The sequence below is a fragment of the Rhinopithecus roxellana genome, chromosome 15 (genome assembly GCF_007565055.1).
Source record: "Rhinopithecus roxellana isolate Shanxi Qingling chromosome 15, ASM756505v1, whole genome shotgun sequence".
In the NCBI taxonomy this organism is placed as follows: domain Eukaryota; kingdom Metazoa; phylum Chordata; class Mammalia; order Primates; family Cercopithecidae; genus Rhinopithecus; species Rhinopithecus roxellana.
This window is the reverse complement of record NC_044563.1, coordinates 121,181,681-121,243,644: the sequence shown is the minus strand read 5'-3', so window position 1 is coordinate 121,243,644 and position 61,964 is coordinate 121,181,681. Positions and strand designations below refer to the sequence as shown.

The 61,964-nt window shown below is 37.2% G+C and overlaps 2 protein-coding genes and 1 long non-coding RNA gene across 6 annotated transcripts; all 3 read left to right on the top strand.

The window, feature by feature from the left end:
* Positions 1-2,410: 2,410 nt before the first annotated feature.
* On the top strand, positions 2,411-28,379 carry CASP4 (caspase 4). Of its 2 annotated transcripts, XM_010367033.1 has the most exons (9): positions 2,411-2,531; positions 15,983-16,237; positions 19,009-19,118; positions 19,914-20,087; positions 21,255-21,489; positions 22,341-22,484; positions 24,027-24,136; positions 26,406-26,509; positions 28,276-28,379. In XM_010367033.1, the coding sequence occupies exons 1-8, from the start codon at positions 2,525-2,527 to the stop codon at positions 26,502-26,504; spliced, it is 1,134 nt and encodes a 377-aa protein (XP_010365335.1). In that variant the 5' UTR covers positions 2,411-2,524; the 3' UTR covers positions 26,505-26,509; positions 28,276-28,379. The 2 variants fall into 2 exon arrangements, with proteins under 2 accessions (XP_010365335.1, XP_030773815.1); XM_030917955.1 differs by lacking the exons at positions 24,027-24,136; positions 26,406-26,509; positions 28,276-28,379 and adding an exon at positions 22,849-24,020.
* Positions 28,380-28,886: 507 nt separating this feature from the next.
* LOC104665279 lies at positions 28,887-34,314 on the top strand. Of its 3 annotated transcripts, XR_004053600.1 has the most exons (4): positions 28,887-29,929; positions 30,046-30,102; positions 31,611-31,776; positions 32,204-34,314. It is a non-coding gene; the product is annotated as an uncharacterized LOC104665279 (long non-coding RNA). The 3 variants fall into 3 exon arrangements; XR_004053599.1 differs by having other exon boundaries at positions 28,887-30,102; XR_004053598.1 differs by lacking the exons at positions 28,887-29,929; positions 30,046-30,102 and having other exon boundaries at positions 30,826-31,776.
* A 13,626-nt stretch (positions 34,315-47,940) lies between these two features.
* LOC104665278 (inactive caspase-12) lies at positions 47,941-60,411 on the top strand. The gene is given in 9 exon segments (XM_010367045.2): positions 47,941-47,956; positions 48,905-49,156; positions 53,822-53,859; positions 53,862-53,992; positions 54,938-55,176; positions 55,742-55,891; positions 59,092-59,201; positions 59,589-59,708; positions 60,301-60,411. Coding segments are annotated over 8 exon segments (1,026 nt in total). The 5' UTR covers positions 47,941-47,949; the 3' UTR covers positions 59,688-59,708; positions 60,301-60,411.
* Positions 60,412-61,964: the final 1,553 nt, after the last annotated feature.

Genomic DNA, 61,964 nt, shown 5'->3' with positions numbered 1-61,964 from the left:
ACCATGGAAAAAGAAAACTAATAAAAAGTGTATACTTTAGTTGCATCACCCCAATTTTTAACTTTTTGTTGTTTCTCTTGATGTCTTAGTGTACTGTCTACATCTTGAAAAGTAGTTGTAGTTATTATTTTTGACTGGTTTAGTCTTTTTATTCTAATTAATAGTTCCTGTAATCTTTTATCATGGTTCTTAACTTCTTCTCCTTGGGTTAGAACATAATCCTTTAGCTCTGCAAAGTTCGTTATTACCCACTTTCTGATGTCTACTTCTGTGAGTTCACCCATCTCAGCTTCAGTCCTGTTCTGTGCCCTTGCTGGAGAAGTGCTGAAATCATTTGAGGAGAAAAGGCATTCCAGCTTTTGCAATTTTCAGTGGTTTTGCATTGATTTTTCATCATCTCTGTGGATTTATCTACCTTTAATCTTTGAAGCTGTTGACCTTTGGATGGGACTTTTGTAGGGTCTTTTTTGTTGATGTGTTATTGTTGCTTTCTGATTTTTGTTTTTCCTCTAACATTCAGGCCCCTCTTCTGCAGGTCCGCTGCAGTGTGCTGAGGGTCCACTCCAGACACCGTTCACCTGGGTATTACCAATGGAGGCTGCAGAACAGCAAAGAGTGCTGCCTGCTCCTTCCTCTGGAAGCTTCTTCCCAGAGGGGCACTAACCTGATGCCAGTTGGAACTCTCCTGTATGAGGTGCCTGGTGACCCCTGTTGAAAGGTCTAACCCAGTCAGGAGTCCCGGGATCAGGAACCCACTTAAGGAAGCAGTCTGGCTATTCCTTAGCAGAGCTAGTGCACTGGGCTGGGGGAATCCCCCTTGTCTGGATCGCTGATACTCTTCAGAGCCAGCTGGCAGGAAGATTGAGTTGGCTGAACCTAAGACCACAGTAACCCCTATCCGCAGGTGCTCTGTCCGAGGGAAATGAGAGCTCTGTCTGTAAACTCCTGGCTGGAGTTTCTGGAATTCCTGCAAGGATTTCTTGCCGGGCGAGGAGGGATGGATCTCAGTCCCACGTAAAGAAGCAGTCTGGCCATGATCTGCCACAGTAACTGTGCTGCACTGTGAAGACTTTTGCCCAGTCCAATCTTACCAGCCTCCATAGCACTGGTAGGCGAAAACCGCTGACAAGAACTGCAGTAATGGCAGTCGCCCCTCCCCTGTGGAACTCGGTCATCTTTGGCCTACTCCAGGCTGCTATGCTGGCTAGAGGGCATGCTAATCCAGTGGATCTAAGCTTGGAGGCTTCTGTGAGAGTGGATCTGCTGAGCGAGGCCATTTTGCTCCCTGGCTTCAGCCCCCTTTCCACGGGAGTGGATGGGACTCCTGCCTCACTAGAGTTCTGGGAGCTGCTGGACTATGTAAAAACTCCTGCAGCTCAGTCAGTGCCTGCCCAAACAGCTGCCGACCAGAAGAGCAGCCGTGGGTCTGCCCAGTTTTGTGTTGAGACAGAAGGCCCTGATGGTGTACACTCACGAGGGGAACTCCTGAACCCTGGATTGCAAAATCCTGGAAAACATAGTAGCCCGGGAGGGCAACACAGTCCCTCACTATCTCCCTTGCCAGAGGGAAGGAGGTCCCTTTGTCCCATGTAGCTCCTGGGTGAACTGCCACTCCACCCTGCTTTTCTTTGCTTTCTGTGGGTTGCACCAACTGCCTAGATAGTCCCAGTGAGAGGACTTGGGTACCTCAGTTTAAAATGCAAACATCACTCGCCTTGTGTGTTTTTCTCTGTGGGAGCTGCAGACTGGAGCTGTTTCTACTTGGCCATCCTCACCTTTTTCTTTCTCCTTTTACTAACTGTTCTTCTGGACATATCACCTTTGTAAAATCAAACATTAATTCTACTATGGCCTGAGCCTCCTTCTACAATCAGCTTTCATTGAGGGGATATCAAAAAGCAAAGGTGAACTTTCATCCTCAGTAAAAATTAAATGTTATGGCCATCCTAGGTAGTAAAAGGAAAGCATGCCAGGGAGTAGACCACAGGGTTCTTGCAGCACTATCTATCTCCAATAAAATGTTAAGACCACAGGGAGACAGAGAGGGGAAGACATCGTGATGATTCATCAACACAGTTTAAGCAGGAAATATGAACTATTTGGTTAATCCTTATGAGGAAATGAAAGGAGACTTGTTATATTAAACTCCTTCAGGATTTGTGGTTTTACGTGATCAGAGAAAGAAAAACTGACAGATCAGGAAAAGAAGAGACAGTTGGATAGAAGAAGTTAGAGTGGCCACAGGAAACAAGAAAAGAAACAGGCTGAGGTGTCAAACCACAGGACAATGTTTTATCATTTTCATTTTTTTTTTCACCACGTCAGAAACTAAATTCCAGTAATTGCATGCCAATCTGCTGACGACAAGGCATTTCCTGATAATGAGCCTGGAAGTCTGAACGGCAGTTTCACAATCTGTAATTACATGTTTCCGCCCTTTGCAATAAGGAAAGACATAGTTTACTTTCATTTTTGAGTCTGAGGCTCTTTTCAACGCTGTAGAAAAGGACAGAGGCTGTTACCTATGGCAGGTGAGTCCTTTTCTGACTAGGAACTTGGGAGTAGGATCTTAGAAAACACTTGATTTATTGCTCTGTAATAAACACAAGAAAGGAAGTGAGTCAATAGCACACATTCTGAATTCCTTTTCTTACTGATTGTGTGTAGTTTGAATCATGGGACCTGTTGTTAGAGATATTGAAGGAGATCATATGTTTTCCAGATGTCTTCTAGCCAGAAAGAAGTTAATTATTTTCCTTTAGCTTCTGGTAATCAAAAGGAGGGTAAAGAAAGCCAGAGCAAGTTATTTGTGTGTTCTAGAAGTTTCAAAATGCATTCTGAAATATTTCTTTTGATTCCAAATTAATTGCCCAGATCATAAACCTTTCTCCCAGAATCAGATCTGAGAGCCTCTGAAGTGTTACTCTCTTTGACATCTCTTATTGTGAATTACATTTTTTGTCTGTTTAAAGTGATTCAATTTTTTCCCTTTTCTCTTTGTTCCTGGTACTGACTACTTTAATATAATATTTCATGGTTTAATATCACTGTTGTTTTGTTTTGCTGTTGTTGTTGTTTTTAACTGATCCCCTTCTCTCCAGGACTTAACTCTCCAATCCATTCTGCACACAACTTTCAGGTCACCTGTCTTATACACAGAAGCTGAAAAAGCATAAGGGATAGAGTCATGAGTTACTTAGGCAGCTAGTATTTCAGCAGGTAATATGCTTCTTTGGCTTCATTCTCCTCGTAGGCAAAGGGAGAAATTGGACTAGATCAGTGGATTCTAAACCTTCTAACATATCACAGTAATCTGCAGTCATATAAAAAAGTCAGATGACTACCCCCTTTCTCACCATGAATAGTTCAATCTTAAATACCCTGCAAGCATTTATTACCTTTGAAGATTGTCACATAATTCTTATGAAACTGACTTGACATAGGTTTGTGTACAGATTAGTGTTATTAGGAAAGTTGACCAGTTAGTTAACACTCTCTGCTTACCTGCTAGTGATCTATTAATGTAATTAATTAACTTTGCTGAGGGACATACAGTGGCTCCCTATTGCCTTTTTTAATATTTGAACTTTCAGACAAGTTCTTCTACCTTTTGAAACTTGTGTATCCATTTTTTCCATTACTCTTTGTAAAGCATGATTTTAGCTTCATAAAAACATACTGTATTTACTTCACTCATATTACCTTGTTGTTGAGTTTCTTTACTCCTTTGATTCTCCCTGTAGAACAATTCTCTCCGAGGTTTATGTCTCACTTCACAACATTTAACTTAAGCTCCAGAATCAAGGGATCATTAGATAAAGATAGGGGAAATTGAAAGTCACTAGTCAAAAACAAGTCATGGTTTGATAATTATAAACAACCAAATGTAGTCAGTTGTTGTTACCTTAAACTCCTGAGGAATTGTATCCTATAATATGTTTAAGTATTACATCACTTTACCCGGAACCAAAACTGCGATCCTGATGAGTTTTTTCCTCTAATTGATTCCTTTCATTTTTATTATCACTGCTGCTTTCATTTAGTGATTATTATAATAACAAAAAAAAAATCTATAGTAACCGTCTCTTTAAAAAAATGCTTAGCATATGATAGCTATTTCATGCACTCTCTCTGATTTAATATTTAAAATCAATGAACACAGTTGTGCTATTATTGCCATATTATAGTTGAAGGGGATACTTAGAGAATGCCTTCAAAATATGCTTTAAGTCAAAAGTCTGTTAGGAGGAGTGGTCTCAGGTGGGCATGACTCTCAAACTCTGCTATTACTCTACCTTTCTGCAAACATCTTGCCCTGTCTCTGATCACTGCCCTGTCTCTGATCACTGCCACTTCAGTCCTGGCTTTGTATTTCTATTTTTTCCAAAGCCCAGCTCTTCCAGTTTTCCAGTTACACCAGACACCCGCACGTCTTTGTGCTTCTTTCTTCACTGCTCTCTGCCAAGAGACCAGCCCCTAGTTTTCCAAGGGCCAAATTCCTACCAGTCCTTCAGGTCTCAGTGCCAAGCCCTGCCTTCTCTGGACAGCTATCTTCTACCTGAGACACATTTCGCTTATGCTTTTCTTGAGCTTCTGCTGATTATTTACATTCTTATAATATTTTTCATTTTACTTATTTGCATATCTATTTTCCCACTTGACTGCAAACTTTAAAGTGTACAAACATGCTTCAAAAGTGGTACCCCCAATACTAGCAGAGTAAGTTTCAAGAATTTATGCTGATTAAATATACCTGAATGGACAGGGGAATGAACACACCTTCCTTCTGTTGAAACGTCCAACATGCAACTATCGTCTGTTAAAAGAAATCAAACTTACCTGATTTGCTATTAAGAATTTGTAATTGCCAGGCGGGTTCACCTTGCCCACTGCTTAGACAGAGCCAATTTATAAAGACAGGGGAATTGCAATGGCATAAGAATAATTCACGCAGTCAGCTGCTTGGGAGAGGGAAGTGTTATTATTACTTAAATCAGTCTCCCTGAGCATTCAGAAATCACAATGTTTAAATATAATTTGGCAGGTAGGGGCTTGGGAAATAGGCAGTATTGATTACTCAGGTGGGAGATGGAATCATAGGGTGTCAAAGTGAGATTTTCTTGCTGACTTCCTGGGTACGACGGCAGAACTGGTTGGTTTAGATTACTGGTCTGGGTGGTGTCAGCTGATCCATTGAGTGCAGTGTCTGAAAAATATATTAAGTGCTGATATTAGGTTTTAAAAAATGATATTATCCCTGGAAGCACAAGGGGCACGTTTCGACTCTAGGAGCCAGAGGCTGCATGACCCTTAAATAGTAATTTTTAATCTTGTAGCTAATTTGTTAGTCCTGCAAAGGGAGACTGGACCCCAGGCAAGAAGAGTCTTTTCGAGAAAAGGTTGTTATTGGTTTTGTTTCAGTCAAACCATGAACTAAATTCCTTCCCAAAGTCAGTTCGGCCTATACCCGGGAATGAATAAGAACAGCTTAAGGGATAGAAGCAAGATAGAGTTGGTTAGGTCTGATTTCTTCGCTGTTGCAATTGCCTCAGTTATAATTTTGCAAAGGCATTTTCAATCCCTCCGTTTGGGTTTTCTAATAACTTAATCTTAAGGTGTAGGCTATAAAGATGGGAAAAGGCCATCTATCACTCTGGCTTCTTCCTGCTGACAGGACATAGTGGAAATTAGAGTGAACCCCAAGGTGAGAAGAATGGACCCACTTTGCAATTGTCTGAGCACACTCATGCAGGACTGACTGGGTTTCCAATGCTTGCAATGCAAAAACATTAGTACTGTCCTCTGTAGTTTTACTGTAATATTTAAGCCAATAGCCTCCTGTAAGGTAAATAACAAATCCTAGGATGAAGAGGACAATTCTCAATTTTAAAAGCAAAGATTTGAAAGCATTAATTTGGGGACTTCTAATCCACAAAGAATTTAGGATTTAGTCCAAACTGTAGAAAAAACTCAAGGACAACTAACAACAGATGTATTTGTATATTTTCTTTTGAAGCATAATTTTTCTCTCCAGATTCCATTTTTATTAAAAATAAATTATGATAGAACTAATGTGTTTACCAAAATAAGTTTTAGTCTTATTGTACTTGGCCTGACTATTTGCATAAAGTGCAACAAGAATAATTATTTTTTATTTAAGCCGTTTATTGTTTAAATTGGCTTTGATGGAACTCTGTTTCATGAGGAATCTCAGATAAGACTTTTTAAGAGCCGATCCCAGCCATGCATTTGTACCCTTAAATACCTATGGGTTGGGCAAATTCCTTTTCTCTCAACGTCCCAAGGTAACTTGGAGCTCATGAACCTGTTAGAAAGTGATATTCTTTACTTACTGCAGATCAAGAACCTTGTACAAGGACTCTGTAGACAAGGTATGAGGCCAGATTCCCCAAGGGGCTTTTATTGACTGTATAAGTCAACTTCGATTTTTTAAGGGAAGCGTGCCATTCCAGTCAAAGCCTTGGTAAAATAACCGATTTCTCCAATTGTGTTGTGTTGCAAAAGAACACAGACTTTTATTGTATTTACGAAATTAACCACGCTGCCATAAATTGAGAATACTTACAAAGAGTTTCCAAATTCTGGAGAAATCAGGTAGAGAGAAACATATATGCTTCAAAATTTTTTCACAGGAGTGTATTTTACCTACTTGTTAAAAGTTGCAAATATCTCTAAAGAAATAAGTTATCTTGACTCTGAAAACAAAAGGATTGGTGACGTTTAAGACATCACCTCTCCATGAGAGTCCTGGAAGTTTCATTTTTTCCCTCTATTCCAATAGCACAATTTTTAAAGTTATCTGAGACCTGCACTCAGAGTCCTATATCTGATTATTAACTGCTTTTTGAAAAGGACAAAAGCAAGGCAAAATGTCTGTGGATGACAAAAGTCTATAAACCCTATTAAAGCTATAATCAACTAGGAATTTTGCTTACTTCTGTGGCATCCAACAATTTTTACATAACAATAATTACAAATTACTAACAATGTACACTAAATAATATCAGAATTATAGAAGTTAATATAAATACACAGAAGACAGAAAATTCAGTACTTGAAAGATTTTTTTTTGCCAGTTGTTAACTGGATTACTGGCTTCAGAGGGGAGCCCTTGGAGAAACAAGGCCAGGAAAGCATACATTTTTTTCCGAGCCAAATAAGCAGCCACAGCTGAAGATAAAGACAGATCTCCAAAATGAAGGGTGCCATTTTATACTGGGCCCTTGATCCCCAAAAGGAGGGAAATACTACTGGAGAAAAGAGTACAGTGCTTCTAACCTGCATTTTATTGCAAGGCAACCTAAAGCCAATCAGCCCATTTTGAAATCAGGCCATCCCCCAAGGAAGTCTCATCTCTCAGTCAGGTATGGGGATGTTTCCATATCTTCCAGGTGATCCGGAGCATGCTTCTCTGATTCAAGTGTGCAAAGAGCCAAGTATTCCTGTGAAAATACTATTAGCCATCCCTTAAAGTATATTTCCTACCTAGTTATTACATACCAAAGCTCTCTCATAATGCAAAGTAATTTCTGATATCCCCAAAACTCAAACTGTCAGACAACACAATGCAAAACAGAACAGAGCCTTTGATTTTGAGAGGGATCTATCTACTTTTAATTCCTTGGGTGTCATGAAGAAAACAGAGGGTTTTTTGTTTGTTTTTTGTTGTTTGTTTTTCCTGAAATGGGGTCTGTGGTGCCTCCCCTGTTTTTCCCAAGGAGTCCCAGGCTATCAGAAGTTATCTTAGGGCCTCTCATGTGTGTATTAAGAGTGGTAAGACAAAAAAATGGAGAAAAATAATTCAGTTGACTAAGAGGAAAAAAACATTTTATGGCTAAATGAGATCCAAGAAGAGAAAAACATTAAGGCCTTTTAAATGTATCTATAACTTGTTTATTCACTTTTAATTAAGCTGACTTTGAACCATAGTGCTCTTTAAAAAATCCTTTTAAATTTCTTATTACCCAACTTTAGCCATGCGGCCAATATTTCTGGCTTTTGAACTTTACCAAAAGTAACCTCCCAGGTGCTTCAAAGACATGGTAAGCAGTTTCTTTTTACAAGATTTAGAATTTCCCCAAGGTAGTTCAGAGAAAGGAAAATTCAAGAGAGGAAATCAGAAGCTATCCATGGAGTTTTGGGAGAACCTCATTAAATGGCAAAGTTATGCAAATAGCAAGCCAGAAAGAAATCATTCCAGAAGCCAAGAATAGAACCTGGGCCACTATTGTCAAAAGGCAAAGTCTTAGCTACTGAGTTACAGTCTTGAGAAGTTTCCATTGCTATTCCAAGAAGGATACTAGAGAAGCCACTTTTAATGTTACCAAGGTTTTTAACTGCTCAAGAAAAATTTTTAGGGCTGGATGTTGTAAACCAAAAGAAAGTATCCACATTTGGTCACAAGATTAAGATATTAAAGAGACCAAACAAGACAGAAATTCCATACAATATTGGTTTCAGGGACCCATATCAAAGTTTATAACTGTCCAGCCTGCTGAGCTGGCTTGAAAAGCAGGTTTAAAGGGGTCCTAAACCCATATTATATCCTGCAATACCCCTCTTTCTGTTACAGAACACTGAAAGACAAATTCTTAGCACAAAATACACCAGATTTGCTACAGGCTAGGACTAGTCTTGCAAATTCTTTTTTCTATGAATCAAACACTTACAGAGAGACAAAGAGTGATATTTACTGTTTACACAGATGGAGAAAGAGAGAGAGAGACCAGAAACCTAGCTTGTAAGAATTTCTTACTCTTTTTGCTGGCATACCAGATTTCTGGGTTCCCTTCCTCTGCAACTTCCAGAGGAACAGAATGGCTTCTGATCACCCTGCTCACCTCACCATAGTTGTGGGATTCAAGCCACTTTACAAGAGAAAATCACCATTTTCTATTGTATGGAACCATAGGCAAGATACTTAAAATGCAAGATGCTGCCCAACTGGTTGCATGGGGAACTGTTTAACATTTTCCATCCCAGCAGAATTCACATAACAAAACAGACACTAGTCACCTCGTTCAGCACCCAGTATCAACCTGGCAAAGCTTAAACTTTTTCCTGTTGGTCCCTGTTGTCTTTGATCCACTCCAGGTGGGGAGGGACGACCTCAGAACAGTAATTCACAATGGAGTCTCTGGGTAAGGCAAAGAGCAGATAGTCACCATGAGACAGGCCTGTTGAACTTTCTCCAGGGCTCATCAAATGTAACAGAAAAGAAGAGTTCTCTGAGTTAGGCCTGCTGGACTTCCTCCAGCAATTCCTTCTGAGATTCCCTCCACATATACAAACACGCACAAAGATGAGACAGACAAACGACCTTCCAAATCAGATGATCCCTAACCAGGAACTCTAAGAGTATCCCTTCCAAACTATCCTCCTGTTCTCTGTCTGAGAAATCTCAAAATCTTCCTGATTGAGAAGAAGTCTCCTGAACCAAGACTCTTCCTACTAGTTAGAGCCAACCGAGATCCCAGTGGAGCCATAAATACATCCCGTGGTGGAGCTACAAAAGATGCCCTGCGATGGGGCTACAGACACCTCATCATAGAGCTACAGACCAGTTGAGAGAAGGAAGGAGGCATTAGCAGTGCCTAGTATATTCACCAGTTCTGACACCCTGCAATGGGGCTACAGACAGACACCCCACTCTGGGGTCACAGAACCAGTAAGGAGAAGGAAGGAGGCATTGGCAGCACCTAGGTTACTCACCAGACACCCTGCAATGTGACTATAGACAGAAACCCTGTGATAGGGCTACAGTTAGAGGACATTTATCCAGGATTATTTCTCCACTGCAATTAAATGCATGCACATTGGGTTGGCAGTGCCTGCCAGTGGAGAGAGTACCAGAGCCAGCCCCCAGTCCAAGAGAACTAGGCAGCAACTTGGGCTAGTTTCTGGATCCATCACTGGACAGGAAGCACCAAACTGCAGACAGGTAGCCACAAAGGCTTTCCCAGTCTGATTTCTTTCGCTGTTGTAATTTCCTCAGTTATAATTTTGCAAAAGTGGTTTCATATTCTTCAAGAGTTGAACCATACTTAAATTTTATTCATTTGTTCCTACATTGCCTTGACTACTGATTCAGTAAATAATTAATAAATATCCCCTGAATGCCAAAAATAGTGCAGGTGTATTTTATGGCCCCTGTCCTCACAGACCATAAAATCTAACAGTGGATAGTGATAAGTAGGCTGGGAATCACAATTAAATGGAGAAAAAAAGAAAAAAGGCTGGACGTGGTGGCTCACACCTATAATCCAATGCCAGCAATTTGGGAGGCCAAGATGGGTGGATCACCTGAGGTCAGGAGTTCGAGATCAGCCTGGCCAACATGGTGAAATCCCATCTCTACTAAAAATACAAAAATTAGCCAGGCGTGGTTGCGTGCACCTGTAGTCCTAGCTACTCAGAAGGCTGAGGCAGGAGAATTGCTTGAATCCGGGAGGCCGAGGTTGCAGTGAGCCGAGATAGCACCACTGCACTTCAGCCTGGGTGACAGAGTGAGACCGTCTCACAAAAATATATAAATACGTAAATAAATAAATGGAAAAAATATGCTACACTAAGGAGATACAAGGTGCCCTAGGAGAATATACATCTGACACTGCCTCCTCCAGAAGAATCAGAAAGTATTCCCTTAAGAAAATATCATCTAATCTGATACTTGAAGGATAGACAGAGAACAGTACAAAAGTCGGAAGAAATTAGAAACGGGGCTGCTGAAAATATACAGATCCCTAAGAAAAGACTTGATTAACTGAAAAAAAATGCCATCTAATCTGAGACTTGAAGGTTAGACAGACAGCAGAAGGAAAACAAGAAGGAATGAGAAGGTGGGGGCTGGAAATACAGACATCCCTAAATAGAAGCTTTCTAGAAACTAAATGAAGGGTGGAATGTTTTGAATGTAATGAGCAAGGTGGGAACAGTATCAGAAGACGAGTGAATGAGAAGGCCTAGATTAGAATAGGCTGAAAGTTTTCATGGTCAAATCTAGATATTGGAACACTCCTCATTGTGAAGACTAGAAAGGGCAGAGAGTAGGTTGATAAAGTTCTTATGAATTTATTTCTTCAGAAAGGATGTTGGCCTGAATAGAAGTAATGAACAATTAGAATTGAGAGAAGTGGTCAGATTCTGAAAATGTTTAGCAAATAAAATCGATGCAATGTGAATTAAGAAGGGAAATAAGATACAGGAAGGCCAAAGAGGTTGAATATCACCAGGTTTTGCTGCTTTTCTTGTACATGGAGTATAGGTATTATTTACTAGTATATGGAAAAGAAAATGAAGGATGGAAATGAAAAAACGAACAGTTCATCTTCGTAAGTTGAGTTGAATGAGGTTGTGAGATGTAGTTGAGATACCTCTTTGTATATTGGATGTATGGGCTTCAATACCGACATCCACATCTGGGCTGAATCCATAAATTTGAGGGTGATTTATTTATTATTTTAAGCCTATAATGGATGCCATCAGAATGTGCAGATTATACCTCAGGCCATACTTTTAATTTACTTATTTATTTATTTATTTATTAGACAAATAAATATTGTATGTATTTTCTATGTGCAACCTCCAGCTTTTATGAGTTTAGCCTGTTTAGATTCTACGTATAAGCGAGATAATGTGATAGTTTGTCTTTTGGTGCCTTGGCCTGGCTTATTTTACTTAATACAATGTTCTTCATGTTCATCAATATTGTCAGAAACAATGGGATTTACTTCCATTTAAAAGCTGAATGGTGTTGCATTGTGTATATAAACCACATTTTCTTCATCTATTCATCTGTCTGCAGACATTTAGATTGAATTTGTATCTTGCCTATTGTGAATAATGCTGCAATGGAAATAGAAGTTCAGATATCTCCTTGAGACACTTATTTTCAAATTTTTGATATATACTAAATAGTGAGATTTCTTGATCATATCTTTAGCTCTATTTTTGACTTTCAGAGGTGTCTCCATATAGGTTTCCATAAAGACTATGCTAATTTACTTTTTCTTTTTTTCTTTTTTGAGACAGTCTCACTCTGTTGCCCAGACTGGAGGGCAGTCATGGAATCTCGGTTCACTGCAACCTCCGCCTCTAGGGTTCCAGCCATTCTACTGCCTCTGCCTCCTGAGTAGCTAAGATTACAGGTGCCCATCACCATGCTCAGCTAATTTTTGTATTTTTACTAGAAGCAGGGTTTCATCATGTTGTCCAGCCTGGTCTAGAACTCCTGACCTCAGGTGATCTGCCAGCCTTGGCCTCACAAAGTGCTGGGATTACAATCGTGGGCCACCACGCAGGGCCTAATTTACGTTTCTACCAACAGTGTACAAGAGTTTCTTTTTTCTACATCCTCTCCACCATTTGTTATCTTTTGTCTTTTTGGTAATAGCCATTCCAACAGGTGGGAAGTGATATTTCACTGTGGCTTCAATTTCCCTGATGGCTAGAGAGGTTGATCATTTTTCATATACATATTATCTGTATGTCTTTTGAAAAATGTTTATTCTGGTCCTTTGCTTATTTTTAAATCAGTTTATTTTCTTTCTATTGCATTGTTTGTGTTCTTTGTATTTTGCATATGAATTCCTTACCAGATTTGCAAATCTTCTCTCCAATACTGTTGATTGTCTCTTTCATCTTTTGATGGTTTCTTGGGCTGTGTAAAAGCTTTTCAGTTTTTTATGTAATTTCATTTGCACATGTTAGCTTTTGTTTCCTGTCCTTTTGTGTCACATCCAAAAATCATTGTCTAGACCAACGTCATGAAGCTGTTCCCCTCTGTTTTCTTCCAGTAGTTTCACAGTTTGGGTCCTTACATTTACATGTTTAACTCATTTTGAGTTTATTTTTGTGTATGTTTAGAGATTTTTATTCTTCTGCATGTGGTTATCCAATTTTCCCAATACCATTTATTGAAGAATTTGTTCTTTCCAGATTGTGTGTTCATGAAACCTTTGTTGAAAAGTCAAATTAATGTAAATAGTTGGGTTTATTTCTGGGTTTTCTGTCCTGTTCATTTGCTCTCTGTTTCTACTTTTATGCCACTATCGTGCTATTTGGATGACTGTACCTTTGTAGTCTATTTTGAACTCAGGTAGTGTGATGCCTGCAGCTTTGTTCCCTTTACTCAAAATAGCTTTTGTATTCAGGGTTTTCTTGTGATTCCATATAAATTTTAGGACTTGTTTCTATTTTTGTAAAAGCTGCCATTAGAATTTTGATAGGAACTGCATTGTATCTTTAGATTTCTTTGGGTATTATGGACATTTTAATAATAGTAATTTTCCCGTTCATCAACTCAAAATATATTTCTACTTATTTTTGTCTTCTTCAATTTCCTCTATCAATATTTTATAGTTTTGAGATTTGTTATTATTGTTGTTATTTTTGAGACAAGATCTTGTTCTGTAGCCAAGACTAGCATGTAGTGTCACAATTATTGCTCACTATAGTCTCAAATTCCTGGGCTTAAGCAATCCTCCCACCTCAGACTTCCAAGAAGCAAGGACTATAGGCACATTGCTACGATGGCCAGCCAACTTTTTAAATTTTTTGTACAGACAGAGTCTCAGCATGTTGATCAGGTTGGAGTTTTATAATTTTATGTGTATGTGTTTTTTTTTTTACCCATTTGGTTAAATTCATTTCTAAGTATTTTTGTAGCAATTTTAAATAGAAATTTATTTATTTTTAAAGATGGTTTATTGTTATACAGAAACACTACAGATTTTTATATGTTGATTTCTTTATCCTGCAATTTTCTTGAATTTGTTTATTTGTTCCAAAATATTTGTGTGGATCCTTTAGGGTTTTCTGTGTATAAGACCATTTCATTTTTAAACAGGCACAATTAAACTTCTTCCTTTCCAATTTTGATGCCTTTTATTTATTTTTGTTGTCGAATTGCTCTGGCCAGAACTACGTTGAAAACAAGTGGTGAATGTGAGTATCTTTGTCTTCTTCCCGATCTTAGAGAAAGGGTTTTCAACTTTTCACCATTGAGCATGATGTTAGCTGTGTGTTTGTCATACGTGGAATTTTTTGTGAAAAACTCTTCAATTTTATTGCTTATTATATTTCTTCACATATCATTTATTCAGTCAACACTATATTAGTTTACTGAGCACACAAATAAATAAAACAAAAGCCCAGAACTCAGGCAGATTGGATATCCCACAAACTAATCTGTGTACTGTTTGCAAATCACACTGTGTTCCAACACCCGTACATGATGTTGCAAGACTAATATTTTTGCTACCTGTTCTCAGAAGCCTTTGTGATCTCACCTGTCGGAATGTACTAATGTTTTCTGAGCCCCTTAAACATCTTGTCTACATTCTCTTAAGAAGCTCTTCACCAACTGTCAGGCAATGTAGTTTGATTCTGAACCCCTAGATTTCAATTCTTATTCCCAGTTACTATATACTCGATGTTCTTTCACATTATTTGAGTTAATTACTTATTACCTTTCATTTTCCATATAAGAGAGGTTAATATATGTTTTACATGGAATTTTTGTGAAATTTCAGTAATGCACTTGGCATGATGGGGACTCAATGAATATTAACTATTTTAATTGAACCATATCATGATTAACTTATAGAATATGGTAAAAAAAAAAAAAAAAACAAGATTTGAATCCTAATTCACATGATATGAAGCAAGTTATTATTTAAATGGTAAATATAAAATAAGGAATGTAATAACTACCCCACTGGCTTACTGTGAGGGTCCAGTATATTAACATTTGTAAAACCCTTGGTACAGTGATTTGTAAATAATAATGATAATTATAATGATGATTTATATTGCTTTATATGCATTCCTTTTTTTATTTATAATAAGTACATGGGAGATGTTACCCTTTATTAAGTTAGTTTGTGTTAGGTAACTTTTTCCCTGATTTGCAATGTCTAATGTCTTTCTCATAATAGCTGTCCAATAAACATTTATGAAAATATTAATTCAAGATAACCCAGACAATGAGGCTGGAGCTTCTGTGCCAGAGCTTTTGTGCAATGTCCTGACATGATTTCTTTAAATGTCATTTTGTGTCAACACTATCCTTACATCTACACGGATTGTATAATGTCTTCATAGCATTGGTTGAGAATTGATAAGATATCCAGCATTTCTCTGTACAATCTGCCAAAATCATATCTGTTGTATTGAAATAAAGGATGTATTACTTTGATATCTATATTTCCTCATAAATATTCAAATTACTGTAAGGAGTAATACATTAACATGGTGTCAAATTAAATTAATCGACTACACTGGAAGATTAGTAATCAGGTTACTTTCAATTTTAAATTTTCATTGAGAACAAGATTTGAAAGAATTATAAGTATGGATGCACTCATCCACTTATTCTTTAATTTATGTATTTAGCAAGCATATTAAGTACTTTTAAACATTTTGAATACAAAGATGGGGGTATAGGATGTATGTTAAAAAATGCAAATTCAAAGATATAGTTCTTTCACCAAGAAAACTAAATACAGAAAAGAGTAAAAATCATATAGCCTGTAGGAAGAATTTATATTCTAGACAAGAGCATTGACTTTCCCGAGAATACATATTTTAGGCAGATCATTATCACTATGGGTCGTGAACCAGTAAAAGAGAAAAATGAATACAGTGGATGACCAGGAAGTTAGCATTAGGTCCAATGCCACAGAAGGAAGATGAGAAGCTAAAAGAAAAGAAAAGAAAAGAAAAGAAAAGAAAAGAAAAGAAAAAGGAACAAAAAAGAAAATAAAAAGTATTAGGTGGCAATAAATTGTTAAACAGCTGGGTAGGAATTTGATGAATGACAGAAATCTACGGGTACAGGAAGACAGATGGTGAAGTAGGACATACTTTCAGAAGTATTTCACATTGTAGAACTATATCTAAAGTGACGGTGAAACTCTTTAAGCTGTGCCCATAGTTAAAGGAGTCTTTCTATTTCTAACAGAGGGCAACCAGAGAAAAAAGCCACTTAAGATGCTGGAATCCCTGGGCAAAGATTTCCTCACTGGCGTTTTAGATAACTTGGTGGAACAAAATGTGCTGAACTGGAAGGAAGAGGAAAAAAAGAAATATTATGATGCAAAAACTGAAGACAAAGTTCGGGTCATGGCAGACTCTATCCAAGAGAAACAACGTATGGCAGGTCAAATGCTTCTTCAAACCTTTTTTAACATAGACCAAATATCCCCCAGTAAAAAAGGTAAGATTGGGTCTTTTACAATGAATGTCTCAATTTTCCCAGAATCTATTTAACTCCAAGGCCTAAGCAGTGTCTTCTGTGATTCCCTTGTCTTTCCCTTCCTAAACTATCATTTTCACTAAACCTATCATTGTCCTTTTAGAGACCACTTCACCTTTTGTGGGGTGGAGTCCAGTTTACAATCAGGTAAAAGACTGAGTCCTTGTGTTTAGATTTTGTACAAAAATAGTTAATAGTTCACACCTTGTAGTAAGGGATACATAGAACTAAACCTAGATTCTGTCACCTGTGACCTATGCGACTTCCTGCAAGTTGTTTAACTTCCTGAGCTCCCTATTTATTAGTTTTACCATCTGTGAAATGAAGACAATTCCAGTACTTTCTGGAATCTTATCATAAGATCGTCTAGGCCTAGAAACATTATAATGACAGGCACCACATGCCAACAACTCCCAAGATATTAGCTCTCATCTGGAACTCTCTCCTCTGAACTCCAGACTCATTTAACTCTAGCAGCATATTCAACAGGTCTGCTTGAGTGTTTTGCTGGCATCACAAAACAAATACAGCTAAAACTATACACTTTGTTCTTCAGAATAAAACTGTTGCATTTTTATTCCCTTTTCATCTCAGTAAACAGAAACAACATCTACCAAGTTTCTCCCACCAGAACACAACTGGTTTCTTCACCAATTAATAACAGTAATCAGTAGTTTTCTTGGCACATAGTGGATGCCTAAATAACGTAGGATGAATAAATAAATAAAGTGTATGCATTCAATAAATATTAGTTTTCATAATTATTATGTGGATGCTATGAACTAGACTTTTCCAGTGCTTACTTATTTCTGCGAGTTATAAAATATGATAAGGAGAATCTCTGTAAAGTGTCTAAAATTTTAAAACTTCTTTTCGGAACTTTTGACCCAGATTGAATTATGTATTATTAGAGGTTAAATATTCTCATATTGAAGTTCACCAGAGACAGACTCAATTCCCCCCAGAATTTAAGCTTAAAGATTGAGCCATGAAGTATTACAGATTACCAATAATGATAAATAGTAATAAACAAAAGGAAATATAAATTGTTGAGACCTCACCATATCAAATGAGCTTCTTCAATCAGCACTCCTTTGTGAAAAAGGGGTGTTCCTACCAACAGGGAGCACATGCTAGCATGACAGTTGTTCAAGATTATAAGAAGGTAGCATTCTCATTCGTATTTAAACTGGTCCCTTCGCAGGGCTTTTCGTTTGTTTGTTTTGTTTTTTTCTGAAACCTGGGATGGCATGGAAACAATCTCCGTTTTCAAAAAGTCAGTGATAGTGCAACTAATCGGAATTAGAGTAGAAGTAATAGAGGCTTCAGAATGGTTTTAGCAAACCCAAATATCACAATGAGCATTCGATTCTAAACTGAAGTAACCTATCTGATTAGCAGAGGCTGTGGCAGGAATAAGGCAGCTGCAGCCCCTCACAGGTGGGGTCTAAAGTAGCTCCCTGGGCTCTATCTTCAGATGGAGTCTCCAGAGTGATCCCAGAAAAATTTAGGTACACTGCCAGTGTACCTACAGTGTACCCAGCTCTCTTTGGGCAGCAGTCTGCACTATAATATGTATCATCCTGTAATGAAATGATTTGCTTTCATGCTAATTTTACTATTGGATATAAGATAGAAATTTTATCTAATTTTTAATTTTACCTGAAAACACTGTATCTACACATACACACATAATTATCATTAGGAGATGATTAAGTTAGGAAGTTCTCCAAACCTGTAAGTGAACTGGAAACAGAAAACGTTGGATTAGAAAACATACCCTCTAACCAGGGAATATCCAAGGATCCAGCATGTCTTCACATTGGCAGAATTTTCTGAAATAGGACGAAGGTCATATATCACTGTGTAATCTATGAAAAAAAGATGCTCAGAAGGTTTGATATTCATACACACTCTTACAACTTGTTACATCTCCAGAGTTCAGACTGGCTGGCTTTACAAATAGCTGGCTTTACAATTTGCACAGGGATAATTGAAGTTCATTTGTTCTAGAATCACTAAAAATTAACAACAAAGTTGCTAAAAAATAATGCCTTGAAAGTACAAGATTCAATATTCTGCGGTTTGGTGTATGTATGTATCGGTATGTGTAGTGGGGATTAGAAGGGGACAATTACACCAAAATGGGATTTTGTTCCATCCTGTATGGGATAACTATTAAGCATTTGGCTTGTGGCTAAAGACACATGTTAAAATAATACTTTTTATATGTTATGTTAAATAAATGTTATTAGAATTAATGTTACCTGTTTAACTTTACTTTTTACATGTGATAGTAGAAATTAAATACTGGACATGGAACACATATTAAATTTGTAGTAGATCACACTCTGACAATTATTTACTCAGTATACTCTTGCACAGACACAATAGAAAGTCCACACAGATAAATGAGTATCCTGGAGTAAAACCTTTGGAAAAATCAAATTCTTTTGACTGTATAAAGAAAGGCCAAATTTAATACCAACATCATAGAAATGTTTTCCCCAGAATGATCAGAATCTATGATTACATGTTTGGGTGGATCTTCTTTTCTATCTTTTCGAGTAGCAATACATCTCCTGATGTAGAATACTAGATATGAGATACCACTAAAACCCCTGTATGTGAAGAAATCTTCTTCCCAGGACGTCTTCTCTCTCGAGCTTCTTAGGTGACAAATTGGGTCACAGAGGCAGAAATCACAATTTATGTTATGTGATATCCTGCAGCTCATCCGAATATCGAGGCTGGACCACCTGAGTCAGGAGAATCTATAGATGCCCTCAAGCTTTGCCCTCATGAAGAGTTCCTGAGACTATGTAAAGAAAGAGCTGAAGAGGTGCTATGCTATCTGCATTAAACAGTAAAAAAGAAGAGAAATTGCTTTCCTTCAGTGCACCATTTCTTACAGCACTAAATGATTGGGGGTGGGGATGGCAGTAACCATTTGCAATAACGCTTTTAGTAAGGGAAAGATTATGTGACTTCACAATGATACCAATCCTCTCTCAACCCATAATGCAGATCATTTTCATGAGTTGAGAGAAAATTGGTATTTCTATGGCTCATGTATTTATTCTTGTAATTATTTGGATTTTATGAACATTGTAGCATTAGTCATGGAATAAACATATTTACAAGATAAGATAGCTGACTAGTAATTGGTTGCACTCTAGTTGAAAAGTCTAGACATGAAGGATACTTGGGAAATATAATTAAAGCTTGAAAAACAGTGTACATTTATGTGTTAAAAATAGTCACAAAATAGCTATGCTTCCAAAGGCAAAGACTTTTGCTGTATTCATTGTTTCAGTGGCGCCAATGACAACATCTCTTGCTTTGTATGAAATTTGACCTGAACTTTGAATGCTAAGAAAGATTGGAGTAGTTGAAGAAGAAAAGAGAAAAGAAAAGGGGTAGAAATTATCTAGTTTCCTCAAGATTCTTGAATAACCATTTCAGATATGTCCTGGTTCTTTCCCTGGGTTCTTCAGAGAGAGAAACTCAGTGTCTTTGATGCAAGTTAGAGCAGAGAGCAGCTGCATGAAGACTTAAAAAAGCAACACTGATAGGCATAAAGGGGCTGAAAGAAGACTTGAGTAAATTAAATTTACTGTGTCTCCATATCCTGCAGATCTATCCAATAAAGGAGAGAAATGACCGCACACGCCTGGCTCTCATCATATGCAATACAGAGTTTGACCATCTGCCTCCAAGGAATGGAGCTGACTTTGACATCACAGGGATGAAGGAGCTGCTTGAGGGTCTGGACTATAGTGTGGATGTAGAAGAGAATCTGACAGCCAGGGTAAGAACCCCTCAGCTGCCACAAACACATACATATTCAACACACATCCTTCTAATAACTACTTAGCTTCAAGAAGCTCAACAAGGTTTAACAACCTGTGTGTGTGTGCGTGTGTGTGTGTGTGTGCGTGCGTGTATATGCAAAATGAGAGTACTAGATTGGTAAATCTATGTCTCTTTGGTCCTCCAAATATCCTCAATTCTGGAAAACTAGACTAAACATGATTGGCACATGTTTTTACATTTCTTATTGAATTCCAAAATCATGTGATTGGGATGCAGCCCCAAGAATCCCCAGAAAATTATAGACTAATGAATGCTAAATGGGGGCACACTTGTAAAACAAATATTGAGTCCTAAACCTGGTGCCAAGAGCTATTCTTAACATTGGGAATAGGTCTGTAAATGAGGTAAATGAGACGGGAATTTCCCAGCTGGCATTCATCTAGGTTACAGTGGAGAGAAACGGTGAAATTTTAAGAAAAGAGACAACTTCAAGCACCAGGTGTGCATGTGTGTGCCTATGAAACAGTGACAAGACAGCCAAAAGTAAGCAAAACGAAAAGAAAAAGGAAACATGAGACAGAATTGCAGGGTTGAGAGCAATGTTTTTGGGTTGGTTGGAGACGGCTCTGGAAAGACACGAATGCAGTGCCTTCAAAGTAGGAGACGCTAATGTGAAAGAGCTGAGCTGAAAACGAACCTGGTACATGAGAACCACAAAGAGAAGACCAGTGTGACTAGAGGTTGAAGGAGAATGGACACAGTATGACGGTGGAGTATGGTCAGGCCAGAAGTTTGATTCTATTCTAAGCAGAGTGGGACGGATTTTACAAAGAAGGTGCTGTGTTGCATTTATAACACATGACTCTTGGTAGGTAGGGAGAGAAAAGATTGAGATGGAAAAGAAAAAGTAACACGAGTAACACATAACAATATACAATATACTAAGAAGAGAGTATGTCAGTAGGAAGAGAAAATGGGAACCCACAGCCCCATAGAGAAGGAAAAATAAAACCATAAAACAGCTGTCATGACTGAGTAAGCAATATGTGAAGCACCATGACCCGGATGTCACGTATGTTGCTTGTTTCACTCATGGGAAATCTAGGACGTCCTATTCATTGTGATGCTTCTCTGACTGAAGTTAGACATTGCTCTTTTACAGGATATGGAGTCAGCGCTGAGGGCATTTGCTGCCCGACCAGAGCACAAGTCCTCCGACAGCACGTTCCTGGTGCTCATGTCTCATGGCATCCTGGAGGGAATCTGCGGAACTGCACATGATGAGAAAAACCCAGATGTGCTGCTTTATGACACCGTCTTCCAGATATTCAACAACCGAAACTGCCTCAGTCTGAAGGACAAACCCAAGGTCATCATTGTCCAGGCCTGCAGAGGCGGTGAGTGCTGGGACTGAACATCTAACAGTTACGAAGGTGTATGCAGAGGATTGTGATGTTTGGTTTATATTTAGGGGAAACAGTCTTAGACCCCATCCAGTGCAAATAAAGTACAATGAATTCTAAAGAAACTCTACCTAAGGGTCTGGTAGAATGAGAAATTGTCTCATCAGCGGAGAAATTTCTGTACAATTTTATCCACAGTAAGCGGTGAAGGAGATCATCAGAATCCCTAAATCAAAGTTAAACAGAAATACTGAAACTTTGGAATGGAATCATTTTCATGATAGCTTGCTTTGTAAATGTTTTACAGACATTTGGACATTGTGTGGTTTGAGAAGAATTTCATTTGAAACTGGGGCCATTATGTAAAACAGCATCCCTTTTTCTTATAATTATTGAGGGGGAAATTAGTAAACAGATCAGGAAACTTTAGAATGTTGCAGTTCAATTTTGCTCCAGAGATTCAATTGTCTCATGGCTGGCTGAGGATGGTGGTTCATGCCTATAATCCCAACACTTTGGGAGGCCAAGACAGGAGGATGGCTTGAGGTCAGGAATTTGAGACCAATTGTTTCATAGCTCTTGGAAGCTATTTTTCGAAAGAAAACAATTTTTTTTTCTAAATATGATAAATTCAAGATGATCTCACTATCAGTAGGCACACTGTTGAATGACACTGGAGAGAAAGCAAAGTGGTGTGTGTGTGTGTGTGTGTGTGTATTTGTGTCTGTGTGGCTCTGTATGTATGAAACTAGTAAGAATGAATATTCAAAAAGAACAAGGTGGGCAATTGTGATAGCCATTCTGTGGGAGGCACAGCAGTGTGCAGAAAGTTAATGTCTCTACAGCAAACCGTGGGGAACTGTGGGTCAGAGACTCTCCAGCATCCTTGGAAGTGGCCTCTTCACAGTCACCTGAGAACCTGGAGGAAGACGCTGTTTACAAGACCCACGTGGAGAAGGACTTCATTGCTTTCTGCTCTTCAACCCCACGTATGTATCTTTCAGTGGCAGTAAGGGATTTGTGGGCCTGAGGCTACCTTTTGAATGAATCTACAAAATCAAGAATCCCTGTGAAACAATGATCTGATAGAATGTTGTGTGCTCTCCACATATTTTACATGATCTTATGTGTGATATGAAAACAGATTCCTACCCCCTCCAAAACACACATTTTTGAAAATTGTACTTTTATTATAAGTGTTACACTTTACAGTCAGAGGCATACCAAATATTAAAGTAACCCAATACATGGAAACCCATTCACCACTCACCATTTAAACATATGATGAATTCTGTTTTTTTTTTTTTTATTAAGCCCATTTAACATTTTACATAGTGTTTTTATGGATTACAGGAATGACTTCTCTTTCTCAAATGATCAACTTCAAGTCTTCTTCTCCATATTTCCCATGTGATTCTACAATGACCAGTGCCATTGCATGCCCTCCTAGAACTGTGGATACCCTTTAAAACGAGTAGAAGAATTAAGTGGAATTATCCCACTTTACAGAGGAAGAAATAGAAGCTCAGAAAGATGAAGGAACTCCCCAATGTTCACAGTGAGTAAGCAACAAAAAATTGCTACCAGGCTCCAAAGTTGTGGGGTTGATTAGGTCTAATCTCAGGGAACATTGGTTAGTATTTCACTTCTAGGTAATTATCTTAAGGAGCATACATTTAACTGTTTTTGATTTGTATATTTTTTAAATCTTATTTTTTAAAAACACTTTATTGAGGTATGATTGACATAAATAATGGTACATATTTAATGTGTACAACTTAATGAGTTTGGAGATATGTATGTACTCCTGAAATCACCACCACTATCTATGCCATGAGCATATCTCTCTTCTCCAAAAGATTCTTCCACTTCTCTGTTAATTATTATCATCATTCCGTGATTGTGTGTGAGAAGTATACTTAGCATAAAATCTACTCTTTTAGCAAATTTCAAGTACATAAAACAGTATTGGTTACTATTAGCGCCATCCTGTACAGTAGATTTTTATCACTTTTTTTTGTCTTCTATAACTTAAACTTGTCATGTGTTCATCATTTTGTTTATTATATGGTGAAAGACAGCGTGGCATAATCTGCAAACAACCATAGAGCCTGGTAGCAATTTTTTGTTGGTTACTCAATGTGTGAACATGGGGAAGTTGCTTCATCTTTCTGAGCTTCTATTCCTTCCTCTGTAAAGTGGGATAATTCCAGTTATTTCTCAAGCCCCTATAAAAGCCGAGAGAATGAGAGTGAGTTTTGTAGTAGAAAGTCAATCCCAAGAATCAAAATTCATTCACTACACAATCTCCTGCAATGCTTACGAACTGCAACTTTTGGTCACCTTTTGCTAGGTTTTCTGTTTACTTTCTGTGGAAAGTAGGTAAATGTCAGGTTGTAAGTGCTTCCTACAAATCTGTAAAGATAATTCCCAAGCTACGCTTTTCTTTTTAAAAAATTCTCAAAATGAAAGTATAAACAAAAACATAGTGAAAGTCATAGCCCAAGGCATACCCATCTGTATCATCATAGATAATGTGTCCTGGAGAGATAGCACAATGGGCTCCGTCTTCATCACACAGCTCATCACATGCTTCCAGAAATATTCTTGGTGCTGCCACCTAGAGGAAGTATTTCGGAAGGTAAGTGTCTCTTTCTTTTCTAGTTATTCATTTATTTCTTCAGGAAGAATTTGTCATGATTCACCTTTCACTTCACAATGACAATCTTTGTCAGGGAAGTGAAAGTAGAGAGGTACCTAGTTTCTGTCGTTCGGGTGTTTGAAATATGGCTAAGGAAAAGACAATTCCAATATATCCCAGCAGAAGATCAAAGTAAAATAAAAAAATGTCAACCATAAGCTTTATGCTATGGACTATAAGTTCTTAAGTTTTAGAGAAGGAAAAATATTTTGAAATAATTTTTATTACTTAGTTTATTAAATGAATGAAATCTGAGTGGTCTGCTAGGTCATGGAGTTCCTCCTAGTGACAGAGGGGTAAATGAGGCCTACATGATGTAAGCCTATCTTCTAGGACTCACATTTTCGTGGGAGATATGGATACTGAAAATGTGGGTTAACCAACAAATATGTGCTTACAGATTGTGATAGGATCCATAAAGACATGTGAGAGGGAACAAAATGAAGTCATTCTTTCAATAAAATGTGTAGAAGGAAAGGTTTGCTATTCCTTGCCCAACTTGGGACATTCCTTATTCCCACTACTTCCTATATTATTTTTCTCCATAGCTCGTACCTCCACCCACTCAGCATAGTTTATTTATGTGTCTGTTTTTTAACCTGTATTTACTCACTAGCATGCAAACTTCATTATAGCAGAGATTTGCTCAGTAATTCAACAAATCGGGCATGTAGCAGATATTCAACTAATAATTACTGAATAAATATATGCATAAATACATAGATAAATGTTGCCTTTTGTTTAAAGAGAAAATGGGATTGGCATTAACATAGAATAGTATAATTTTTAGTAAAGTAAAAATTGTAGAAAACAGTAAAACTCCCATGGGAAAATAAAGATACACCTTGGCATTTAAAGAAGAAACCATCCAGGACTAGCACAGTCACTCATTCCTGTAATCACAGCACTTTAGGAGTCCAAAGGAGGGTGGAGTGGCTTGAATCCAGGAATTTGAAGTCAGCCTAGGCAACATGGCGAAACACATCTCTACAAAAAATACAAAAATTAGCCAGGCATATTGACTAGAGCCTGTAATCTGAGCTACCTGAGAACTGAGGTGGAAGAATCACTGGAGCCCAGGAAGCAGAAGTTGCAATGAGCTGAGATTGCACCACTACCCTCTAGCCTGGGCAACAGAGTAAGACCCTGTCTTAAAAAAAAAAAAAAAAAAAGTAATGAAAGGAGGAGGATGACGAGGAGAATGAGAAGGAGGAGGAGGAGGAGGAGGAGAAGGGAGGAGGAGGAGGAGGAAATGCAGCATAAATTGAGACAGAGTTCCTGTGAATAGAGATCTAGGAAGTTAAATCTTTTAAATCTTTTTGGATAATTAGGAGTTAGACATTGTACTTTCAAGGATATTCATAGAAAAAGGAACTGAAAATTCTGGTTTTAGGATAAGTAGACTCTTACCAATTAGTTGATGCAAAAAAACTTCAAGATCAGCTTGGTGGCGGAGATATGAAAGTTGTTCAGTGTTTGGGTCTTAAAGATAAGATACTGGGGCTGGGCGCGGTGGCTTACCCCTGTAATCCCAGCACTTTGGGAGGCCGAGGTGGGTGGATCACAAGGTCAGGAGTTTGAGACCAGCCTGGCCAACATAGTGAAACCACGTCTCTACTATAAATACAAAAAAACACAATTAGCTAGGCTTGGTGGCGGGCACTTGTAATCCCAGCTACTTGGGAGACTGAGGCAGAAGAATTGCTTGAACTCGGGAGGCAGAGGTTGCAGTGAGCTGAGGTCGCACCATTGCACTCCAGCCCAGGAGACAGTGCAAGACTTCTTCTCAAAAAAAAAAAAAAAAAAAGATAAGATAAGATACTCGGATTTAATTCTCCTTCAGTTGAGGAATCAGCTTTGGTGGGCATTGAAAGTACAGAGTCCTTCCTTATGCAGTTTTCATGAACAATTTCCAAGGAATAACTTATTGTCAGATCTCTAGGTCAGAAATGGAAAATAGAGAAAATGAATGTTGAAAGACGTTGGATTAGACACAAGGTGTTTATTTTGATGTAAAGAGTGCAGTCTGACATGGAGTGTTAATTCTAAGAGGCAGGGGGCAATGTTGAGGAGTTAGAATGCCCATGGTCTTGGTTCTATGAAACGTGCAAGCTCTTTTCATTCCAGGTGTTGTCTGGTTCATGGTGCAAGATGCTTTCTGAGACTTCAAAAGAGTCTTATCTCATCTATAGCCTATTTTATTTTTCAGGTACAGCAATCATTTGAAACTCCAAGGGCTAAAGCCCAAATGCCCACCATAGAACGACTGTCCATGACAAGATATTTCTACCTCTTTCCGGGCAATTGAAAATGGTTAAGTATTGAGAGTTGTTGGTGGTGTGTGAAATAAATGAGGGAGTGATATTGGTGGTTAGGTCCAATGACAAAGGACAGCTGAGTACTTGGATGGTCAAGTTGGTGTTTTTGTTGATGTAGTCTGGTGATTATCTGCTACTTTTTTTCTGACTTGTATGCATTTGGATTCCTCCAACTCTACAATTAATCAGGCAATCAATCAATCAAGGAAGTAAGAAAAGCTGCAGCAGAATGTGATAATGAATAACTCAGGATAACAATTATTAAAGTGGAAACATGCTCATGCTTCCATTACTATTTATATTCATTTATCTCTCATAGTCTTTCTCTTTTATTCTCCCTTTCTTACACACACACACACACACACACACACACACAGAGAGAGAGAGAGAGAGAGAGAGAGACACTAAGTAACCAAACACTGCATCAAACCCTGAACAAAACAGAGTAAACAAAGGAGCTAACTCTGGAGAAAGCAACATTTTGATCCTCTAAGTGAGGATGTCACAGCAAATACCACATTACCGACATACCAGATAGTAGAAAATACATCCTACACTGTAGAGTTTGTGTTGATCTAGGCTCTGGTTCTCAGACTGTTCTCACAATGCAGATCACCAATCACTCAGAGTTGGCTTCTGAATCCTCAATCACAGTCCAGAAGTTCCTTCAAGCTCCCATGTAACTTTTGTTATTATTTTGATCACAATGTTATAGAATGGGTACATTGAGTCTGTACCAAGTGATTACTTTCTTCACTCATAACAGCTTTATTTCACACTAGATTATAAGACTATTATCAAGTTCCCTCCAACATGCATACTTAAAATTATATTTTATAGTGAAATGTATAAAGTTGTTCTCAATACTTCCAACATTTACCGCATAATTTTTTACTCTTGGTTTCTGACACTTAAATCACAATATTGCATCATTTCAGCATAACAGTTTTCAGTGCCTAATCCATCCAGTGGGGTGACATTTGGACATTGAACTATTTATTGACCAATATTTGCTAACACTAACTGTGCACCAGGTTCTGTTCTAGATGCTTGGAATATGCCAATTAACAAAGTAAATAGATTCCTTACACTCAGACAGCTTATATTCTAGTGAGTAGAAACAGACTCTGAAAACATAAACTGGTAAATACATCACAGGCCAGAAAGCAAAAAAAGATAAAAGGAAGAATAAAGGAAGAGAAAGGAAAACACAGATTGATGGATGTTGTACTCCTATAGATATTTCACTCAAAAGCTTTTCTTGAAATAATGAAATCAGAACAAAGAATGGAGAGAGTTGGGGAGTGAATAATGTGGTTCTTATGCAGGAAAAGTGTTCCAGCACAGAATACAGCCAGTGCAAATGCCCTGGGGTAGCAATGCACTAAATATATTTAAATAACTGCAATGAGATAGTGTGACCAAAAGAGAACATTACTGGGGAAAATGGCAGAGACAAATTAGGAGAAGCAGTGAGAAGTCAGATCTCATGGTTCTATGTTAGCACATGGTAAACCTTTAAAAATTGTTACCTGAGTGAGACAGGAAGCCTTTCTAGTGCTTTAGAAAAAAGAAGTGATATACTTTAAATTAGGTTTTACAAAGATCACATTTTGGTGAATAGACTAAGATGTCACAAATGGAAATCAAGGGAAGTGGCAAGAGCACATGGAAGAGGATGCAAGAAGAATCATGATGAGGGATGGGATGAAGGCAACAAGGGTGACCATCTTGACATTCTGTTCTTTCTCTCCCCTGCAGGAAGCCACAAGCAACCCAGTCCTCCTTTATCAACTTCAAGGAGCACCTTCATTAGTACAGTTAGCATATTTAACATTTTGTATTTCAATAAAAGTGAAGACCAATGAACGGTGTCTTTTTCTAATAGTGAATATAATTTCAATGAAAATGGTGGGTGAGTGGAAATGGAGGAAGCTAACTGGATTTTCGAGTTTTATGGCTCATGAAATATCTATATTTGGCTGATGAAGAAAACTGACTGCGACTTACCCCCAACAATAGGATGAAAGAAGATGTTACCGAAAACTATAGTGAGATACTGCCTTATATCCATTTGAATGACTCCCATCAAAGAAAACCCCCAACAAACAGAAAATAACAAGGGTTTTCAGGGATGTAGAATAATTGGAATCCTGTGCTCTGTTGGTGAGAATTTCAAATGGTACAGCCACCATGGAAACCTGTATGGTAGTGCCTCATAAAATTAGAAGTAGAGTTACCATATGCTCCAGAAATTCCACCTATAGTTACATAACTAAAGTAATTGAAAGCAGGGTCTCAAAGATATATTTATACACCCACATTTATAGCAGCATTGTTCACAATATCTAAAATGTGGAACTATCCCATAACTGATAAATGAATAAGCAAAATGTGGTGTATAAACATAATGGAATTTTATTCAGCCTTAAAAGAGAAGGAAGTTCTGACATTTGTTACAATATGAATGAACCTTGACATTATGCTATGTGAAATAAGGCAGCAGTAGAAAACTCATATGGTGTGATTTCCCTTACATGAGGTACCTAAGGTATTCAAATTCATAAAGACAGAAAGTAGGAGGGTGACGGCCAGGGACTGTGGGGAGGAGGAAATGGGGAGTTATTATTTAATGATATAGAATTTGAGCTTTGCCAGATAAAGAGGAATTCTGCAGGAAAATGGGGGTGACTGTTATATGACATTATGAATGGATTTAGCATCAAATACTACATTTAAAAATGTTAAGATGGTCAATTTTGTGGTATGTATTTTTAAGACAATAAGACATTGGGGAAAAAGGGGATAATTGGAAGTGAGAAAAGATGGAATAAATTGCACCTAGGAAATTCTGATCAACTTACACATAAGAGAATTAAGCTACTATGCAAAACTGATGAAAGAAGACATGAGAGTAAAGTATAGTATTTATTATTTCAAAATGAATCAAGGAAATAATTGGAAATCACACCACCATCAAATAGTATGTAGAACAGAAGAGAAATTTGGCAGTGTGAATGAGCTACATTTCATTTTTCATATAAGACCGTTAACCACTTTCTGCTGTGATAAATCTTAGCAAAACCAGGAGTCCAAGCATATATGTCTTTTTTTCCTCCAGAGTGTTCATCAAATTGAGTTAGGCAACTTTACTTTCACACACCTGTGATGCCTCAGGAGCCACCTCGACATACACATGTCAAGAGAATTATTAATTCTATATCTGACGATGTCTCAATTCCACTTTCACCATACAAAGCAGAGATCAAAGGTGTCACTCACAGATACTCATCTATTCTGCCTTAGCTGTTAAATAACTGTCCAGTCATTCAGTGAAGACCCTCTTGTTTCCCAAGTGATGTACGTGGTTTCAAGTGACTTACATCTTGAACAGGATTTATTATCAATCAGTCAAGTAAGTGGAAAAAAATTTAGTAGAGAGTATGCTATTTCAATGTCCATCTTTCTTTAGGTACACTAGGAAGTTACCTTAACACACAAGACTCTCAAGCAGTATTTTCTCCTTCCTAGGTAATGGTGCTTCTAAGGAAATAGCGTTCTTTGAATCCTATATAGGATAATCCCAGGGTAAGAGGGTTATGGGTAATTCTCATGGATTGACCATATTATTTTTTCTCTTCTTAATCTATTCTGCTTCCACAGAGGCTATTCCGATAGTTTCACTAGTCCTGTGTACACATTTGTATGAACAAATTTTGAATTTGTGTATTAAATCCTGATTTCCACTTAAGTGCCAGACTTTACAATTCAAGTGTCTACTGAACATATTCACTCACATCTCCCAGAGACGCCTTTGTCTGAACATTCCCACAGTTGAATGTGCCATTTTTCCCCCCTGCTGCTTCTCTTTCAGTTTCTCCTATCTTGGTTAATGATGTCCCCATTACCAGTTATTAAATCCAGAAACCCGAAACTCATCTTGAGCTCTTTCTTCTCACTCTCGTCCAACATTCAAACTTTTGCCAAGTTTATGGATTTATTGTTCGAATTGGGATCTCTCTCTCCATTTCTACTTCTACTACTATATTTCAGAGCCCCTATTCCTGAAATGCCATATAATTCCTTAACCATAACTTTTACTACATGTTTTGGTAATTTAAAAAATAAATTCAGTTTCCCCCATTAGACTTTAAGCTTTAAGATAAAATTTTTAAATGTCTGACTTATTCATAAGTATGGTCTCATCTAACAGTTGGTTGCCCATAGTGTGCATTCAGTAAATACTTGTTAAAAGAACACTTCACTAAATAATTTCATTAGAATTAATATTACTTACTAGGCCACTAGAAAAATAATTATTCACATGCTAACTGTATTCTGTACCCTGTTCCATGGACTAGATAGAGAAAAATGAACATGACAAACAATGTTCCCATTTTTATTGCACTCACGTGAATACGTAAATCCTTAATGAATAGGTAATTTAAAATATCTATCCTGAAATTAAAGCATTCCAATAATTTAGGGATATAAATGAGACTACACACACCTATAACCATTAATGCAGGATGTTTTAAAAAGGTGAAACACTTATAATGGCTCAGATATGGTGGAAACTTATTTCTCATTCATGAAAATTCTAAAATCGTCATTCTTTTCTAATAGGCAGCTCTTCTCAACCCAGAAGCTTAGACATCTTTTATTCTATGGTTCTGATAATCTGCAACATGACAATGTTAAAATAACTGATGTGTACTAAGAAGAAATCCTAAAGGTTGGCACGAAGGCTCATTAAAACAATGTCTAATGATTGCTATCATGACTAATAAGTAAATAAATAGGCAAGCATATATTTTTTAAAGAAACATTTAATTAAGACTACTTCCGTTAAATTGTATCTTAGTGTTTTCTGGGTGTTTAATTATGCATGGCCTTGAAAAGCTCTCTTTTTCTCTAAAATATTCGTAAAAATGCTGATTCTAAGATATGAAAGTAGATGCCTGTATTGCACCACTGGAAATCTCCTCTGGCTTGGAATGTGTTCCATTAGCAGTGAATTCACTCAATGGTGTTAATGACTAGATCAAGATTGTCCTCCTAAGAATGCACCTCTTTCTTTATGGCTTCACACATAGATGATGATGTAAGAAACACAAAGTGGGACAGAGAAGAATGCCATTATCCACGAGGAATGCCATTCTTACCGGGAGGGTCAGAGCTGAAGTTGATGTCAGAGATATAACGATGCTGGTGGAAACTCTGGGGTACAGCATGGATGTGAAAGAAAATGTCACTGTTTCAGTAAGTTTTATCACATATAGGGACAATGGTAATGGCTTTCATATTCCTAAATAATCTTAGAAAGCTTAGTTGTATGACCAGGAAATGTAACCTCTTGATAATCTAAAATCCAAACTTGCCAATGGAGGGCTCTGGATGCTACCTGTTCTCTTTTAACATAAGAGTCATTCGGTAAGAGCCTGGTAAAACTTAATTGGGAAATGTTTTATTAACTCAATAATGCCACCTTCTCTCCATAAGAAATCTCAGGATGATTTCTGTAACACTCTCTTTACTTTTCTCTAAATTAAGACTAGAATTTTCCTTGCCACTCACTGTTTGTCATGAAATTCCTTAAGAAATCCCTTAGGTATTTATTTATTTGATTTCTAAGGTGCCATAATAGTGAATCACATAGTGCAAAATCAGTAGTATGGATCTCTTTCAGGACATGACTACAGAACTGAAGACATTTGCTCATTGCCCAGAGCACAAGACCTTTGACAGTCCCTTCCTGGTGTTCATGTCTCATGGTATTCAGGAAGGATTTGTGGGAAGAAGTAGTCTGAGCAAGTCCCAGACCTGTTAGAAGTCAAAGAAGTCTTTCAAATGTTGAATATCAGGAACTGTCCAAGTTTGAAGGACAAACCCAAGGTGATCATCATCCAGGCCTGCCGTGGTGGTGAGTGCTGATGTCTTTGAGAACACCAGACATTCAAATACTGACTTCATCCGTATGCATCCAGGATTTTTCCCTTTCTTTATGTTTACTGCTTAATGTGAAAGAACACATACCATCAGTACACAATAATGTGGCTTCTGTGAATTGTATTGCTGGTTGGGAGATGTTTGTTCTGTATTTGTATTAGTCAGGGATCTCTAGAGGGGCAGAACTAATAGGATAAATATATATTATATATATATAGGATTTTATGGGATAATTAACTCATGTGATCACAAAGTGAAGTCCCACAATAAGTCGTCAGCAAGCTGAGGAGCAAGGAAATCAGTCCGAGTCCCCAAACTTCAAAAGTAGAGAAGTCAACAGTGCAGCCTTCTGTCCATGGCCAAAGGCCCAAAAGTCCCTGGCAAGTCTGTGGTGTAACTCCAAGAGACCAAACACCGAAGAACTTGGAGTCTGATGTTTGAGGGCAGGAAACATGCAGCATGGAAGAAAGATGGAGACTGGAAGACTCAGGAAGTCAAGTCCTTCCAACTCTGCCTCCTTTATTCTATCTGTGTTGGCAGCTGAGTAGATGGTACCCATCCAGATTTAAGATGGGTCTGCCTCTCCCAGTTCACTGACTCAAATGGTAATCTCCTTGGGCAGCACCCTCACAGACACACCCAGGAACAATTGTTTGCATCCTTCAATCCAATCAAGTTGACATTCAGTACTAACCATCACAGTATTTAAATTTGAGACTCTGATGTTTGAATGTTGTTAAAATTTGAGGATTAGAAAAGGTAAAATTTGTTGAAAAGACTGTTACTGGGATGTATGTGTTTAGGGGCATGTGAATAAATGATAGAGTCAACACATTAATAAATACGATTGCACACAGGTTAAGAGGAGAATGTGGTTCTCTTGGCAGTTGCTAGTTGCAGAAGACAAATCTTGTATTTCCTGAGAACCGTGGGGTTGTGTGGTTAAAAGATTCAATAGAAGCCTCTGGAAACACAAGCTGACCGTATCTAGAAGACTTTCAGGATGATGCTATTAAAAAAGCCCACAAAGAGGAGGATTTTATTTCTTTCTGCTCTTTTACACCAGATAATGAGTTTCTACACAGGATATCTTTTGTTGGGGTTATCAATACAGAAACATACACTCACCCGCTAGAGCACAGATACTGGTGTTGACTTTAGATAAGATTTTTGAAAACCAACTCAAGCTTGGCTCCAAGTTATAAACTCAATTCCCTTTATCCAAGGAGATTATATATATATTCACTGAATTAGTAATCACTGAATTTCTCTGAGGTGCAAAATATTTTCCTTAAACTGTGAGCAACCATAGAGAATTTGGTGGAAAATGATCTATGCTGGAGTACATTAGAATCTGACTCCACATAGAAAAGGTCTGCAATGTTGGGATCATTCAGCAGTCCAATTTGCCCAGACTTCAACTATTTATTGAATAGTGGGAGCAGAGGGTAGAGAAGCAGAAAAGCAAAAGAAGCACATTGGAACCCTACCTTAAAGTGGGTGTTACCTAGACGTATGAAGTACATAAAACATAATATATCTGAATAATTCTAAATTTGAGCTTTGGTGTGATAACTTTGCTTTTATAGACTGACACAACCATCTAGTACTTGGTAAATTAATTTCATTTTTTTAGCTTCTCTGGGCTTTCTTTGAGTTCCTTACTAATAGATGTGAATATAGATATCATTGTTCTAAGGATTGAATGAGTTAATGTATGCAAAATATTTAGCGTGGTCCAGAGTAAAGAAGGTATTAAACAACTGCTATCATTGAAGATGTTTCTACTTTGTAACTTAACATGGTTAACTTCCTTATCAAGGTTTAAATAAAAGTCATTTGAATCTTTTCATTCACTATGTTTGGCAGTTTCCTGGGACTTGCATTCTCCTGGCCACCTATGGCCTGAAGGTCTTGGCTCTGCTCATATTGTCTATAATGAGATGCCCTCCCTCAGGAGACAGACTGGTTCCACATTGTGCTGACCTTATCCTGAGTTAGAATTAATTTTTTCCATGATCAAAAACAATGATACCACACAAAAGACCCAGACATTTCTAGCTTGAGTGTAATTAGTAGACTTTAATATTACATAGATCTGTTCTTTAAAATCATTTGATCCCAGCCTTCCATATGACATTTGCCTCTGTCTTTGAAGCCCTTTGTCGGTCCACTGTTTTCTCCACATCAATCTTGCTGATTTCTGTGTCTTTCTTTTCTTTCACATTTTTTTACTCCTCCTTTCCAGATGACTCTCAGAAACTCCAATTTAGTTATCTATAACTCCCATATTACACCTAGCTCCACATTCCACTGTGTAAATTCCAACCATATCATGGTGCTCTCCTGAAGAAAAATAACCATCTACTTCCTTAATTTCACAAAACATTTGCAGAGACACCTGTCTCCATCCTATCTCTTACCTACTTCACTTAACTGAAACAAGACTTAGTTAAAACTTTCCTCTAACTGTGACAGACATAGTTCTATATAAAATTTCAATTTATTATTCAATACATTTTATTACCATTACCATTGAATAAAAGATTAGACTAAAGAAAGTGTCCATGATTATATACAGAGCTATTGCCATTACTTTTCCCTTATACCTTCTTTTGTATAATATTTATGTCTTCATTACTTCTGTGTCAACTATGTAATAAATTATTAATTCTTCTTTACTATTTCTGTTGTCCATAAGAACTTTTTTCCTCCAATATTATGTATTTCTTCCCTAGTCAACCTTTTCTAGATTTTCACTTTTGTTCTGTTGCACCATTTTTGTATTTAGTTAAAATTTTGTGTAAATATTTTTTGTGAATATTGTTTAATTCTAATTAAAATTATTTTAAGTTGGTAAATTGAGAGCTATTAATAGAATTATACTGTAGAGATTGAGTATATTATCCCATATACTTGTGATGCTTCAGCTATCTTTTGTGTATGAATTATTATCCTCCCCTTTATAGATGAGGCAATTGCATTTCAGAGCTCATAATTAACTTAAATCACAGTTGGTAAATATCACTCTTGAAATGCACATTTAAGTATGTCTTTTCCATGGACCACTTTCCTCTGCCCCATTTTACCTTTCTCTTACTCTCTACTAAATTGATGACTTCTTGAACTTAGGGAATATGCTACTCTAATATCTGCACCACATACAGCATGCTTGTCAAATATCAGTAACAATATACTCACTGAATTTTGAATATATTCACTAGAAATATAATCCAGTGTCTAGAAAACAAAGTGAATTCCATTGCATGCCTTAGCTGACTTAGAAAAAAAGCAATATTTCTTCTTTTTCTTCAGGCAAGAGCCAGTCTTGGGATTTATGATGTGGTTTATTCACAGATAATGTTTCTTGCCAACATTTCACAAGTGACTTTTTACTCTGACACTTATCAAACCAAATTGGCAAGAATATCCCTTCTCCAGTGACAAGGAGGATATTTTCTGAACAGTGGGCTAAAGATGCTTCTACCACTTGACTACACTGGATGCTGGACTATTGCAGTTGGAAACATAGAAAGCAGATCTGGCCTTCCCTGAAGAGATGGAATGAATGGACTAATTTGCCTGTATCCTTCACGGCTATCAGATCCAGAGCAGATTTTAAAAACCCTGAGGAAGCTCATTCAATGCTTAGATATTCCTATTGCTATACTTGTTGCAGGTGCAAGTACTTTTTTATTTTTGTTATTCATTTTGCTGTATTTGTTGCAGTTTTTCTGGTTAAAGATTCTACATCAGAGCAAAGGTCTACAGACTTTCTCTTTTTAGGTCTGGTTTTCATTTGAGCTTCCAGATTGTAGGGCACAGATGCTCATCACTGAATGACATTGACAAGATGTTTCTAAATCTTCCTAGGACATTAAAAGAAGTAGGCTGTATGAATGCCTGTGGGCAGATGTGTATGTGTGTTCAGGAGTTGAAGCGGTTGGAGAGTAGTACTGAAACTCCATTCGGGTCAAGGTATCTAGCCCTAAATGTGGTTATTCCTCATCCAAAAATTCAAAATCCAAAATTCTCCAAAATCTAATTTTTTTCCCATTGTCGCCCACATTTTTTAATTGAAAAGTTATATTAAGAGGTACATGTGCACTTCTGTGACCCGAGAATATTGCATGGTGCTGGGGTTTTGGTGACAATTGGTCCTGTCATCCAAGTCGTGAGCACAGTACACAATAGGTAGCTTTTCAACCCTTGTCTTTCTATCTCCCTCCTTCCTCTAGCAGACCCCAGTGTCCATTGTTTCCCATCTTTCTATTTATGTGTACCCAGCGTTTAGCTCTTACTTATAACTGAGAACACACAGTATTTGGTTTTCTGTTTCTGAGTAAATATGCTTAGGATAATGTCCTCCAGAAGCATTCATGTCACTCCAAAGGATATGATTTCATTCTTTGTATAACTGTGTAGTATTCCATGTTGTGTGTGCACTACATTTTCTTATCCAATCCACCCTTGATAACACCTAGGTTGATTCCTTGTCTTTGCTATTATGAATAGTGCTATGATGAGTATATGACTGCATGTGTCTTTTTGGAAGAATGAGATATTTTCTTTTGAATATATACTGCGTAAGAGGATTCCTATATTAAATGATAGTCTAGTTTTTTTTTCTCTATCTCTTTAATTTTCCATTTTAGGTATATATTTATGTGTATACACGTAGCATATTTGAGGCTTACATGAGACATTTTGATACAGGCATGTAATACATAATAGTTACATCATGAAAAGTGAGGCATCCATATCCTCAAGTATTTGTCTTTTGTATTACAAATAATTCAGTTATACTATTTTAGTTATTTTTAAATGTACAATTAAATTATCATTGACTTTAGTCACCGTGTTTTGCCAGCAAATACTAGGTCTTAATCCTTCTTTCTAACAGTTTTTGGAGGAATTAACTGTCCCCAATTCCCCTGCACCCCACACTACACTTCCTAGCCTCTGGTAACCATTCTTCTTCTCTGTATTTCACTGAGTTCAATCATTTTAATGTTTAGTTCCTACAAATAAGTAAGAACATATGATCTTGTCTTTCTGTGCCTCACATATTTTACTTAACCTAATGACTTCCAGTTCTATCCATGTTGTTGCCAATGACAGAATCTCATTGTTTTTTTGTGGCTGAATAGTATTCCACTATTTCTTTATTTTAGGTACCACATTTTCTTTATTCATTTATCCGTTCATGAACACTTAGTTGGCTTCCAAATCTCGGCTATTGTGAATAGTGCTGCAATATTCATAGGAATGCAGACATCTCTTCGATATACTGATTTCCTTTCTTTTGAGTATATGCACAGCAATGGAATTGCTAGATCATATGGTGGCTCTATTTTTAGTTTTCTGAAAAACCTCCAAACTGTTCTTTATAGCGGTTGTACTAACTTACATTATCCCCAACAGTGTATGAGGGTTTCCTTTTTCCAAATCTTAGCTAGCACTTGTTATTCCCTATTAGATAAAAGCCATTTTAGCTAACATGAGATAATACCTTATTGTAGTTTCGATTTGCACTTCTCTAACGTTGTGCACCTTTTCATATACTGTTTGCCATTTATATGTATTCTTTTGAGAAATGTTATTCAGATCTTTTGCCCATTTTAAAATCAGATTATTAAAATTTTATCCTATAGAGTTGTTTGAGCTCCTTTTATATTCTGGTTTTTAATCCCTTGTCAGATGAATAGTTTGCAAATGTTTTTACCCATTCTGTGGGTTTTGTCTTTACTTTGTTGATTGTTTCCTTTGCTGTGCAGAAGGTGCTTAACTTGATACAATTCCATTTGTCTATTTTTGCTTTGGTTGCCCATACTTCCTGAGTGTTACTAAAAAACTCTTTGCCCAGTCCAAAGGACTGGAGAGTTTCTCCATTTTTTGTTATAGTTCCATAGTTTGAGGTCTTTGATTTAAGCCTTTGATTCATTTTGATTTGATTTTTGTATATGGCAAGAGTTGGGGGTCTGCATTCATTCTGTTTCATATGGATATCTAGTTTTATTTTCCAGCACCGTTTATTGAAGAGACTGTCCTCTCACCAATGTATGAATTTCTTGGCACCATTGTCAAAAATGAGTTCACTGTGAGTGTATGAATTTATCTCTGCGTTTTGTAACCTGTTCTATTTACGTGTCTGTTTTTACAACAGTACTATGACATTTTGATAACTACAGCTCTGTAGTGTAATTTAAAGTCAGGTATTGTGATTCCTACAGTTTTGTTATTTTTGCTCAGGATGGCTTTGGCTATTTCAGGTCTTTTGTGGTTTCATATACATTTTAGAATTTTTTTTTTTAATTATTATTCTGTGAAGAATGTCAATGGTATCTTGGTAAGGGATGCATTGAATCTGGAGATTGCTTTGGGTAGTATGAACAAGTTAACAATATTGATTCTTCCAACCCACAAACAAGGAATTTTTAATTTTTTTTCACATTCTCTTTAATTTCTTGCATTGATGTTTTATAGTTTTCATTGTAAGGGTCTTCTACTTCTTTGGTTAATGTAATTCGTAGGTATTTATTTTATTTGTAGCTATTGTAAATGAAAATTTTAAATTTCTTTTTCAGATTGTTTACCACTAGCCGATAGAAACGTTACCAATTTTTGTAGATTGATTTTTGTATCCTGCAATCTTACTGAATTTGTCTATCGGCCATAATAGATTTTTTGGTGGAGCCCTCAGGTTTTTCCAAATATAAGAACATATAATATGGACACAAGGATAATTTTACTTTTTCCCCTCCAATCTGGATGCGCTTTATTTCTTTATCTTGTCTAATTGCTCTGCCTAGAACTTCCAACACTATGTTGAATAACAGTGTTGAAAGTGGGCCCCCTTGCCATGTTTTTGATCTTAGAGAAGAGGCTTTCAGTTTTTCCCGCTCAGTATAATACTATGTTTGGGTCTGTTGTATACAGTTTTTATTATTCTGAAGTATTTCTTCTCTACCTGGTTTTTTGAGAATTTTCGTGATGAGGGCATTTTTAATCTTGTCAAATGATTTTTCAGGATCAATTGAAATGATTATATGTTTTTTGTTCTTTCTTCTGTTGATACAATGTATTACAATAAATTGATTTGACATATGTTGAAGCATTTTTGCATCCCTAGGATAAATCTTACTTGGTCATGAGGAATAATTTTTTAACGTGTTGTTGAATTTGCTAGTATTTGCATCAATATTCATCAATCATATTGGCCAATAATTTTCTTTCTTTTTTTATGTATCTTGGTTTGGTTTTGGTATCAGAGTAATATTGTACTTGTAGAGTGAGTTTGGAAGTGTTTTTTGCTTCCCTGGCAGTTCTGTTTTAAGTTCTTTTTTCTTTTTCCAAGCTATTTTAAGTTCTGAGGTACATGTGCAGGATGTTCACATTTGTTACAAAGGAAATGGTGGTTTCCTGCTGAGATCAACCCATCACCTAGGTATTAAGTCCAGCATCCACTAGCTATTCTTCCTGATGCTCTCCCTTTCCATGAGCCCCTCACAAGCCTCAATGTGTCTTGTTTCCCTCCCTGTTGTCCATGTGTTCTTATTGTTCATATTCCACTTATAAGTGAGAAGATGCAGTTTTTGGTTGGTTGTTCCTGTGTTAGTTTGCTGAGAATAATGGCTTCCAGCTCCATCCATGTCCATGTCCCTGCAAAGAACATGATCTCATTCCTGTTTAGGGCTGAATAGTATTCCATGGTGTATATGTACCACCTTTTCTTTATCCATTCTATTATTGATGGGCATTTGGATTGATTCCATGTGTTTTCTAGTATGAATAGTGCTGCAATGAACATTGCTTGCATGTATCTTTATAATAGAATGATTTATATTTCTTTGGATACAAAAATCTCCAAACTACTTTCCACAGTGGCTGAACTAATTTATGTCCCCACCAACAATGTATAGGCATTCCTTAATCTATCTATCTATCTATCTATCTATCTATCTATCTATCTATCTATCTATTTTTGAGATGGAGTCTTACTCTCTCACGCAGGCTGTAATGCAGTGGTACAATCTTGGCTCACTGCAATCTCTGTCTCCCAGGTTCAAGTGATTATCCTGCCTCAGCCTCCCAAGCAGCTAGGGCTACAGGCATGTGTCACCACTCCTGGCTACATTTTATATTTTTAGTAGAGATGGGGTTTCATCATGTTGGCCAGGCTGGTCTCGAACTCCTGACTTCAAGTAATCCACCTGCCTCAGCCTCTCAAAGTGCTGGGATTACAGGCATGAGCCATCGTGCTGGATAGCATTCCTTTTTCTTCACAACCTTGCCACCCTTCACTCTGTTTTGACTTTTATTTTCACAAAAATTATGAGAGGAGTAAACACTTCTCAGTTTACTTTACGAGACTAATATTACCTTGATATCAGAACTAGATGAAAATATCACATGTAGAGAATAGTATGGATGATTACTGGGTATATATACCCAGAGGAATATAAATCATTCTATTATAAAGATACATTACATGCATGCTACCAAATTTTGTATATTGGAGGATATACTTCTTTTCCTATTTGGACGCCTTTTATTTCCTTCTGTTGCCTGATCACTCTGACTAGAACTTCCAGTTCTACGTGGAATAGTTATAGTGAGAGAAGCCATCCTTGTCTTGTGCTGGTTTTCAAGAGGAATGCTTCCACCTTTTGCCCATTCACTATGATTGGCTATGAATTTGGTTATGAGTTTGTCATAGAGGGCTCTTTTTTAATCTTACTTTAAGTTTTGGGGTACATGTGCAATACGTGCAGTTTTGTTACATAGGTATACATGGACCATGGTGGTTTGCTGCACCTATTGACTTGTCTTCTATGTTCCCTCCCTTTCCCCTCCACCCCGCAAAAGGCCTTGGTGTGTGTTGTTCCCCACCCTGTGTTCATGTGTTCTCATTGTTCCACTTCCACTTTTGATTGAGAACATGAAGTGTTTGGTTTTCTGTTCCTGTTTTTGTTTGCTGAGGGTAATGACCTTCAGCTTCTTCCATGTAAAGGGCATGATCTCATTCCTTTTAATGGCTGCATAGTATTCCATGGTGTATATGTATCACATTTTCTTTATCCACTCTATCATTGCTGAACACTTGGGTTGGTTCCATGACTTTGCTATCATAAATAGTGCTGCAATAAACATATGTGTGCATATGGCTTTATAGTAGATTGATTTATATTCATTTGGGTATATACCCAGTAATGGGATTGCCTGGTTGAATGGTATTTCTGGCTCCAGATCCTTGAGGAATTACCATGCCGTCCTCTACAATTGTTGAACTAATTTACATTCCCACTGGAAAAGTGTTCCTATTTCTCCACAGCCTCACCAGCACCTATTGTTTCTTGACTTTTTAATAATCGCCTTTCTGACTGGCATGAGATTGTATCTCATTGTGGTTTTGATTTGCATTTCTCTAATGATCATTGATGTTGAGATTTTCTTTCATGTTTGTTGTCTGTATAAATGTCTTCTTTTGAGAAGTGTCTGTTTATATTTTTTGCTCACTTTTTACTGGGGTTGTTTGTTTGTTTCCTTGTAAATTCGTGTAAGTTCCTTGTAAATTCTGGATATTAGACCTTTGTCAGGTGGGTAGATTGCAAAAATTTTCTCCAATTCTGTAGTTTGCCTGCTCACTCTGATGATAGTTTCTGTTGCTGTGCAGAAGCTCTTTAGTGTAATTAGATCCCATTTGTCAATTTTGGCTTCTGTTGCAAATGTTTTCGGCTTTTTCACCATGAAGTCTTTGCCCATGTCTATGTCCTCCTGAATGGCATTGCCTAGGTTTTCTTCTAAGGTTTTTATTGTTTTGGGTTTTACATTTAAGCCTTTAATCCATATTGAGTTAATTTTTGTATGAAGGGTAAGGGACAGGTCCAATTTTAGTTTTCTGCATATGGCTAGCCAGTTTTCCCAGCACCATTTAGTGAACAGGAGATCTTTTCCCCATTCCTTGTGTTTGTCAGGTTTGTAGAAGGTCAGATTGTTGTAGATGTGTGGGGTTATTTCTGAGGTCTCTGTTCTGTTACATTGGTTTATATATCTTTATGGTATGAGTATCATGCTGTTTTGGTTACTGTAGTCTTGAAGCTTCCAGCTTTGTTCTTTTGCTTAAGATTGTCTTGGCTAGCCGGGGTCTTCTTTGATTCCACATGAAATTAAAGTAGTTTTTTTTTCTAATTCTGTGAAGAATGTCAATGGTAGTTTGATGGAAATTGCACTGAATGTATAAATTACATTTTTGTTGTTGTTTTTTACCCCCTGAAAAAACAGGAGCTGAAACGTAGAATGGGTTATGGATTTAGAGTCTTTAGAGTTGATTCCTAAGACCTGAACTGGCTAATAGCACCATTTTTTTCCTTAATAAACCATTTTCTGGGTTTTCTCCTTTAGGAACACAGATACAAATTACAGCAGGTACCTGACTTCAAAGAATTTAGAACTCAGCAGGAGAGATGGGGAGAAGAAAGACAGTTATGACAGTGGCAGCATGATGTGCAAAGGGGATCTTTTTTTCCCAAATCCTAGAGCTTACTATTGAAAAATCCATGAAGAGAATCTGCATATTTGTACCTTTAGCAAAGGGAATTGAGAAATGCTAAGTAGATTTTTATTAAACCCTTGATCCCTAATAGCTCACAGTCTCCTTGAGAAGGTATGACAGTCAACAAACATAGAAGTATTAGCAGACAAAACATACAACTCTGAGGAAACACTACAGTGCACTGAATGCAAAATTATGCACCTGCATCACCTGCATTGTGCAAGGAAAAAGAGTTTAGGGTCAAATCAGTCACTCAGTGCTGTGAAGATTTTGAAGGACTGGAAGAACAACCAGTTCGGTCGCAATCATGAGCCTTTACTAATCCTAAACTCGAAAAGTTAAGGTGAATTTCTGACCTCTTGAAACTTTCAGAGTTCAACACCTCACTGTCTTTTACTTTCTCCTTTTACTAATTATTCTTCTGGGCATATCTCTTTTGTACAATCACACATTAATTCTACTACAGCTTGAGATTGCTTCTACAATCAGCCTTTTTTCAGGGAATATCAAAAAGCAGAGGTAAAGTTTCACTCTTTGTAAAAATTAAATATTACAGCCATATTAGGTAGCTAAAGGAAAGCATGCCACGGAGTAGAGAAAAGGGTTTCTTCAGCACTACCTCCACCAAAGGTTAAGACAACAATGAGACAGAAAGGGGAAGACATCGTCAGGATCCAATAACACAGTTTAAACAGGAAATACAAACTATCTGGTTAATTCTTCTGAGGAAATAAAAGGAGCCTTGTTAGATTAAACTCCTTTCAGAATTTGTGTTTTTACATGAGTAGAGAAACAAAAACTGAGTGATCAAAAAGAGAAGAGACAGATGGATAGAAGAAGGTATGGGGACCACAGAGCAGGAAAAGGAAAAGGAGGGAAAAAACAATCTTTGTCAGTCAAGGGAAAGTAGAGAGATACCTAGTTTCTGTCATTCAAGTGTTTAAAATATGGTTTAGGGAAAAAAAAAAAATTCCAGGAGATCAAAGTAAAACAAAATAATGCCAACCATAATCTTTACATATTAGGCTACAAGTTCTTAAGTTTTAGAGAACGAAAAATATTTTGAAATAATTTTAATTACTTCATTTATGAAATGAATAAAAACTGAGAGTGGTCTGTTAGGTCATTGGGTCCATCCTGGTGACAGAAGGGTACATGAGGCATGCATGACATCAGCCTATCTAGGACTCACATTTTGGTGGGAGATACAGATACTGAAAATGTGGGTTAATGAACAAATATGTGTTTGCAGACTGTGCTATGATCCATAAAGGCATGTGAAAGGGAATAAAAAAGTCAATCTTACAATGGAGAACTGCAGAAGGAAAGGCTTGCTCCTCCTTTCCCAATGTGGGGCATTCCTTATTCCCACTGCTTCCTATGTTGTTTTCTCTATAACTCTTACCTGCCCCCACTTAACATAAATAAATAAATAAAATAAAATAAGAGGAAAAATAAATGAAGACAAAGAAACATACAAAATGATGGATGCTGTACTCCTATAGATATTTCACTCAGGAAAGCCTTCCTTGAAATAATGAAATGAGAACAAAGAATGGACAGAATTGGAAAGTGAACCATATGGTTCTTATTCAGGAAAAGTGTCCCAGCACAGAATATAGCCAGTGCAAAGGCCCTAGGGTAGCAATGCACTAAACATGTTTAAAGAACTACAAGGAGACAGTGTGACCAAAAGAGAATGTGACTGGGGAAAATGGCAGAGACAAATTAGGAGAAGCAGTGAGAAGCCAGATCTCATGGTTCTTGGTTATCACATGGTAAACCTTTAAAAATTACTATCTCAGTGAGACAAGAAGCCTTTCTAGTGCTTTAGAAGAAAGAAGTAACATAATTTTACTTAGATTTTATGAAGATCACATTTTAGTGAAAAGATTAACAGGTCACAGATGGAAGTCAAGAGAAGTGTCAAGAGCACATGGAAGAGGATGGAAGAAGAATCATGATGAGGAATGGGAAGAAGGCAGCAAGGGGTGACCATCTTGACCTTTTCTTTCTCTCTCCAGCAGGAAACTATAAGCAGCCCAGCCCTCCTTTATCAACTTCAAGAAACACCTTTACTGGTACAGATTGCATGCTTAACATTTTGTATTTCAATAAAGGTGAAGACAAATGAACTGTGTCTTTTTCTTTTTCTAATAGAGAATATAATTTCACTAAAAATGGTGGGTGAGTCTAAAGGAAGTGGAAGAAGCTAACCGGATTATTGATCTTTATGGCTCGCGTAATATCCAATTAAGAAAACCGACTGCGACTTAGTCCCAACAATAGGATGAAAGCCGATGATGCTGAAAACTATAGTGACATAGCACCTCATACCCATTAGAATGACTCCCATCAAAACAAACAAACAGAAAATAACAAGTGTTTGTAGGGATGTAGAATAATTAGAACCCTGTGATCTGTTGGTGAGAATTTCAATTGGTACAGTTACTGTGGAAAGTTGTATGACAGTTCTGCACAAATCAGAAGTGGAGTTACCCTATGATCCAGAAATTCCATCTATGGGTATGTACCTAAAATAATTGAATGCAGGATCTCAAAGATGTATTTATACACCCACAATCACAGCAGCATTGTTCACAATATCTAAAATGTGGAAGCCACCCAACTAACCAATAAATGATAAATGGATAAGCAAAATGTGGTATACACTCATAACGGAATTTTAGCCTTGAAAATGAAGTTCTGACATTTGTCGCAATATGAATGAACCTTGAGAACATTAGGCTATGTGAAATAAGGCAGCAACAGAAAAACAAGCACTGTATGATCTCACTTACATATAAGGTACCTAGGGTATCCTATTCATAAGGAGAGAAAGTAGAATGGTGATGGTCAGGAACAGTGGGGAGGAAGAAATGGGGAGTTATTATTTAATGATATAGAATCTCAGTTTTACAAGATAAAGAGGAATTCTGGAGGTAGACGGGGGTGACTGTTATGATATTATGAATGTATTTAGTATCACCAAACACTACATGTAAAAATGTTAAGATGGTCAGTTTGGGAGTATGTATTTTTACTACAATAGGAAATTGGGAAAAAATGGTGTGGAGGTGAGAAGAGATGGAGTAAATTGTACCCGGGAAACTCTGATCAACTTACACAGAGGAGAATTAAGCTACTATGCAAAATTGATGAAAGAAGAAGTGTGAGTTAAGTACATTATATTTCAAAATGAATCAAGGAAATAATTGGAAATTACACTATTATCAAATATTAGATAGAATAGGAGAAAGAACTGGCAATGTGAATGAGCTACATTTCATTTTTCATATGAGACAGTTAATAGCATTGTTTGTAATCTTTATATCATTAAATAGATCAAACAGGCATTATTGGTTGTTCCAAAGATTCTCATTAAAAAGTAAGGCAAATAACTTAGAGAAATTACACCTAGTTTGTGGGACCAAAGATAAAAATAATAAAAATCTGATTTTTATTGCAGTCTTTTCTGTACTACTGACAAAACTTTTTAAAATTATAATCTATCCACATTTTAAATAGTATACAGCCATCAAAACTCAGATAGTGTTTCATGTGTTGATTTTTTAAAATGTTTGTCACATATTGTGGAAGTTAAATTAAGCAAATTATCAGCAATATAATTTTAAGATACTGCCACTACAGAAAAAAATCTGTAGGTGATTATGTGTCTGTTAGTTATCTAGTGTTGAGAATCAAAACACCCTGAAATACAGTGGCTTCACACAAGAAGCATTTATTATTGTTACAAGGTGGCTGGTCAGCTGAATGTTTCTTTTCATCACTGCTGGGATTGTGTCTGAGACCATCTATGTGTAGGGTAGGCATCTCTGCTGACAAGGCTGGGATACCTGATAAGTTAGGAAAACACCTGGCTGGAGGCTGGTCTAGGATGGCCTAGGCTGAGATGACTGGGCTCTTCTTCACATGAGGTCTCTATTCAGCTAGCAATCTAGCCCAGGCTCATTCTCATTTAGTTTCAGGTGTTCAAGAGGAAGAAGGGCACAAGGATTTGTAAAACTCAGACTGGACACTCCATCAGATTCCTCTGCTCCATCATGTTGGTCAAAGCCAACTCATAAGTCCAGTTCAGAATGAAGTAAAGGCCAAAAAATGCTAGGAGGCCAATGATTAGAGCCGTAGATAAAATCAGTATTGCATTAAGTGTTTTATAAAATTGTTTAAAATACTACACACAGATACAAGCTAAATGTATCATTGTGATTACCTTGTCATGTGAAATTTAAGAATCTATATTTTTCCATTTTATAAACTTTTCTGTTGTTTGATGTTAATGGCACACGTATATCTGTTTCAAAAATAAGTGAAAGAGTCTCTTGTTCATTTAATGAACAAAAATACATTGATCTTGTGGAAAAAACAACATCCCAATTTAAAAATGAGTGGATCAGGAAAGAGAAGAAAACTCACTTATGTGGGTTTCTCAAATAGTGAAAGGAGTATCATCATTTGGCAGTCCTCAGTCAGCCTCTTTCCCCTATCTTCCAAAATCACACTTCTGGGGTTGAGTAAGTATCAGTGAAGTAAAGACTCCTGACCATTTAGTGGCTGATGGCACCAGAGAGACAAACAGAGGTGTAATTTGATTTATTAACAGTGTTAAAAATAGACGGGAAAGAACACAGAGACGGGTTCTCATGCAAGTGTACCTGATTTCATTCTGTTCACTTTGTTATGTCAAAAAGAAAAAAAAAAACACTTTCTGCTTCCTATTTTCCAAAGGAAAACAGTTATACATGAGATCAGGAGTCTAATTTTATCTTGGCAAAGAAAAAGAGAATTTGAGGACCTGAAGTTTTCCATCTATGGCAATATCAACAAGCTGGTCCGCTGAGAGGAGAGCAAGGCTGTTGAAATTGCTTTTGCTTTCATAGCTTTTTCCTGTCCAGGGAGCAGGAGCAGCCATGGCTGGTGAGTGGCTTCAGTTTTTCTATTGTTTATGGCTGTCCTTCGAGAAAGTTGTATTCAAGGGAAAGAAGAAAGCAGAGTGGAGAGGGTCTCCCAAAACCTAATTATTTTACTCTGGGTGTGGCGGGAGATACGTGAGCTGGGTCACAGCACTAAAAATGCGAACCAAGTGTCTTCATGAATATGTTACAATGTCTCAAATGAAAGAGAAATGTAGAAACATCTGGATCTCTGTTCTTAAGCTTTTCCTTTGATTTTGGACTCTTCTTTTAACTCATCCTGACCTGCAATTCTCACCCATTTTATAAGTGTTCTGTTAGAGTGAGGGTGAGAAGCCTGGCGGTTGAACAGGGTAACTTGCATTTCCTGCACATTTCTGCTCTCTGTGTGAACTTTCACATACAGCAGCAAATGGGTCAGCTACAATATGTGCTCTCAGTCTCCGCAGGCCGAGCTTCCCTGCTAGCCTTGATAAAGGAAACAAAAAAAGGTGTTATTTTACAGATGAATGCATTTATGTTTTACTGCTGCACGTGTTGAATGCAATGTCTTTTCAAACTACTTATTGATACAAGTGAAAGAAATTGAAGAGATGGTAGGAAATGCAAGGACTAAACTGAGTCAGCTGTCACCAAGTTCCTTAGCGAATTCACTTTGCTTCTCTGAATCTATTTCACCATCTATGAAAATGGAGAGAGTTGAACAAGACAGGAGATTGTCCACGTGCGGTCTTTGCACTGGAGGCTTTAGCATCCATGAGAAATTGTTAGAAATGAAAATTCATGGGCTCATTCTCACCTATCAAATAAAAATTGCTTGGACTAGGGTGCAGGAAGCGCTGCTTACTAAGCTTTGTAGGTGATTCTTATGAACGTTAAAATTTGGGAACCACTACCCTAGAATGGGCTATCCAAACTTCTGTCCATATCTGAGATTCTATCATTCTCACAGATGAGAAACCATCCAAAGGTGTTCGGGTCCACATGGTGAAGTCGCTGGTCATTACCGTTCTGGATGGCATTTTTGATGACTTGGTGGAAAATAATGTGTTAAACACCGAAGAGTTACACACTCTAGGAAAGTGTGTGAAAATCATAGTGCACAACGCTGAAAACCTGGTTGAGGATATCACTGAGACAGCTCAAACTGCAGGCAAAATGTGTAGGGACCACCTGTGCAATCCCGAAAAACAGCTGAGTTTAGGTGAGTATTGTGGGGCTAAGAGCTAGTAACTCATTCTTTCTCTTCAATTCTTATGCAGTTTTTGTCCTCTTTATTTTTCCCTTCTTCAAGTGGAGAATAAACTTTCCCCATCTTACGACCTTCCTCACCGGTTTTCTGTTTGTTTGTTTGATTTTTCAGACGGAGTTTTGCTTGCTCTTGTTACCAGGCTGGAGTGCAATGGTGCGATCTCAGCTCATTGCAACTTCTGCCTCCCCGGTTCAAGCAATTCTCCTGCCTCATCCTCTCGAGTGACAGATTTTACAGGCACCCTCCACCATGCCTTTTTTGTATACCAAAATTATATATATATACCAAAATTTAGTGGAGACAGGATTTCATGGTGTTGCCCAGACTGGTCTCAAACTGCTGATCTCAGGTGATCCTCTTGTCTCAGCCTCCCAGAGTGCTGGGATTACAGGCATGAATCACCAATCCCGGCCTCCTGTCTATCTTATTTAATGCTACAAAATACTCTGATCAATCCCAATTACTTTTACACTGCTGTATACATTTATTATTAACAATACTCACTCTCATCACTCCATACAATTTACTTATTCATTATATTATTATGTCTCCCTCTGCTGAAATGTTAACTCCACCATGTGGGGGGTCTTTGTCTGCTTTGTTCATGAATATATCCTAAATACATAGAAATGATACCTGACACATAATAGGTGCTCAATAAATATTTGTTAAATACACATATGGTGCTGGAGACATTATTAAAGGCTGATAGCTTTTAGCTATTCTGGACTACTCTGGTTGCACAATGTGGACGTTAGAGTCATTCCCAGATACAGAATGTACAATAGGGGATATCCATTATCTTTTGCTTAGCTGTGGCTTTGCCCAAGAAAGAAATGTCTGAAAATCTACATTTCTATTTAAGGAAGGAATAGGGAATTCATGGGTTAGTGGGGTATAGATGTTTCCTTCTCTCTGGAACATGGGTTGCTACACTTTTTCTTTGAAAGATAATGAACATTTTAATCTTTCTGGACCATGTGACCTCTGTCATGACTCAAATCATCTATCGTAGCTCACAAACAACAATAGACCATAAGTACACGATGGGTGTGTTGGTGTGCATCCAGTACAACTTTATAAAAACGGGCGTTAGGCTGAATCTGACCCACAGGCCATGGTTTGCTGATTCCTACTCCAGACTGTAATACATAAATGAGTATATTCCCAATTCTTGAACATGCATCAGGAAAAGGCCAGTGAGCCAGGATGTTTAGTCATGACCGCTCCCCAGAGGTGGCATTTCGGTACATACTTGAACTGTGGGGAAGGAGTTGTGCCAAACTCTGAAACAAAAGTGTTCTCTAGAAAGAGGAAACGAGAGCAAGGACCCTGAGACAGTAATTCTCTTGCTGTGTAAGAGGGTCACAGCCAATCTGACTGGAGAGTAGGAAATTAGAGGGAGTATAATGCAGCTATTAAAGAGTCAGGCCAGGATTTTATTTGCAATATAAAACATTGCAGGGTTTTTTTTTTTTTTTTTTTTTTTTTGGACAACTGTTTATTAGTAATCGATGATCCTTACAAATTCCAGGAGAGTTACATAGCCTCTGCTCTTCCTAGCCATCTATTACAGTTAACATGCATTCCTAAAACAAGTGCTTAAACTTGTATAAGTATTAAAGAATGATTTATGAAAGCTAAGTTTTATCTTAGTTTACATAAAATAAGTTGACATTAAAAAGCAGAAGTAATATAACATATAATAAATTGCCCTCTCTGAGTAAGAACTTGGTACTCCCTTTTACCAAAATGTAAATAAGGTGTTTCCAACTGAGAGTTTTTTTAAGAATAACAACCCTCAAGTTGACAGAGAGCTGTTAATCTCCCAATTTTCTTTCTCCATCTCTTTCATTTTCCCTTTCATATCATCTGTTTTATTTTCTTTCCCATTGACATCCTTTTTCTTGTTTCTGTTTTTTCCTCTTCTCTTTTTTCCTCTGTTCTTTTTCTCCTTCTTTCCTTTTACTTTCTTCCTTCCATACTCTCAATTTTCCCCTTAATTTCACTGCCAATGTTGAAATCATTACATGCTAATTGAGCCAAGTAAGTTGTAACTGCAAGGGCATGTCTTGATGTCTACAGCAGAAAAATGATAAATAATGAATTTTGCCTTCATTTACACTCCTTAGAAATTGTTAAACGAGGAGTGATAGGATAAGCGTCGCATCAAAAAGCCCAGTTGAAAATGGTTTAAATATTTCAGTTGGGAAAATAATAGCTTTTAAACTGGTTTTGTGGCAATAGAGTTGATGAAAAGTTGTTAAATTTGAGACCTAGTTTGGCAGCAGAATCAATGGAAATTGACTAATAGGTTGGATATGGGATGTGAAAGAAAGGAAAGAATTAATAATGACTAGGTTTTTGACTTGGCAACTGGGGTGTATGGTGCCATTTACTGAGTCAGAGAAAACAGGTGTGCAGGAAACACAGATTTGAAGGAATGCACAATATCAGGAGTCCTGTTTTGTATGTTTCCTTTGGAACATGTGGTACCTCCAGTGGTGGACGTTGAATAGGCAAATGGATGATCTCACAGAGAAATCTGGACTAGGAAAAATCTGGAGACTCGTGAGCATGTAGATAGTATTTAAAAGATTGAGACTGGAAGATGCCACCTGGGAAAGAGCATTGACAGAGGATAACAGTGTCTGGCAAAGAAAAACACAACTTTTGGAGGCATTGTGGGAGAGGAAGAACCAACAACCTAAGACAGACAGATTTAGGAAGAATGGCTGGAAAATGCAGCATTACAGAAGCCTATAAAATGCCATGTGAATGCTAAGAAATGAACATATAATCAATGGTAGTTTGATAACTATATTTTATTTAAGGATTGAGGATAATAGATTGGATTGCATACAAAAAACATAAGACAAAAAATTGGAAATAGCATAAAAAATGCTTTTCAGGCATTGTGTAGAAAAGTAAAGTAGTGAAATGGGACAATAATTGGCAAAGAAACCGGAAGTGTTTTTTTTTTTGTTTTTTTTTTTTTAAATATAGATACTAAGGCATGCTAATGTCAATATGAATAAGCCTGTGGGAAAAACAGGAAGAGAATGATGACATAGAATCTGAAGCTGAATAAATACCTGAGAAATACCCTTGTTGGTGGGAGGGGATGGATTTTAGAGCTCAGGTAGAGGCACTGACCTTAGATAGGAGGAAGGACACATGTTTTATGTAGTAAAAGACAAAGTAGAGGAGGTGAGCAGAGATGTAGACAAATTGATGGATTTGGTGGTTAAAAGATGTAATATTTCTTATGCAAAACTATGATAAGATATAGGTTTGTTGCCCTAAGGGCACAAAGAACCAGAGGAGACCTTGTAGCTATTTTCAAGTATTTGAGGATAACTATTCACTAATAAGATTTATAAACTAGCAATCTTTCCAGATACAATTCTATATACTGGAAATACAAATATAAAAGTCGACTTCTCTATCCTAATTAAGGTTATAGTAAGTAAACACAATTAAAGTACAATGCAATAGTTGTTTATGTTGAGGGTATTTTCATGTAAGAATGAAACATAGGGAAAGACATATTGAGGTCATGGAAGAATTCACGGGCTTTTACAGGGAAATGAATCATGTTTTCTGTATGATTCTGAGGTGGGAAATACCTATCAATACCGAGAAGGTTCACAGTCCATAATACACATAACTGTTCAAGAATGCCTTGGAATGTTTTGAGTTCCATGAAAGGGGAGATGTCTCAGAGAACGGTAATAATAAATAAGGGATATTTCAAGTGACATACAAATATCTGAGTAGTGATTCCACTAGGCTAGACAAAGATCACACTTCCTTTAAAATATTAGTTTCTGTGTTTACATAATGCTAATGTGTTGGGTCGGAAAGATTAGTCCACGCCATGAGCACTAACAAAAACATAGAAATTTGTGACGAGATCAGTAAGAAGCAGAAGGAAAATAGGGATGTACTCAATATTTTTGTTTTAGGCATTTTAAATATGAAGCAATTTTCTCATTTTGTAAAACTTTTTCATGGACTGGCAGCAAGCAGCTTTGAGGAATGAGAGCCTAGCAAAAAGGTCTGCAGGGTTGCAAGGCAGCAGACATTACTGCTTAATGAGCTACACAATTTTTTCTCTTTCAGCTCCTCTGGAAATCCAGGGTGTCCAACCCAGTGGCAGGTTAAAGCTTTGCCCTCATGCTCATTTCCATGAACTGAAGACGAAAAGGGGCAGATGAGGTGATATGCTTTGAAATAGGGAGACACAAGATTACTCATTCAGACAAGACACTGGGGACTTACTGGGATGCTTTAACTCTCATCACAAAGGCCTTAAGATCAGGAAATGATCTAACTGATTGGTCTTCACGTGACATTTTCTGTTTCTTCAATTTCACTTTGGGACACAGTCTAAACTCCTCTCCACCACCTAACTGAAGCCAACTTCGTACAGTGAACACTTACACCTCATACATGCTTTCAGTCTGGTTTTCTGCCTCTTTCTTCATGAGGGTGTATTTTCATGCAGAAACTTTGTGTCACTTACTATATATTTATATTGACCTGTTGTGTATGAACTTTGCAGGCAAAAGAGAAAAGGTCTGGGGAAAGTCATTCTGTGTGTATTATTTGCAGATATATCCAGTGATGGAGAAAGAGGGCCTGAACACGCCTGGCCCTCATAATCTGCAACAAAGAATTCCACTATCTTCATAATCGAAATGGTTCTGAACTTGACCTTTTGGGGATGCAAGATCTACTTGAAAACCTTGGCTACTCAGTGGTTATAGAAGAGAATCTCACAGCTCGGGGAACGGCTCCAGAGAGCAGAACAAGCTGCTTTTTTTTATTACTTTTCATTTTACATTTTTTTAATCTTTTAGATCGTTTTCAACCTCTTAATTGGCAGCTGCAAGAGCAAGATGTATGATGTTATAGGAATTATATTTTCTCCAGAATAGGATCCCCTGGATTTCAGCCTTCTCTAATGCACCATCTTATAGCATATGCATATGTGTATGTGTGTGTGTGTGTGTGTGTGTGTGTATTTAGAGAAATTCTACATAGCAGAGTTTTAGTGAAAATATTAGGTCTTTCTGATGTTCACAATCTGGGAGACAGCTACTACTTGATGGTCTGGGTATGACAAAAGCTCTGCACTCTGAAATGTCTGATACCTACAGAATTATCTTGTGAGATTTTTATAATGTCAATACTAAGTGTCTAAATGTAAAGGCAGGTATATGGGGAAAAATCACACACACACACAAATATGTAATGAAACAGTTGTGTTTCTAGCTCTGTTTTGCATAACTTTAGACAGACCATTTTAAACTAACTTTCTGCTGCTCCATAGTGAAGGAATTTCGTATTTTTAATATTTGTCAATTTTTATCTTTTAAATAAAACTTACAGGAACACCATTGTTAGACAGATCAAAGCAAAGCGGCCCCTATTGGTGTCCTGTCGTCTCACTTGGCTTCATTTTATTCCATCTCCCAGCATCTTCAGAAACCTAAGGTTTTACTGAAAACCACTGGACAAGATGCTACATAAAAACCCTACTAGTTTTAATACTCTATACGGTTAAACTTTCTAGTTTTATGTCAGAACACTATTTATCTTATAATCCCATTCAGTCTAAACCATCTGATTCTTTAGTACTTGCTCATTTTTGTGAACCCCACCTACTATTTGAGTACAAACTACATGCATGTGGAGACTTCCTTGATAGTGACTCAAGGGTCTCTTTCAGGAAATGGCAACAGCCTTAAGGCAGTTTGCTGCTCGTCCAGAGCACCAGTCCTCGGACAGCACATTCCTGGTGTTGATGTCACATGGCATCCTGAATGGAATCTGTGGAACTGAGCACTGGGATCAAGAGCCAGATGTTCTTCACGATGACACCATCTTCGAAATTTTCAACAACCGTAACTGCTGGAGTCTGAGCGACAAACCCAAGGTCATCATCACGCAAGCCTGCCGAGGCAGTGAGTCTCCAATTAGAAAGCTATAAATCTTGATTTTGAGACCCCAGGAGTGGCTGTGCACTTTTAAAATTACCTTTATGTTTATACTTCATTTTCCTAGGGATAAGCAAGATAAACAACATTTCAGTACTATTCCTAGGTCCAGTGCACTTTGAAATTGTATTAAGTCCATACCATTTTTTAAAGAAACTATAAGTAGAATAATCAGAAACATCCCAATCATCTGGGACAATGTTGTCAACATGGTTGTTCTAAACTCAAGTGGGCTCTGTTTTGTTCCTGGTAAGTGAGGCAGTATTTCTAGTAGTAAGGTACTTGCATTTTTAAGTAATGCCATGAGAAAATGTACTAAAGTAAAGGTATTATGGTAAAAGAGACAGTATTGTGTATGCGTATGCGTATGCATATGTGTATATGTGTGCATGTATATGCATATGTGTATGTGTGTGTACATGTATGTGTGCGTATGTGCATGGGCATGTGTGTGCATATGTGTTTGTGTTTGCATATGTATATGTGTATTTATAAATACCTCATGTTTCATAAGACATAATGTCTCTCCCAGATGGTGCTGGGATTGTTTGGTTCACCACTGACAGCGGAAAAGCCAGTGCAGATACACATGGTCAGCTCTTGCAAAGTAACATCTGCAATGATGCTGTCACAAAGGCTCATGTGGAAAAGGACTTCATTGCTTTCAAATCTTCCACACCACGTAAGTGATTTCAGAGATAATAGTTTCTAGATTTCTTTGTAGGTGTCTAGATAGTCGACTTGGCTATGATTATATCTTATCACTGATAAGAGCATTTCTTCTCTAATTACTAGGATATTTTAGGTGGAGAAAAGATTTAAAATGCTGAGACTTTCATAATTAGAAAGCTATAAATCTTGATTTGGGAAGAAATGTTCAAACTTAACAGGACTTTGGAAGGACTTTGGTGAGCATCCAGACCTGGAATAATCTAACTACAAAAAGTGAGGTGTTACCTGATTTTGTTTTTTGAATGTAGCAATGGCAGAGAAAGGTATCATTTTCTCACAGTGTAGCTCCACAGTCACTTACCAGCAATTAAAGAAGCCAACCACTGAAACCATTGTGCTTGCTTCACACATCCCAGTAACTCTTGACCTATTATTATTAATCTAGTTTCAGGAAACTAGTTAACATTTAAATGCCTAAATGTTAACTAATTTTGGATAATGAAGTCAATGAATAAAAAATCAGTCCTTTGGCTGGAAAGTCACAATGTAATGTAAAAATAGAGAATATTCTTGACCACTCATGGTCACAATTGCAGATCTCTTTAACAATCATCCACAGTATTATTCTATCAATGATTTGGATAACAGGAGCAATTTTATATACTCCTTTGCACGGTTCACAGTTCTAAATGCTCTATTTTATAGATTTCAAATTTTAATGAACATAGAAATCACTCGATTTCTTGTTCAGTAGTTTGCTTATGCAGTAGATTTCTTATTCAGCAAATCTGGGGTGGGGCCTGACTTTCTGCCTTTCTTAAAAGCTTTGTTGTGATTAGGGCTGTTGTTTGTGGCTGCATGTGAACCCTGAGGGGCTAGAGGACATTCTGAGTCCAGCCTGGGGAATAAATAACTAAAGTGGCTTCCCTTTGTCATGTATTCGAGTTTTAATGAGATTTTATTTGAAAAATAAGTTCTACACTTACAGCTGTTAAAGGAAGTTAAAGAGGTATATAAGGCCTGGTACAAATTCTGAAAGTATACTTAATTTATTTGGGGAAATACAATACAAGATGAAAATAGGCACAAAAGCCAGGCGGGTAGGCAGGACGGGTAATTCACCGAATTCGGCATGCTTCTTACGTCCGAATGCCTTCCTCCGCAATCCTCGACATCCTTCCCTTCTTCCCGTATTCACTCTGATTTGTCTTTACTGTAATGCATTCCTTCCTTCCTCGCCTTCCTTCCTTCCTGCTTCTTCCTTTTCTCTCTCCTCTCGTTCTCTGCTTTCTTTCTTTCTTTCCTTTCTCTCTCACTTTCTCTTTCTTTCTTTCTTTCTTTCTTTCTTTCTTTCTTTCTTTCTTTCTTTCTTTCTTTCTTTCTTTCTTTCTTTCTTTCTTTCTTTCTTTCTTTCTTTCTTTCTTTCTTTCATATGTAATTTTGTGCTAGGCCTGGGCTCAGTGCAAGACCTACGATGCACAATTAAAGCAGGTATGGTTACTGAACTTCATGGAGCTTATACCCAGAAAGGCAGGCACTTAACAAGAATAAATAATAATTGTTAACTCTGGTAAAAAGCCTTAAAAAATATGTGTTCACATTTGAGAAATGAAGGAGTTAACAAATTAAGGGTAAGAGAGGAACTTTTTAGACAGGAAAGGCAGTGCATATGGAGAACTTACAGACAAAAAAGAAGCTTAGGAGAGGGGGCTAGGTGGCTGGAACACAGCATCAGGAGAGATGCTAATATAGAGTCTGGAGAGTGAGGCAGGCACTGAAACACCTGAGGCCTTATATGGTCCTTCATACTAATAGTAATAGGAAACTCAACTAGGCTGTAAGCAATTAAATGATAAGATCTTTGTTTTTGAAGATCATTCTGGAGGTTCAGTGTGGAATACATTATAGTACAGCAAGAGTCGATATATGAGGACAGGTTAAATGCTAGCACAATATATTAAGCCATAGGTGATACTAATAGTCTTGGGATGAAATAAGTTCTTGTATCTAAGAAGCAATTAGTATACAAAAATAGTATGACTGACCACCCAGTGGTTTGGTGATTATATGGTAGGTGAATAATAATGTGTGACAGAAGTGACTCCAGCATGCAAGTAAATGGTGGGACATTAGTTAAAATGGGAGTTTTGCAGGAAGTTTTGAGGTGCTTTGGCATATTTTGAGATGAAATGAAGAGTAGGGAGCTGCACAGTTGTATATTTCAGAGGAGAGATTTGCATGTGGGATAAAATTTTGAGAGATGCTGGTCTAAGGATAATATTTAATATTCTAAAAATGGATGAAATCATCTAAGAATTGAGAATCGCATAAGAGGAGACCTTGAAATGGAGGTTAAAATTACCCTAGAGTTCAATACTAGAGAAATAGGAATCAGTAAATTTGACTTGCAAAGTAGAATCAGAGAATCAGAAAGAACATGAGTATACGTTGTTAGATTTACCAACAAAGAATCTGTTGGAGTTCCAACAGTTTCTGATGTGAATGAAAGATCAGATCAAGGTAAGGGTTGATGAATGACTATTAGATTTAGTAACTTGGAGGTCATGGTGACTTTGTGGCAAAGTTGATGTTAGGTATAGGAAGGAGAAGCCTAATAGGAGTGAGCAGGATAAGGGAAATGGAATGGTGAATATAGACAGAATTGGAATTTTAACTTTAAAAAGTAAGGAGAAATTGGCAGTTGGCTGCAAGTAAAGCAGTAGTTAGAGAAGTATTGCCTTTTTTTCCCCCTAAATTATAGGAGCAACTTGGTCATAATAAAATGGTAAACAGAAGCAGTCATTGAAAATATTTTTATACAACATAACAAAAAGTACACAAAAATACATAGTATGAAACAAGTCAGGATGAAGAAAGGGCCCAGAATCAAGGAATGTCAAGGCTGTATTATTTTTCTCTTATGTAGTTAGTGCTGAAAGGACTTACACTCTTTCCCACCACTTGCAAACCCAGAGGATATCACTTCAGTCTAGCCTACTAGAAAAGTCAAGGGAATTTACGAGTGAGGGTCCATGATGGATTTTTCTGGGTCTGCCATGGAAGCTGGAGGTACCATCTTTATTTAGCATTGGTTTTCCCCTCTTCTCTGAAGAAACAAAATCAGATTTTGTCCCAAAGGTATTGCTCCAGGAATCTTCCACGTGTATAAAAGATCACATCCTCCAATATTTTGATGCCTTTTATTTGCAGATAATGTTTCTTGGAGACATGAAATAAGTGGCTCTGTCTTCATTTCCCAAATTATCTACTACTTCAAAGAGTATTCTTGGAGTCATCATCTAGAAGAAATTTTTCGAAAGGTAGGGGTGTTCTTTTATTTTCAATGTTATGCCCCAGAAAATTTTGGAGAACCATTTGTGAATTTTTATAGGAAATCCCAAAGTTCTTAATTCATCTTGACAATCCTTCCTGTATTCCAAGTTTATTCAAAGATGGGGTCTTCCAAAATGCTACATAGAACCAGTGTGGGTTTTCCCAATAACCTGACTGATAGATTTGCTCACCCAGGGAATTCTTTTTAGAGTAAGAATTCATTTGTGTATGTGCTATATCTAAGGAAAAGCTAAAAATACCTTCTGTTTACATTGCCTAGCTACAGCCCTAATACACACCATGACTTTGCTCACTCCTGAAAAAGTCAGGTTTTCCTTTTAGAACATCTCTAAAGGCTTTCTTTACTACTTTAGGTTCAACGTTCATTTGAGACACCAAATGTAGTGACCCAGTTGCCCACCATTGAAAGACTATCCATGACACGATATTTCTATCTCTTTCCTGGGAATTAAAACTCATAAAAAGCAACTCAGGTAAATATATTCTAGAAGTGGATTTGGGTGCTCCCTGCTCATCTATTCAGAAAGTCTGGATAGAATGGAGAATAATGATGGCATGTCAGCTGCCCGCTAGTTATAGAGGAGGCTTGTGTTATTTTCCTTTTCTTAGTGACCCCCAGTGAAACCCTGGTTTTATATTACATCAGTCATAGCATAATGGTTGTGTAAGTAATGGTAGCCCAATAGTGGTCAGCTAGAAAATCCTTTATGTCTAATTTCTCTCAAGGAACTACTCAGCGAGTGGGGAATATTGGATTCTGATGTATGCAGAAAGTAAAGTCATTGGAAATATGATGTATATCCAGTGTTTGTCTCTCTTCACCCAAAAGTCGCTTTTACTGAGCCATATTCTCCTCTGTTTGTGATGAGGCTTTCCTGTACCACATGCTAGACTAGATGCTAAATCTATGCTGAGGCAATGAGGCCCTAGTACAGATCTTCCCATTTGGGGATGACAGGTCCGTGGCCCTTTTGTGAAGGTATTTCTCACAGTAGAGATTAGTTATATTTACATCTTACCTCTAATAGCCAGATTACTCATGTTCTCTTCTTCTACTTTCTCTAGGAAAATGAAGGCCTTATGGTGTCTATGAATCTGCTATATGTAAAGGTCAATTTTTGATTAAGAATATTTTTGTATCAAACTGCTCGCTGTCCACCTTTTGCAAATACCAGGCTAAAATCAATCTCATATTTTTGCTAAATTAATGCTTAATAAATTTTTATTATAAAATTGTGCTTGTTTTCTCATTTTGTCATAAAATAAGTCATGCTTATAGAAGAAAAAATTAAGTATTAAAAATCACAAGAAAAATTGATGAAGAAATAATCGTCAACCTTGTTAAAACTATTCACAAAAACTCGTTATTTAGCCTATTTATTTTGAATATGCAATTTTGTGCCCTTTCATTATATTGTTATAACATTACTACTAGTAATAAAACTGTCCTAAACATAACTTTTAAGTTTATAATATTCATCAGGTATATATAGTACATACTATTTAACTTTCACCTGACTTTTAGATGTTGATTTCAATATTCATTTATTTTATTTTATTTTTTGTTTATTTCAATAATTTTGGGGAACAGGTGGTGTTTGCTTGCATGAGTAAGTTCTTTTGTGGTGATTTATGGTGCACCCGTCACCCTAGCAGTGTACACTGTACCTAATGTGTAGTCTTTTATCCCTCAACCCACTCCCACCCTTTCCCCTAAGTCCCCAAGAGACCATTGTATCATTCTTACGGTTTTGTGTCCTTACAGCTTAGCTCCCACTTATGACTGTGAACATACGACGTTTAGTTTTCCATTCCTGAATTACTTCACTTACAATAATGGTGTCCAGTTCCATCCAAGTTGCTGTAAATGTCATTATTTAATTCCTTTTTATGGCTAAGGAGTATTCCATGATGTGTATATATATTACATATTCTTTATTCATTCGTTGATTAATATGCATTTGGGCTGGTACCATATTTTACAATTGCAAATTGTGCTGCTATAAGCATGCATGTGCAAATATCTTTTTTGTATAATATCTTTCTTTTCCTCTGGGTAGATACCAAGGAGTGAGATTACTAGATCAAATGGTAAATCTACTTTTAGTGCTTTAAGGAATCTCCACACTGTTTTCCATAGTGATTGTACTAGTTTACATTTCCACCAGCAGTGTAAAAGGGTTCACTTCCACCACATTTATACCAACATCTATTATTTTTTGATTTTCTGATTATGGCCATTCTTGCAGGAGTAAGATGGTATTGTATTGTGGTTTGCTTTGCATTTCCCTGATCATTATAGATGTTGAGCATTTTTTTCATATGTTTGTTGGCCGTTTGTATATCTTCTTTTAAGAATTGTTTATTCATACCCTTAGCCTACTTTTTGATAGGATTGTTTGTTTCTTTCTTGCCAATTTGTTTAGGTTCCTCGTAGAGTCTCAATATTAGTCTCAGTACAGACTGTGGGTTGTTTGTGCACTCTGCTGATTATTTCTTTTGCCAGGCAAAAGCTCTTTAATTTAATGAAGTTCCACATATTTATCTTTGTTGTTGCTGCAATTGCTTTGGGGTTGAAGCAAGAAAAAAAATGTTTTGCATTTGTGTGGTCATAAAGTCTCTCCCTAAGCCACAAATGTCTAGAAGGGTTTTTCTGATGTTATCCTCTAGAATCTTTATGCTTTCAGGTCTTAGATTTAAGTCTTTGATCCATCTTGAGTTGATTTTTG

Coding starts and splice junctions, on each gene's coding strand:
- CASP4 (XM_010367033.1), top strand. Junction 20,088..21,254: donor AAGAGAATCTGACAGCCAGG/GTAAGAACCCCT, acceptor GCTCTTTTACAG/GATATGGAGTCAGCGCTGAG. Junction 21,490..22,340: donor TGTCCAGGCCTGCAGAGGCG/GTGAGTGCTGGG, acceptor ATGTCTCTACAG/CAAACCGTGGGGAACTGTGG.